A 62008-nucleotide genomic window follows, 5' to 3' on the forward strand; every position below is an offset into this window, starting at 1 on the left:
TCCCCAGGTCTAGGGAGGACTCAAGAGAGGAAATGGGGACCGGGGGGCAGGTAGCAAATCATGAGACAAGGAAGCAAATGTCTATTACCTTCCTGACGTTGAGGGTGGGTGGCCAGCCCTTGGATGTCCATCTTTCCTGGCCCTGCCCACTGCTGCCCTTACTCAGCTGCCTTCCTCTGGCTAATTGAGACCTGCAGCTGCAGCTCCAAGACAAAGGGGCATCCCACCTGGCTGCCTTCGGTGCAGGCCCAGTGTGCAAGGAGCCTGGGCCCCAAGGAAGAGGAGCTAAGGGCCCTGTCCTAACTTGCTACATGGCCTTTGGCAGGTGGCCTCCACTCTCTGAGGCCTCTTCTGGGGAAAAACAACAGGGTGGAAATTGCAGTACATGACGCTGTTGTTCTCCACTTGTCCTCTTCAATTCATTGTTTCTCCTTCTTAGCATTGCTCTGTGCCTCAGAAGGCTGATCCCTGTGGAATGAATCAACGGGTTCCCGTGTCTACTGGCTCCAGTATGATTTGGCCACTGGGAAACACAGGCAGGAGGCTGGAAAGTGGGAGAAGAGAGGGTGGAGTATTTCTTCTCTGCTACCTCTCTGCTTTGATTCAGGGTTGGGCCAGTGCCCTTCTGCCTGGCTAGAGCTTCTGCCCAGTGGTCCTTCCCACTGTTCCAGGCCTCAATGGGCTCCAGTAACCTCCTTTAGGCCCATGGGTGGTTTCTAGCATGATACGGTTTGGATCTGTGTCCCTGCCCAAATCTCATGTGGAATTGTAATCCCCAATGTTGGAGGTGGGGCCTGGTGGGAGGTAATTGGATCATGAGGGCAGTTTTAATGCTTAAGCACCATTCCCCTAGCGCTGTTCTCATGATAGGGTTCTCATGAGATCTGGTTGTTTAAAAGTGTGTAGCACCTCCACCCTCTCTCTCTTCCTCCTGCTCTGGCCATGTGAACGCCTGCTCTGGCTTTGCTTTCTGCCATGATTATAAGTTCCCTGAGGTCTCCCCAGAAGCAGATGCTGCCATGCTTCCTATACAGTCTGTGGAACTGTGAGCCAATGAAACCTCTTTTCTTTTTTTGAGACAGAGTCTTGCTCTGTGGCCCAGGCTGGAGTGAAGTGGCCTGATCTCGGCTCACTGCAACCTCCACCTCCTGGGTTCAAGCAATTCTCCCACCTCAGCCTCCTGAGGAGCTGGGATTACAGGCGCTCCCCACCATGACTCGCTAATTTTTGTATTTTTAGTAGAGACAGGGTTTCACCATGTTGGCCAGGCTGGTCTCAAACTCCTGACCTCAAGTGATCTGCCTGCCTCGGCCTCTCGAAGTGCTGGGATTACAGGCACAAGCCACCATGCCCAGGGCATCTTTCCTTTATAAATAACGCAGTCTCAGGTATTTCTTTATAGCAGTGCGACAACACACTAATACACAGCAGTTTGCAGTCTCCGGGTTTCTCAATATTCTTCTTGGTTTCTTTAATCCGGCCTTCTGTAAATAGTACCTCCTCAGTAAGGTCTCTTCAGTTGAACTATTTGAGAGAGTTCTGTTTCCTGTTGGGACACTGATGTATTCTCTGAAGGCCCTTTCCAACTCTGAAGTCTGACACGTTCGTGAGGGGACGATGCAACGACCTGGCTGACTCTCAGGCACCGGAGCCTGGGTTATCCCGTGACAGTTTACAGGCCGAGTGATCCCAGCTCCTCGGCGGAGCCTGGGTTATCCCGTGACAGTTTACGGGCTGAGTGATCCCAGCACCTCGGTAGTTCTTTCTTCCCCTCCTTTGGTCCTCAACCTTCACAGCCTTTGCTCAGATTCCCATCATTTATTTCTTGTTTTAATCCGACTTTATTGAGGTAAATTACAAATAGCAAACTACATCCATGAAAGTATACAGTTAGATGAATACCTATCTGTTAAGGCTTGAATGTTTGTGTCCCTCCAAATTCACGCTGAAACTTAATCCCCAGTGTAGTGGTATTAACAGGTGGGGCCTTTTGGGAACTGATTAAGTCATGAGGGTTCTTCCCTTGGGAATGGGATTAATGGTCTTGTAAAAGAGGCTTCAGAGGCTGGGTGTGGTGGCTCACGCCTGAAATCTCCGCACTTTGGGAGGCTGAGGTGGGAGGATCACATGAGGTCAAGAGTTCAAGACCAGCCTGGCCAACATGGTGAAACCCCATCTCTACTCAAAATACAAAAATTAGCTGGGCATGGTGGCTCACGCCTGTAATCCTAGCTACTCAGGAGGCTGAGGCAGGAGAATCACTTGAACCTAGGACGCGGAGGTTGCAGTGAGCCTAGATCGTGCCATTGCACTCCAGCCTGGGCAACACGAGCAAAACTCCGTCTCAAAAAAAGAGGCTTCAGAGAGCTGCCTGGCCCTTATCCTTCTGCCATGTGAAGACATAGCGTGCATCCCCTCTGGAGGGTATAGGAACAAGGTGTCATCTTGGAAGGAGAGAGCAAGCCCTCACCAGACACCAAATCTAACCAGCACCTTGACCTCCAGAAATATGAGAAATACATTTCTGTAATTTACAAATTATCTGGTCTAAAGTATTTTGTTTATAGCAGCAGGAATGGACTAAGGCAGCATCCTTTTTATCCAGGACTGTTCTAACAACTGTTTTTTTTTTTTTTTTTTTTTTTTTTGAGACGGAATCTCAAATCTGGCTGGACAGCCAGCCTCCCCTCCCACCGTCCGTGGCAGTCAGTGCCCGGCCGCCGCCTCCAGGCAGCCCGGAGCAACCCGGCGCCCGGCCCCGCTGGATGCAGCACTCCGTCGGCCGCGCAATGCTGTGCTTCCTGAGGGGAATGGCTTTCGTCCCCTGCCTCTTGGTGACCTGGTCGTCAGCAGCCTTCATTATCTCCTACATGGTCGCCGTGCTGTCCGGGCACGTCAACCCCTTCCTCCCCTACATCCGTGATACAGGAACACCACCTCCAGAGAGTGGTATTTTTGGATTGATGATAAACTTCTCTGCATTTCTTGGTGCAGCCACGGTGTACACAAGATATAAAATCGTAGAGAAGCAAAATCAAACCTGCTATTTCAGCACTCCTGTTTTTAACTTGGTGTCTTTAGTGCTTGGATTGGTGGCATGTTTCGGAATGTGCCTTGCCGCCGATTTTGAGGAGTTAGCTGTGCCAGTGGTTCATGACGCGGGCGCTCTTTTGGCCTTTGTCTGTGGTGTCGTGTACACGCTTCTACAGTCCATCCTATCTTACAAGTAATATCCCGAGTGGAACAGTCTCTCGACATGCCACATACGGATGTTCATCGCTGCCGTTTCTTGCGCAGCTGTCATCCCCATGATTGTCTGTGCTTCACGAATTTCCATAACCAAGCTGGAGTGGAATATAAGAGAAAAGGATTGTGTATATCACCTAGTGAGTGCGATCTGTGAATGGACAGTGGCCTTGGTTTTATTTTCTACTTCCAAAATTTCATCCAAGATTTCCAGAGCGTCACCCAAAGGGTATCCGCAGAAATCAATGAGGATATTTGAAGAAGAATTCCATCTCACTCAGTGAATGTCGCAGGCCATTTCTAAAAGTGCAACAGAGGACAGACAGGGTATTGAGGCCACCCTGATTATTGGGATGCATCTGCAGCACATCCAGGACTTGAATTTCGTTAAGAGTTCCTAATAGTCTCCTTCCTTCCTTCCTTTCTTCCCTCCCTCCCTCTCTCTCTCTTCCTTCCTTCCTTCCTTCCTTCTTTCTTTCTCTCTCTCTCTCTCTCTTTCTTTCTGCCCGGAGGCCCATTGTCTGGGATGTGAGGAGCGCCTCTGCCCGGCCACCACCCCGTCTAGGAAGTGAGGAGGCCGGCCCTCTGGCCCCAGCTTCCCCGTCTGGGAAGTGAGGAGCGCCTCTGCCCAGCCGCCCCATCTAGGAAGTGAGGAGCGTCTCTGCCAAGCTTCCCCATCTGGGATGTGAGGAGCACCTCTGCCTGGCCGCCCCGTCGGGAAGTGAGGAGCGCCTCTGCCTGGCCGCCCCATCTGGGAAGGGAGGAGCGCCTCTGCCCGGCCGCCCATTATCTGGGATGTGAGGAGCGCCTCTGCCCGGCCGCCCCGTCTGGGAAGTGAGGAGCACCTCTGCCTGGCTGCCCCGTCTGGGAAGTGAGGAGCGCCTCTGCCTGGCCGCCCCATCTGGGAAGGGAGGAGCGCCTCTGCCCGGCCGCCCATTGTCTGGGATGTGAGGAGCGCCTCTACCTGGCCGCCCCATCTAGGAAGTGAGGAGCGTCTCTGCCCGGCTTCCCCCGTCTGGGAAGTGAGGAGCACCTCTGCCTGGCCGCCCCATCTGGGAAGTGAGGAGCGCCTCTGCCTGGCCGCCCCATCTGGGAAGGGAGGAGCACCTCTGCCCGGCCGCCCATCGTCTGGGATGTGAGGAGCGCCTCCACCCGGCCGCCCCATCTAGGAAGTGAGGAGCACCTCTGCCTGGCCGCCCCTCTGGGAAATGAGGAGCGCCTCTGCCCGGCTGCCCCAACTAGGAAGTGAGGAGCGCCTCTGACTGGCTGCCCCATCTAGGAAGTGAGGAGTGTCTCTCCCCGGCCACCCCGTCTGGGAAGTGAGGAGCATCAGCATCTCAATCCCTGGCACAATAATCCCAACAGGTGGGTGTCACTGTTTTCATTTTGTAGATGAGAAAATGGAGGCACAATGAGACGAAGTTACTTGTCTGAGGTCTGGTGGCCAGGAAATGGCAGAACTGGGATTTGAACCCAGGACTGTAAACCAAGCTGGCTCTTTTTGAGAAACCACAGGCTCAGCTGTGGTTAGCTAAAGCCTTGGATTCCTCTAGTAGGCTGCCTCTCGCTGCACTCACTGCCTGACAGTTGATTTTCTGTATGCCTCTGGACCTGGGATCTTCCTCACGACAGGGCCTGGGCTGGGTTTGGCTGCTGACCCATGGAGGGAGCCTGGGAGGCAGTGACAGTAAGGTGGAGACCACTGGGCTGCATGGGGACCCGGGGAGTCACCCTGAGCTGGAAGGTCCCAGTGAGTTGTCAGCCACCCTGTGGCACTCACTGCATTCAGGAGCCAGTGGGGCACTTGGCTCTCAAGGTTAGCAGCTTCTTGAGGGCTCTAGCTCTGGCCCAGCCACCTGGCTCTCAGACAGCAGTGGGTTCTGGAGGGTCCATAGCGGAGACCAGCCATGAACTTTCCCAGCTGGACAGCCACAACCAGGTGCAGTTTGGTTGGGTCTGAGGAAGGGAGATGGGCTGGAAAGGAGTGGGAAGAATGGAGAGGCCATTTGCTTTGGAATTAAGTACATTGAAGCAATTGATATAATGGCCTTGGAATCAGCAACTCAGGCACTGTTTTATTGTTTGTTTTAATTTCACTTAATTTTTGAATAAGTAATACACTCCCATGGGTTAAGACAAAGGGTATATCGTGGAAAGTCTTCCTCCTGCCTCTGTCTCAGCCAGTGGCTGCTCTTCCAGAGGAAGCGTGGTTTCTCCATGTCTGTCTGGAGATAATCTACATGCACAAGCAGGTATGTATAGACGGTATTTTAAAATATGCGTTTGCAGGGCTGGGCATGGTGGTTCATGCCTGTAATCACAGCAGTTTGGGCGGCTGAGGTGGGAGGATTGCTTGAGCTCGAGTTTGAGACCAGCCTGGGCAACATGGCAAAGCCACATCTCACCAAAAACAAAAAAGAAAAACAAACAAACAAAAAAGCTCAGCTATTCGGGAGGCTGGAATGGGAGGAATGGGAGGAATAACTTGAATAACTTGATCCCGGGATGTTGAGGCTTCAGTGAGCCGTGATCTCACGACTGCATTCCAGCCCGGGCGACAGACAGACCCTGTCTCAAAATAAATAAATAAATAAATAAATAAAATATGTTTTTGCATACTACCTGCAAAACAATGTTTTGCATATTGCTCTTTTTCATTAAATAGTGTATCTTGGAGATGCATATTAGCATACAAAGAGCTTCCTCATTAACCAGGGCTGGGTAATATTTAATTCAATTGACACGACATCATTTTTATTTTATTTTTTACTGAAATGCAATTTACAGACAACAAAATGGACAACTCTTCAGTGGACAGCACAATGAACGTTTGCATAAGTATGCACCCATGGGACCGACACCCAAATAAAACTAGAGGATACCACCGCCAAGATGTTCCTATTATCCTGACTTCTATGACCCTACCTCAGTTTCCTTAGCTTGAAAATGGGGCTTCCATTGGGACTGACTCACAGGGCTGTTGTGAGGATAATGCAAGTACCCAGTACAGTGCCTGGCACATGGGATAGATACCTGCATGAATATCATGAAATCCCTGGTTGCTACTCTTCCTCCTGCCTCTGTTTGGGCGCTCTAGTTACCTCCAGTTCCCCTCTGTCTCTTACACACACACACACACACACACACACACACACACTCTCACTCACACACCGTCTAGCCACGGAGATAGACCAAGAGGGTCATTGTGTGAAGCCCAGGCTGAGTGAATGGCCCCATTGTTCCTGGGCTGAGTTCCCAGAGCCGCCCGTGTGGCATTGACCAGGGCTGGGCTGTCTAGTGGGAGGTGCCCATGGGCTCCTGACCAAGGGCTGACCACACCTGGCGGGGACACCCACTCCCCCTCCTTCCACAGAGGGAGGAGGGAAAGAGCACCAGTTGAGGCTGGGGCTGGGCAGGGTGCCTGAGGGCACCTCCCATTCTCCAAGCTGTCCACTGGCTCCTGAATGCCAGGGGCTGGGACCACCTGCAGATGGTGCACTTGGAGCAGAGAGGCTGGGGGCAGATCAGGAATGGGGACTAGGTGAGAGAAAGGAAGTGAAATCAGATTCACTTATCTCCCCTTCTCTCCCCTCCTAGGATGAATGAGTGTGGGCAGCCCGAGGGCCCCGTGGAAGCAGCCTGCAGGGGAACCACCTGGAAACAGGCCTCCCTCCCAGGGAACCCAGCCTCCAGAACCACTCCCCAGGAGGCAGGACCTGTGGTGGCCTCTGCAGGCCAGACTCTCCAGATGCAGGAGTTCTGTTTACTGGTATCACACGTTCTCTGTCCAGCCCACTGAGCTTCTGCAGGATTCCTCAGAGGTGAGGCCTCAGGGACAGCCCTGGCATCTCTCTCCAGACCTTACCACCTCTGATGTCTGCCTGTGGAGATGTGTGCCCACTCTGCCCTGCTCATCCCCACCTGCCAGCAGGGAACACACCAGAAGGGCCTCCAGCCTTCTTGGCAGTAGCCAGGGCTGCAGAAAGGGCTGCCTTGGGGTCCAGCAGGTGGTGAGCCCGCGTGGGCAAGAGGGAGTGAGGACTAGGGGTGACGATGTGTGAGAGGTGAGTGGGTGGGAGGCAGGATAGGGGGAGCCTTGCCTGGAGGCCAGTGGGGGTACTGAAGGGCTTGGGGGTGGGAAGGGTTTATCAGACAAGGAGCACGCTTCCTGAGGGTGGAAGGTTTCTTCCTGACTTTTCCTTCCTGCTACCTGGCTGCTCCAGGGCCAGGGCCCTAGTGGCTTCATACTGTTTTAGGACATGTCACAGAGTGGCTCCCTGGGCACAGACACTGTCCCTCCTTTCCTTCCCCGCCAGTTTGGGCACCTGCCCACAGAGTTTGGGAGCAGGGGCCATCTCCTGGGCCTCTGCCTGCACCTTGCCACATTCTGAGCTGGCTCACAGATCTGGCTTGGGACTGCCCGGCCCAGGGCTGAGGCTTTTGTGGGCAGGGGCAGAGGAGGGAGCTCAGCCCTGCACGGAGCCTGCCTTCCCTGGGCCAGCCTCCCTTGCCATAGAAACAGCCCCACAGAGGCCCGGGAATTACCCAGGATGGGAATTTTAATTGCAGCCCACGATCCTGTTCTGCAGTCCGCCCCCAACTCCCATCACCTCCCCAACCCCAGGCCCTGTGAGATATTCACTGTGTCATATTTTTAGATCAGATTCAGGGTCAGGGGCCTGTCTTTGGCCTTGTTTGCTTTTGGTCAGTCTGTCTCCTCATGGCCCTGTGGCTGGGTGTCTCAGGATGTAGCCTGGTGCCAGGTGTGTTGGGGTGGGCAGTGGGAGGTGGGGGCCTTCCTAAGCTGAACATGGGCCTATGGCCAGCACTGCGCTTCCACTGCAGGAAGGCTCTGAGTGGGGAACCGGGGGAAGCACTGGGTGACGAGAGCACTCACTGTGGCTCTCGGGCCACAGGGGAGAGTGTGACAATGGCCATCAGAGTAGGTTAAGGAAGGTCAGCGTCTGTGCTGGATCCCTTCCTCAAAGGCTAGCTGGAGCAGGCTCCTTCCTCAGAAGGAAGGGACATCTGGCTTCCTCTGATCTTTTCTTCCTCCCAAGACCTTTGGGCTTGGAAGAGACTCACCTTGGCAAGCTCTGGACTGGACCCATAAGGCCAGAGGAAGGAAGACGAAACTCCCAGAGTGTGGAGCCTCCTTTGATGAGCCGAGGATCAAATCTCCCCCAGCACAGACCACGCCCTGCCTTCCCACCTACCAGTCCCAGGAGGGCCGAGGATCAAATCTCCCCCAGCACAGACCACTCCCTGCCTTCCCACTTCCCAGTCCCAGGAGGGCCAAGAACCCTGGGGTGGCTGGGGCAGTTTGGGCAGCAGGTGTATTGTGCAGGGGGTGGGGTCACAAGATAGGGGTTCAAATCCTGGCATGGCTACTTCCAAGCCCTTAGTTTCTGTTTTCCCCCGCCGGGATTTGCTGGCATCCTCTAATTTATCTGGGGGATTTGGTTCTGTAACTGGGAAAGGAGGAGCACTTTCTGTGGCTCCAAGAATAAACAGGGAAGGGTGCCCTTCTCCCTGGCCTCTTGGCCTGGATTTGAGGCCGGGGTTAGAGGTTGCAGCCAAAGCCTGATAGGCTGTTTGCAGAGACGCCTTGGGACACTGTGGCAATGTTTTGGGAGCCCTGGTGCCCAAGGGCCTCTGTTGGGGAAGATGCCATTCTCCCTGCTTCTGGTGGCCTCAGCCTGGAGCTATGGGAGGATCCGGGCTTGTCCCTTGGCCTGAACATTAGCTCCCCAACAAGGGACATAACGAGGGAAGCCTGATGAGGCTAGGATGAGGCACTCCTTCAAGTAGCTGCTTTGCCTCTGGCAGTTTCTTAGAGCAGGAGCAGAGAACATGCTAGAGGTGAATGCAGGTGACAGGTTGGTCTGGGAGTAACTTAATGTCCCTTTGAGGGATTTATAGAAACCCTTGTAGGTGAAGTAGCTTTTCAAGGGGCTTTGGCTGGAGGACCTGGTGGGGCAGGAGAGGGGTTTCAGTGAGATGCGGTGTTCCGAATCCATGAGCTGGCAAAGCCTGGCAACCTCGGACCCATTGACCCATGGGGATGGTAAGAGGAGGAAATGGGATCATATGTACAGTGGCTGGCAGAAGCAAGGCCCCCACCTTTTTGTTTTATTTCAACAACAAAGAGGTTGATTCATCCAGAAGAGGAATTCATCCAGAACAGGGCAGAACTGGGGGATAGGAGGCAAGTAAGAGGGCTTTTCCTGAAAAAGGAGACCCAGTTGGAGGCTCAGTTCACTTCTGCATGGCCTTGGGTAAGTCACGCAACTTCTCTGGGCCTCAGTGTGCCCAGCTGTGAGATGAGGGAGTTGGTTCAGCTCACCTCTGGGGCCCCTCCGGCTCTATTATGAATGGGTTTCCACATCACCTGCGGGAAAGGTCTGCTGGGCCTGTCTGTTTTTGCCCAGGTTTTTCTGGTTGGAACTTTTTCTGCAAGTGCTGTGGGCTCTTGGGCCTGGAGTCTGGGCACAGCTAAGCCGTCTTCCGTGTGCTTGCTGCCTTGTCACTGTCCCCCATGAGACATGGGAAATTGAGGATTGCCGCGGCAGATCTTAAATCAGAGCCTGGGCCATCCATCTCCCAGAACAGACTGAAATAACAAGGTGGGTGGCACAGATCGCCGCCACATGGACAGTCGAAAGATATTAAAAAGCCAGAATCTTGAGCCCCCAAATCCCTTAACAAATTTCCAAATACCTCAGGGACCTGCATGCGGACGAGAGAAGAGGGAATATCTCATTTTAGAGTTCCCTAGGAAGGCCGGGGGCTGCATTTCAGGAAACACCTCTGTCTGAGGACTTCTGAAGGCCCTGCCACCTGCCATTGGCCTCCCTAGACTGCCTGACCTCCAGCTCCTCCCTGCAGGTGCCCCCACTAGAGTCAGCCTGGCCAGAGTGGCAGAGCAGAGTGCCCAGGAATGTGGAGCCAGACTGCCATGGCGCGCTGTTGCTCACCCGCTCTGTAAATTTGGGAAAGTTGCTTAACCTTTTCGGCTCTCAGTTTCCTCATCTGTAAAATGGGAATGACATTGGTTACTTCAAGGGGTTGTTTTGAGAGTTAAATAAAATAATTCACACAAAGCAAACAGCACAGTGCCTGGCCCATCTTAAGACCTCAAACATTAGCCACTAATATTAATCTCCCTCCTGTCCCATAAATGAGCCCACCCAGCTGCTGTTTCCTTTCACAGGCTATCCTGCTCTTCTGCCTTTTTACATTCCAACCATCTCTTAAGCCTCAGTTCAACTCCCTCCTCCTCCAGGAAGCCCTCCCTGAATGACCCTCCAAGGCTCCACCTCCCTCTGACTTCCAAGGCTAAATTTTTTTTGTATTTGATTATATTTGCAGTGACTTTTCTTTGCTGCTTCATTACGTAGGATTCAAACTCCTTGAGCACAAGCCCTTTGCTTCTGTTTCCCCCTCCCCCTTTTCCCCACGGCACCTGTCACAGTGCAATCCACACCATAGGTGCTCCTAAAACACCCATGTTTGTCAAGTGGGGGATTCCAGGAAACTGGAGACAGAATCCTAGTGTTTCTGAGACCAGGTTTTTTGTCTATTTTTAGAGTTTAAATGTTCTTCAAAAATTTCCCAAATTCCACTGTCTTTACATTACAACCACACCAATCTTTTCATGTCAGCCAGATGTACTTTTCCTTCCTCTCTACCTGAAATACGCCAGAATTTGAAAAATGAGGCGCTGGATCTGGTAGTGCAAGATAGAGAAAGATTTCTCTAAACCCTGACTATTCTTGTCAGCCTGAAAACTTGGGGAGGGATTAGATCTGGGTGAAAAGGAAGGTTCTGATGGCTCAGCCCAAGGCTATTAGAGCTTGGTTTTTTATAGAGGGACAGTCGCGATTTGGAAACATGAAGTCTTAGCTTTTGGAAGGTCAGCACCACTCTTGTTAGGCATCCCAGTACGCTGCCACTCCCTGGGCGGGGGTGGGGAGGGGGAAGGCAGGTGGAGAAACAGACTTGGTAGCCTTGGAGTCGGGACTGAGGACTGACTCTGCCATCCCAGGTGCTATGGCTACAGGAATGCGCACTGGAAGGTGCTATTAGCCCCTCCAGCTTGATGGGGGTGGAGATGGGGGAGAGGAGTTTATAGTTATGAGTTTGCAATTGTGACCAAGATAAATGACCATTTGGTCTAGTGGGACCCTTGGGGAAGGCCTTCATACCATCTGCTCTGAGTGGAGAGAGGGAGACTTTCTTGCTGGCCCGAGACCCCAGTCCTCCAGGGAAGTGCAGCTGTCATGTTCTCCTCTTGGCGAGTGAGTGAATGTTTGTTCCTGGCTACCCTGAACGCAACAGTGTGCAATTATTAAGTACTCACCCCCGTGCCAGACACTGCTGAGTGCTCTACACACGTTACCATCCAGTGTTCACAGCAGCCCTACAGGGTGAGGACCAGTACCTCTGTCTTCTGGATGAGGAAACTGAGCCGCAGAGAGGCTGAATCACTCACACAAAGTCACCCAGCAAACACACAGCAGGTTCTTCTGACCCAGGAAACTGCTGTGCTAACCATTCTGCTGTGTGGGATGGAGGCAGCAGCTGCTTGCCCATACATCGGGGACGAGGCTTTCCCAGAATGCCGGGAGTTTTCAAGCCATCCACTGCTCTCTGCCCCCCAGTCCAGGAGTGATGGAGAGCTATAGTCGGGAATCAGAGATTCCAGGTGGAGATGGAGGCTGACTGTTCCTCTGCTTCAGAAATAACCATTTGGTCAGAACTGAGGAGCATCAGAGGTTCAGCCAGACGAAGCACCTTCCCAGTCTCCGGATAAAGAAACAGGCCACTGAGGTGGGCAGCCTCAGTCATGTCAGATGTGGTGGCAGAGCTGGGATTCCTGGCCGTCCTCTCCAGCCCAGGGGCCACTGATCACATGATACTGCTCTGCTCATGCACCCTGCTTCTCCTCCACTCCAGTCTGAGAGGTTCACCAACCAGTCCCCGGTGCCCACGCAGGCCAGGCCTGTGGAGGATGCTCAGTCAATATTTGTGCAGAGGATAAAGGACCAAGGTGCTCGGCTGGCCAGCTCTGTCCCCATCCCTCACCCATAAAAGCAGTGGTGGCTCCAGATTGCCGCCTAGAAAGTCAGGGCCGTCTGGTAGGAAGAAGGTGGGCAGGGTGGAGGAGCGGCCTAGAAGACGGTCAGCCAGCAAACCCACTCTAAGATCCCATTAAGACACCCCCTGACCCTGCCCAAGAGGGACAACTGCAGCGGGGACAAATGATTCATCCCCACACTTGAGAAGCAGAGGGGCGGGGAAGGAGGAAGGGCTAGGGGTGTGTGTCAGGGTATTGCACACAGAGATGGTTGGCTTCAGTTCTGGGTTCTGAAGTCCCTCGGTGCCGCTGGCTGGGGAAGAGGTAAAGGACAGCTGGAGCAGGGGCCAGGCTGGGAATCCAACCGGACTTCCGCGGCGGGGGGCGCTCGGGGGCGAAAGGCTTCGGCGGCCCGGCCAGCAGCGCCCTCGGGGGTAAGGGGAAGGGAGGCTACGCGGAGAGGTGCCAGAGACAGCCGGTGCCCTTGCCCGCCGGCCGCCCGAAGCCCGGGTGGTGGGCGTGGCTGCCCCCGGCGGGCTCCGGAGCCTGGCTGCGGAGTGGGTGTCCGGGGCGCTCGCGGCTGGAGCGGCGCGGGGGGCGGGAAGGCGCGCGCCGAAGGGGTGGGGGGAGGAGAAGGGGCGGGGGAGGGAGGAGAAGGGGCGGGAGGCTCGGGGGTGGAGCCGGGACCGCAGCGCCTGCCGCTCGCTCTGCGCTGTAGCCGCCGCTGCCGCCGCTGCTCTTGGCTCGGGGACGCGGGCGGGCGCTCCGAGAGGCTCTGGTGCCTGCGGCTGCTGCTCTCCTCCGGCGCCCGGGGCTGCGGCGCTCCGGGTCCCGGCCCCTGTCCCGGCGTCTCTCGGGTCCCTGAGCCCCGGCCCGGGGTCCCGCGTCCGGCCGGAGAGAACGCACTCAGCTGCTCGAGCCGCCCCGGGCTCGCGCCCCCAGGCCATGAAGAGGGGCCCGTGAGGCGCGCGCGGAGTCGGGAGGAAGAGGAGGGAGGAGGGAGGCCGAGGAGGAGGGCGCGGGAGGCGGAGAATGCTGCCGCGGCTGCTGCCGACGCCGCCACCCGCGGGCCCTCGGCGACCCTGACTCCAGACCCGAGGATGGAGCCGGCGCTGGGCGCTGCAGCTGCTCCCGGCGCGCCCCCGACCAGGTATTGGCCGGGCCCCGCGGGCTCCGGGGCGGGCGGGAGCGGACACTCCGCCGCAGCAGCCGGGAGGGGCGCGGGCGCGGTGGGAGACGCCCCTCCGCTCGGAGACAGCAGCTACCGGCGGTGCGCGGAGGGGTGGCGGCGGCGAGGGACGGCGGCGTGTTGGGCGCAGGAAGGGGCTGCCGGGGCTGGGGGCCGGTGAGCGCCGCGATCACCTCAGCCCTCCCTGCCCCCATTCGAGGAGGGCAGCAAACTTGAGACGCGCGGTGGCCCCCGAGGCGCTTGGCTCCCCTCCGCTGCGGAGCGCACTCGGGGACTTCTCCGGGCTCACCGTCCCACGACCCGCCTGGCTCGGGTCTGCGGAGGCGCCTTGAGACTCTGAGGTCCCCGCGCCCGCACCAACTTTCCAAACCCAGCTGCACCCGGAGGCGGGGGCGCCGCTCCCTGCTTCCTGCTCCCAGCCCTGGCCCGGCCTCCGCACTCAGACCGCTGCGATGAGCTGGGCCCCTCTGGGGCCGGAGCCGCCGGAGGGTGCAGAGCCCACCACGGGAAGCCGGAACAACCCTCCGGCTCTTCTCTGGGTAGGACCCGGGGATCAGCCCCTCCCAGGCGCCAGGGACCCAGTGCTGGCTTTCGCGGTTAACAGCCCAGAGTAGCCCTAGCTGGGATGCTGGGCATTAAAAGGCCAGGCTGCCTGAGGAATGTAAGACCCGGGGGTCGTCCTGTTGTGGCACCTTGGCCTGATTTCAGGTGTGCCCCCTCCCCCACCCCGGGCCTGCCCTTTCACAGGACTGCCTTCCTCAGCTCTGGGGCCGGCTTCCTCTTGGTGGACTTAAAACTGCTCCTCGGCAGGGGACTCCCTAGGAACGGCCACTCCTAGGGTCCAGGTGCCCGAAGACGGGCTTGGGCCATTGACAGGGAGCTGGAGGCTGGGGCAGGGGAGGTGGCTGTCCAGTCAAGGACAGAAATTCAGTCCAGCATCTTCTGGAGGGGTGGGAGGAGCTGGGGGCAGGCCTGGGCGCAGGAGTCAGGCACTCTGGCTGGGAGGAAGCTGCTTTGAGCAGCACAGGGACGTCAGAGGCAAGCAGGTGGGAACCAGCGGGCCAGGTGTCTACCTCCAGAGGTTCCTCAGCCCCTTGCGGTGGGGCCTGCCGTCTCAGGCAGAGACCTTACCTGGGCAGGCAGTTCCCAGGCTCCTGTCCTCAGCAGTGGGGACACTTCCAGGCATCATGATGACCCTGTTTCTTTTTCAAAGTGCTTTTACCGTCATGACTCACACATCGCATTCACCAGGGAGGTATCAGGCTTCCAACCTATTCCGTTCCCCTCCCTACCGGGTCTTTAGGGAGCTGCTGGGGAAAGGAATGGGTGGATTTGCCCTTGGGCCTTGAACCCCTGCAGGAGGCCAGGAGCCTGGCACGGCACCTTTGATTTTCCTGTTGCCAGTCCCTCATCCTGGCGGTGAGCAGCCCTAGCCCAGGATGCCTCACAATGATGGGGTGGGGAGGGGAGGGGCACCAGGGAGAGCAAGTCTCTGCTAATCATCCCCCAAACTCTGCTGGGTCTTCAAAATCATGGCCAGGTGCCACCCCCAGCCCCCTTCACTCAATGCCCGGCTTCCCCATCTCAAAGCAGAAACGCATTTTCCCTAAAATCCAAATCTCCCTCTTTGCTGAGTAGTTGCAATGCTTTTGGCCAGAAGTTTCCTCCCCAACATCCAAAGTCAAGCTTCCCTCTGTTCCGGCCCCCGAGCCATCTCTGCGAGGCACAGGCCCCTGCTGGGACACAGACGACCAGTGAGGGGAGAAGAGGCTGGGGCCTAACAGGGAGGGGTCGCAGAGAGAAGGGAGGGGAGAGGAATGGCCGAGCGGGGCAGGAGTAGGTACGCGGGGCGAAGGTGCAGGAAAAGGACGCGTGGCAGAGTGGGAAGAGGTGACGAGAGGGCGGCATGGGCGGCTGCGGGAGGAAAGGGTGGGCAGGGGGAGGGAGGCGTACAGGGAGCTGCCGGAGGCCGGGCGCGGCTGGACGGAAGGCTGCGGAAGGGTCAGAGGGGCTCGGGGCTTGGGGCGGAAGGACGCAGGAGGGGGCTGGGCCAGCGCCCACGTCTCGCTGCCTTCCCGGGCTCTGTTGCCGGCTCAGTCAAGGAGCCTCCGGACATCCGAGGCCGACTCCCCGCGAGGCGGGCCCGGGACTCACTTCCTGACACGCCCCCACGTGGCCTTAAAGGGCCCGCAGGCCCCGCCTTGCCCTTAAAGCGACAGCCCCAGAGAGGCGGCGTTCGCCAGTCCCCAGCCCCGCCCCTGCGCTCCGCTGCCCGCTGCAGGCGGGGGACCTCTGCAGCCACAGGTTTTTCTGGGTGCTTGAGCCTCGCCCTGCTTCCTGGAAGGGTTCCATCACCCTCGCCTGCCCCCCCTCAGCTCCGTCCGCCCCGGAGCCTCCGTCCCCCGACTTGGCTAGGCTTGTCGCAGGTCCACCTCCCGGAACCCCGACCCAGGACCCGGGCGGCGCTCCATCAGCCTGGACCCCTCCACCTCCAGAGACTCGCGTTGCAGCCCCGCGTCCGTCTGCCAACCCGAGCTCACTCTTCCATAACAATGTTGTGGTCCCCTCCTTTCCCCCCATTTTCACCGCCCCCTAGGCCCTCTCCCAAGCCCGAGACCCCAGGCAGCGCTCCCCGAGGCCGGAGGCCACGCTGCCTCTCTCGGACCTCAGTCTGTCCTCCCTGTGCTCCTATCGAGGTCCTCTGGGCGGCCCGGATCCGAGATTCCAAAGGCTCAAGGCAGCATCTCTTACTCCCAGAAAATAGTTTCCCCGCCCGGTCCAGCCGCATCAGCTCCCGCGCCCCGGCCTGTGTCCCCGGGCCGCGAAGGCGACCTGGCGCTCACCTCCTCCGGTGCACTGGGCGCCCGCCCCGCCACTCCGTGCTGCACCTGCAGCGCCGCAGCCTAGGCCGCGCCCGCGGGGTCGACTTCCTGCTTTCGGCCCGGGCCCGGGCACCGTGCCAGCCTCGCCGGCCTGTTCGCGGCATGGGGCCCGGGGGTGCTGGCGGATAGGCGGCGATCCCGACGGTCGTGGGAGGAGGCCTTCTCCTCTTTCCAAGGCTACTCCTGTCCCTGGTACCCCCCGCCCGCCCGGGACCCGGCTTCAGTTACCGCAGCTGGCACGTCCCGGGACCTGTCTGTATTCCTGGCCCGCCGCGCTCCCGGCTTGCACTTCCAGAAATGCGTGCGGGGACCGCCCGGATTCTTCCAGCCGGCAGTGAGGGGAGGGTTCCCCGCCCCTTCCAGGGCCGGGGCCTGGGAAGTCTAGCCTGTGGTCTGCCACTCACCAGGCAGCCGGGGAGACCCGGAGGATCGACTTCTCTGGTTCGCGCTCTAGCACCTGCGTTGGGCAGGCCACTTTCCCCGACGGCCTGAGTTATCTTCATGGTAAAACTAAGGTGCTAAGCTTGACCTGTGGGTCCCAACCTTCTTGCCCAGAACTCTAGGTGGTATGGTCGAACATAGATGTTTGTAATATTTCAAGCACCATTTAATTAGTGCCATTTAATTAACGGGTAAGAAGATGTCATGGCTGGGATTTGTTTTAAAATACTAAGAATACTTACCAAAATATTTTTTATTTTTATTTATTTATTCTTTTTGGGACGGAGTCTCGCTCTGTCGCCCAGGCTGGAGTGCAGTGGTGCTATTTCAGCTCACTGCAACCTCCGTCTCCCGGGTTCAAGCGATTCTCCTGCCTCAGTCTCCCGAATAGCTGGAATTACAGGCGTCCACCACCACGCCCGGTTATTTTTTGTATTTTTAGTAGAGACGGGGTTTCGCCGTGTTGGCCAGGCTGTTCGCTAACTCCTGACCTCAGGTGATCCGCCGGCCTCGGCCTCCCAAAGTGCTAGGATTACAAGCGTGAGCCACTGCGCCTGACCTCAAAAAGATTTTTTTTTAAAAGGTTGATAGATTAAATAAGATAAGCCATTAATAGTTGTTGTAGCTAGGCATAGATACACAAGGATCCGTTGTAAGAGTTTCCTTACTTTTGTGTACATTTGCAAATTTCCAGAATAAAAAGGTAAAATCTATATAGTACGTTTAAACTCTCAGATCCTAACTGCACAAACCTTCACTGGAGCTGAGCGCAGCCCTGGGTGGGCTGTAGGGAAATGGGAGGGCTGCAGGCTGCAGTGAAGTAAACAGCTGCCCCAGACGGAGCCCGGCCCACCCCCTACCCTCTTCCACTAGCCCCGGGTACTAGCACTCCCCTCTTCCTCCTCAAGGAATGAGACTCTGCTTCCTCATTATGGGCTGTTCTCCACCTGGAGGATACCATCTGGTTACCTTGTCACATTTGTAACTAAAATATCCCTTTGGGGAAGGAAAGGCTTAAGAGGGACTGAGCTGGTCTCCTGAACCCCACCTGGAGAGTCTACCTCTGGGATTTTCCTTTGAAGGTGTGGGTTTTGGTTTATTAAGGGCAATGCATATCTGTTTCAGTCTCTCTTCTCTTATGCCTGAGAGTTCACCATGACAAATAATTTAGTGACAGACAAGGCAAACTTGTCTCTGAGAGGCCCTGGTGACCTGGAAGGGCCTTCTCCTTAGCACATTAGCAGGAACTTGTCTGATGACTGCTGTCACCTTGAACTGGAGGGAAGAGATATATCTTGTATATAGGCCAGACGCACTTCACTGAGAGAGATCCAGGGGCAGTCAGTGCTGCGTGTATGGGGGACAGTGTGGGCTCTCTATGGAGGCCAAAGTACACCCCTGTCTCCAATCTCTCACCTTACATCATACCCAAAATTCTGTCATTAGTGTCACTCCCTTGGATTAAGGTTGTAACAGGCCAGTACAGCAAGTTTCCTGGATTCTAATCCTTTTTATCCCTTATGAGGGAAAGGAGGGGTGGGGATGTTTCTTAGGGGGTCTGAGGCCCCCGGGAATTGTGTACCTTGCATAAACAGTCTGCTTTTGAATTTTCTTTAAGGAATGTTAATTGTTTAAACCATTCACAAAGGGTGAAATTTTAGGTCTTGCCAAGAGTGATTATCCAGGGTGTGAATTTGGTGTGAGGTGGAGCATAAGATCATCAATGTGGCAGCTGAAGGGCTGTAATAGTCCCTTTATGGGTGTAGTCTCGTTTTCTTGCCTTGGCTGGGAGCCACTAATAATGTCAGCAGGAAATTATTTCTGCCAGTCACAGTGAACACAACTAACTTTCTAGGTTCAGAGGTCAGTGGATCTATACCTATGTGGCTTGAGAACTTCTGGGAGCACACAGATGTTGACTGTCTCACTCTTTGAGTTCAACAAGGACTCATGAGCCTACCCTATGTGATAGACACTCCTAGTTGTCTCCCAAAATTCACTCCTCCATTCATCCAAAATAATTGGATTGTAGCTAGTCTCATGGTTGCCCAGCCAAAGACTACATTTCCCAGCCTTCCTTCTAAGTAGGTGAACCACGTGACTTAGTGGATGGTGAAGGGAAGTGTCTTGGTGAGTTCAGCCTGCTATAACAAAAATACCATAGATTGAGTGGCTTAAACAGTGAGCATTATTTCTCACAGTTTGGAGGCTGGGAGGTCCAAGATCAAGGCCCAGGTGGATCTAGTGTCTGGCAAGGGGCTGCTTCCTGCTTGTAGAAGGCTGCTTTCTCCTTCTGTCTTCACCTGGCACATAGATGGGGGTGGAGTGGGGGAGGATCTCATGTCTTATAAGAGCACTAATCCCACCATGAGGGTTCCACTCTCATGACCTAATTACCTTCCAAAGACCCATCCCCAAATACCATTATATTGGGGCTTAGGGGTCCATTTGAGTGTATAAATTTTGGAGGGATACCTCCAGTCTATAGCAACAGGTGAGGTATGCTACTTTCTAGGTCTTTAAAACTTTAGGAGTGTGTTCCTGCATGCTTTTTCTTCCTCTTCCCATAACCTGGAAACCAAATGCATCTATAACCCAGTCTTGACCATGAGGACAAGGACGTCTTAGAGGCCGTGGAGGAAAGTGATGGAAAAGCCAAGGTCCCTGATTCTGTGGATCAGAGACACCTGCCATGGTGGACTGCAGGAAATCAACTTATGTCCCTGCATACCTACACAGTTCTAACGGGGTCTCTGCTACAGCAACAAGGCCTTTACCCACATGCCTACTGGAATGGCATTTCCTCCTCACACACATATTTTCTAGGCAAAATTGAGAAGGCATGAAATTGGTTAGTCTAATTTCTCTGTTCCTGTCTCTCTCTTTTGCTTTCTCTCTCACAGTTTCCCATCCATCCATCCATCCATCCAACCATCCATCCAACCGTCCATCCGTCCATCCAACCGTCCATCCATCCAACCGTCCATCCATCCATCCATCCATCCATCCATCCATCCAACCGTCCATCCATCCATCCATCCATCCATCCATCCAACCATCCATCCATCCATCCATCCATCCATCCATCCATCCAACCGTCCATCCATCCGTCTGTCCATCCTGTCCTTATCCAGGACCTAGCACAATGCCTGCCACAGTAGGTGCCTCGTGCCTCGTTGTGGAATGAATGGAAGTCAGACCATGGGTGGGAATGCCTGGAAATCAGGGCCAATTTAAGAACTGTATTGACCCTAATCCCTGAAGTTTATAAGGCTTCTCATTCATCCCACATATAATTCAAAGTAAAAATTAACACTAAACTACAAAATACATGTAAGCAGAGCAAAAATCTTTTTTTTTCTCATTATTACTGGAATGCTCGTTTGAAAATAATAAGCTATTTCCAGAAAAAAAAAGTCTTCCTTTTCTAGTACTTGTGGCAGATGCTACCAATCATCTATTTCAGGAGTTGGCAACTTTTTCTGTAAAAGGCCAGAGAGTAAATGTTTTAGATTCTGTGGGCCATATAGTCTCTGTCGAAACTACTCAACCCTGCTATTGTCGTATTGTAAACAAATGGGTGCAGCTGCATTTCAATAAAACTTTATTTATAAAATGGAGGAATGGAGAGAAGTTGGTTAATGGGTACAAAAATACAATTTTAGATAGAAGGACTAAGTTCTAGTATTCGATAGTACAGTAGAAGAATTATAGTTAACAATAATTTATTGTATATTTCAAAAAAGCTAGAAGAGAAGAACTCTGACACTCCTAACACAAAAGATAAATGTTTGAGGTAGTGGGTATCCCAGTTATCCTGATTTAATCATTACACATTATATACATGTATCAAAATATCACGTGTACTCAAAAAATACAATGATGCTATATCAATATTATTTTTTAAATGTTAAACAAGTAGTGGGCCAGATTTGGTTCACTGGTTGTAGTTTGCAGACCTCTGGTTTACTCTATATTAAATTATTCTTCTTGGCCTGGCATGGTGGCTCATGCCTGTCATCCCAGCACTTTGGGAGGCTGAGGTGGGCGGATCACTTGAGGCCAGGAGTTTGAGACCAGCCTGGCCAACATGGTGAAATCCAGTCTCTATTAAAAATACAAAAATTAGCTCAGTGTGCGCCGGGCGCGGTGGCTCACACTTGTAATCCCAGCACTTTGGGAGACTGAGGAGGGCGGATCACGAGGTCAGGAGATCGAGACCACGGTGAAACCCCGTCTCTACTAAAAATACAAAAAATTAGCTGGGCATGGTGGCGGGCGCCTGTAGTCCCAGCTACTCGGAGAGGCTGAGGCAGGAGAATGGCGTGAACCTGGGAGGCGGAGCTTGCAGTGAGCTGAGATTGCACCACTGCACTCCAGCCTGGGTGACAGAGCGAGACTCCGTCTCAAAAAAAAAAAAAAAAAAAAAAAAAGATATGCAGCATCTCAGCTGGGCGCAGTGGCTCACGCCTGTAATCCCAGCACTTTGGGAGGCCAAGGCGGGTGGATCATGAGATCAGGAGTTTGAGACCAGCCTGACCAACATGGTGAAACCCGGTCTCTAAAAATTAGCTGGGCATGGTGGTGTGTGCCTGTAATCCCAGCTACTCAGGAGGCTGAGGCAGGAGAATTGCTTGAACCCGGGAGGCAGAGGTTGCGATGAACCGAGATCACACCACTGTACTCCAGCCTGGGTGACAGAGCAAGAATCCGTCTCAAAAAAAAAAAAAAAAAAAGAAATGCAGCATCTCAGGCCCCACCCTGGACCTACTGAATCAGAAGCTGCATTATTTTTTATTAAATGAATTTTTTTTTTTTAAAGAGATGAGATTTCACTCTGTCTTCCAGGCTGGAGTGCAGTGGTGCGATTGTGGCTTGCTGCAGCCTCAAACTCCTGGACTTGAGAGAGATCCTCCAGCCTCAGCCTCCCTAGTAGCTGGGACTACAGTTGGAGACACCATGCCTGGCTCTCAGAATCTGCATTGTAATAGCATCTCAGGTGATTTATTTGCACGTTGCCGTTTGCTGAGTGCTGGTTTATATAATTATTTATTTATTGCCTATGTGGGATCCATTGCCCTTTCTTGTGGCAGCAACACCTTGACTTCCATTTGGGAAATAACTCTCCTTCCCATATGGGGGACTCCTAGCTGTACCCTTACTCCTACCTCCCTCAGGCATTGACTCCAGGCCAGGCCAGTGAGTCAGTTCCAAGATCTTTGAGGCCCTATTGAGGAAGACGTGTTGGATGGAGTTTTGTTGAGGCTTCTTCCTTCCCTCCGTCCCCTGCCGTGGTTCCCTGTGGGTGAGTATTCTTCCCCACACCATCCATGGTGAGCTCAGCCACTGACTTGCTTTGGTCAGTGGAATGTCGGTAGAAGTGATGATGTGTGGGTTCCAAGCTAGGCCTTAAAGAAGTATCTTGTGTTTCCGCTTGCCCCTCTAGAGCTCCTGCCCACCATGAGAAAGGAAGGTATGCCCAGGCGACCATGGCGCCTTCATCTGGAGTCCAGGATGGAGACTGTGGGGCAAATGGAACCCAACCAGAGACTGGAGTCCAGCCTAACTCTCATATTAACAACCCCCAACCAGCCTGCAGACCCATGAGTATGGAAGGAATGGTTGTTATAAGCAACTGAGATTTTCAGAGTGCTTGTTGCACGGCATTGTTGCAGCAGACACCTGACTGGTATAAAAGACATACTTCTTTCCAGGGGGATTGCTATGCCGAATTTGGATTTTAGATGTTATCTTGTCACTAGTAAAGCAGGGCCTGCCTAAGGCCAAAACCAACCCAGAGGGGAATGGAGCTGAGATAGGATGAGAACCCTGATCATGATGACAGCCTTTGTTTTCATGGATCCAGCCTCACAGGAGTTAGTCAACTCTTTCAGTCTCAAGGAGTAGAGAGCTGAAACTTCGCTGGCTTAAACCCAAGAGGGAATTAGCGGCCCACATAGCTCAGAAGTCTGGAGGTGATGTGGGTTTCAGGTGAGGCTTGAATCAGTAGCTCCTGGACCAGTGTACTTGTCTCTCCACTCTGCCTCCCATTTTGCTGGTTTCATCTGGAGGCTGGCTCCCCTTTGTGATATCGTAAAATACATATTGAGTTGTTGTCCACATTTCCTGGCATGTAACTCCTGAAATCTATGGAATCTCCAAAGTGGTAAGTGTCTTTTTGTATGCTAATGAGTTGACTGTTGGCTGGCAGCCCCTAGATAGCTTGAGGATGGGGGCTACTCCAGAAAGATCAAGGCAGGATTAGAGGACTGGGACTTTCAGCCCCACTCCCATTCTCTCTTAGAGGGGAGAGGGGCTGGAAGTTACGTTGATCACCAATGGCTGATGGCTTAATCAATCATGCCTGTGTAATGAAGCCTCCATAAAAACCCTGAAGGGCAGGGTCTGGAGAGCTTCTGGACAGCTGGACACACGCGGCTCCTGGAGGATGGCGCTCTGCTCCCCCATACCTTGCCTTATGCATTGCCCCATCTGTGTCCTCTGTGGTCTCCTTTATAATAAGTGAGTCAACGTGTTTCCCTGAGTTCTGTGAGCTGCTCTAGCAAATTAATCCAACCAATGAGGGGATCGTGGGAACCTCAATTAAATCAGTTGGTCAGAAGCACAGCTGAAGTACCCTGGGACTTGTGATTGGCATCGGGAGAAGGGGAGCAGTCTTGGGGACTGAGTTCTTAGCCTGTGGAATCTGATGCTATCTCCAGGTGGGGAGGGACAGAAGTGAACTGAATGAGAGGACACCGAACTGGTGTCTGCTGCGTAATTGATTGCTTGCTTGCTATGTGGGAACGCCTCCCCAAACACACATCTGGTGTAAGAAGCCCACTGTGAGTGTATAGTGGGAGAAAGAGTCTGCTTATCCAGGTATTCTCAGACCCTCGTTGGAGCATGATGGCGTCCTCGTTCGGGTCTAATAGGAGAGAGAGTGTTTGTTTTGGAAGCCAGGAAGCTTCTTTCTCAGGAGCTGGCAGCAAATGTCTCAGGTCTCATGGCCTCAGGTCAGGTGCAAACCGTCCCTGCACCAATCTCAGAGGCTGGAGACAGAATGTGCTGATGGGCCAAGGCTGGCTGGCTGGGGAGCAGGTTAGCTTCACTGAACAGCACAGAGCCTCAAGAGAAAGAGGGCTTGGCCTGAGGAGAGGTGTCGGGGATGCTGGCTGGGAAGACGCAGGACTTCCCTGTTGCTGCCGAAACACAGCACCACAAACGTGGGGGCTTAAAACAACATACATTTATTCTCTCACTTTTTTTTTTTTTAGATGAAGTCTTGCTCTGTTGCCCAGACTGGAGTGCAGTAGATTGGTCTCAGCTCACTGCAACCTCCGCCTCCCGGGTTCAAGCGATTCTCCTGCCTCAGCCTCCTGAGTAGCTGGGATTACAGCTCCCACCACCACGCCCAGCTAATTTTTGTATTTTCAGTAGAGACAGGGTTTCACCGTGTTGGCCAGGCTGGTCTCGAACTCCTGACCTCAAGTGATCTTCCTGCTTCAGCCTCCCAAAATGCTGGGGTTACAGGCATGAGCCACTGTGCCCAGCCTATTCTCTCACATTTTTTGAGGCTAGAATTTGGACAAGGTGGGGCAAGGTTGGTTCGTTCTTGAGCCTCTGGGGGAGAATCGGCTCCATGCCTCGCCCAGCTTACAGTGGTTGCCAGAAGCACTTGGTATTCCTTGGCTTGTAGCCACATCACTCCAATCTGTCCTTCTGTTGTCACATGTGTATGACACATGCCAACACGAACAACTAATTTCTTTTTTTTTGTATTTTTTGTAGAGATGGGGTTTTGCCATGTTGCCCAGGCTGGTCTTGAACTCCTAGGCTCAAGTGATTGCCTGCCTTGGACTCCCAGAGTACTGGGATTACAGGCGTGAGCCACCGTGCCCGACCAAGCCACCGTGGCCAGCCCACATGGCCTTCTTACAAAAACACCTGTCGTTGGATTTAGCGGCCACCCTAATCCAATATGACTCCGTCTTAATTTAACTAATGACATCTGCAAAGAACCGGTTTCCAAACCAGGTCACATGCTGAAATTCCAGATGAACATTTTGGGGGAACGTGATTCAACCCGGTACTGAAGATAACTAGCTCACCAGATTAAATTAAGATGATAAAATCCATTCTGTTCAAAATGTTTCTTATTCTGGAATAATTTCAGACTTACTAAAAAATTGCAGAAATGGTACGGAGTTCCTTTAATATCCTTCACTTAGCTTTCCCTAATGTTACCGTCTTGCGTAGCCATAATACAATGATCATAACCAAGAAATTGACATTGACCCACTACTACTAACTAACCTACAGACTTCCGTTCAGATTTCGCCGGTTTTTCTATGAATAGCTTTTTTTTGGCTCCAGGATGCAGCCCAGGATTCACACTGCATTTAGTTGACAGGCCTCCTTAGTCTCCCACAGGCTGGGACAGCTCCTCAGCCCTTCTCTGTCTCTCATGACCTTGACACTTTGGAAGAGTATTTGCCACTTATTTCGTAGGATAGTCCTCTGTTTGGGTTGTCTGTTGCTTTTTCATGATTAGACTGAGATTACGCATTTTAGTTACAAGCAGCCGCAGAAGTAATGTGTCTTTCTCAGGGGCTGCATGGTGTCCATATGTCTGGTGATGTTACTGGTGATGTTAACCTGGATTACTTGGTTAAGGTGGCGACTTCTGGGTTTCTCCACTGTCAACGGACTCAACTGACTATTCTCTTTGCAATTAATTAACAAGCATCTGGAGATAGTTTGGGTGGAGATACTTTGAGGCTGTCCAGTTTATTAGCTGGAATTCTTCTGCCCTGAAAAAGTTACCCTTTCTTCCCCATCCATGCTGTTTGCATAACTTTTCTTCCACTTAATACTAACTCTCGATCCTAGATTTGCCGAGTTGTCCACTGTCTGACTATATCCTGATTATTACTTAATCGTTTCTCAGTGGCTAGGTAATATTTATCAATTTCCCCTCAATTACAAACAGTGTTGCAATGAATGTACTTGTATTTATTGCTCCTTGCTTTTGAGAGTCATTTTGAAGGCTACAGTCCCCCAAATAGAAAGTCTGAGGCAAGAGGTATGAGCATTTTTAGTTTTTCATCGTTATTGCCAAATTGCGCCTCTATGAGACTGCACTCGGTAACACTACCACCCTCGGTGTATGGACCTCATTTGTCCATCCTCCATTCATTCATATGGCTTGCCTTTGGTCAGGCTGTGCAAGGGCAGACTCAGGGGAAGCAAAGCCCCCCGCAACTCTCCAGCCGCTTTACAAGCTCAGCCCCTCCTTCTCACTTATTTTATTCCCTGCCTCATCATCTTCTTCTTTTTTTTTTTTTTTTTTTTTTTGAGATGGAGTCTTACTCTGTTGCCCAGGCCGGAGTGCAGTGGCGCGATCTCAGCTCACTACAACCTCCACCTCCTCGGTTCAAGCTATTCTCCTGCCTCAGCCTCCTGAGTAGCTGGGACTACAGGTATGCTTCACCATGCCAGGCTAATTTTTGCATTTTTTAGTAGGGATGGGTTTTTGCCATGTTAGCCAGGCTGGTCTCAAACTCCTGACCTCAAGTGATCCACCTGCCTCGGCCTCCCAAAGTGCTGGGATTGCAGGCATCAGCCACTGTGCCTGGCCCCTGCCTCATCTTCTTTAGCACAAGTAAATTCCACATGTACAATACGTTAGAACAGTGTATTTTTTCAAGACATAATTCACATAGAATTCACTCTTTTACAGTGTCCTATTCAGTGGATTTTAGAATATTTACATTGTTGTGTAACTATCACCATTATTTACTGTCAGAACATTTTGATTGCCCCCAAAAGAACCCCCATGCCCATTAGTAATCACTGCCCGTTATCCACTGCCTCTAGCCCAGGCAACCAGTGATCTGTTTGCTGCCTCTATGGATTTGCCTACTCTGGACATTTCACATAAATGGGATCATGTGATATGTGGCCTTTGGTGACTGGATTCTTTGGTTTAGCATAATGTTTTCAAGGTTCATCCATGTTGTAGTGTGTATCAGCACTTCCTTCCTTTTAATGGCTGAATAATATCACATTGTATGTGTCTCTTAGTTTGTTCCTGCATTACTATAAATAAATAAACATGTGAGGCTGGGCAATTTATAAAGAAAAGAGGTTTGTTTGGCTCACGGTTCTGCAGGCTGTACAAGCATGGCACCATCATCTGCTCAGCATCTGGGGAGGCCTCAGGGAGCTTTCAATCATGACCAAAGGCAAGGGGGGAGCAGCTGTATCTCATGGCCAGAGCTGGATGGAGAGAGAAGCGGGAGGTGCCATGCTCTTTAAACAACCAGGTCTCACGTGAACCACCAAAGAGAAAACTCACTTATTACCATGGGAATGGCACTGGGCCATTTATGAGGGACTCGCCCCCATGATTCAAACACCTCCCACAAGATTTCACCTCCAACATTATATATATATATTTTTAGATGAAGTCTCGCTCTTGTCACCCAGGCTGGAGTGCAGTTGTGTGATCTTGGATCACTGCAACCTCTGCCTCCCAGTTACAAGTGATTCTCCTGCCTTAGCCTCCTCAGTAGCTGGGACTACAGGCACCTGCCACCATGCCTGGCTAATTTTTGTATTTTTAGTAGAGGTCGGGTTTCACCATGTTGGCTAGGCTGATCTTGAACTCCTGACCTCAGGTGATCCACCAGCCTTGGCCTCCCAAAGTGCTGGGATTACAGGCATGAGCCACCATGCCCAGCCCACCTCTAACATTGGCGGTCACATTTCAACATGAGATTCGGAGGGGACAGACCTCCAAACCATATCATATGCTAGATCACATTTTGTTTATCCATACATCAGTTGGTGGACATTTGAGTTGTTTACGTCTTTTGGCTATTACGAGTAAGACTGCTGTGAACCTTGGTGTATGAGCTTCTGTATGAAGGTATTTTTTAATGTATCATGAGTAGGTACCTAGGAGTGGGGTCCCTGGGTCATATGGTAACTTTATGTTTCACTTTTGGAAGAACTGACAAAATGGCTGTACCATTTTACGTTCCCACCAGCGATGTATAAGGATTTTGACAAAATCCTTATACAAATCCTCTCGAACACTTGTTATTGTTTGTCTTTTTCGTTACAGACAGTCCCCGACTTATAGTGATTTGACTTAATGACTTTGCGATGGTGCAAAAGCAATAGCTATGCAGTAGAAACATACTTCCAGAACCCGTGCAATCATTTCATTTTTCACTTTCAAAATACTAGTCAATAAATTACATGGGCTATTCAATGTTTTATTAGAAAATAGGCTTTGCATGAGATGATTTCGCCCAACTGTAGGTTAATGTAAGTGTTCCAAGCACATTTTAGGTAGACTAGGCCAAGCTATGATGTTTGGTGGGTTAGGTGTATTAAATGCATTTTTGACTTATTAAATTATTTTAAAAGGTATTAAGTGCATTTTCCACTTATGATGGGTTTATTGGGATGTAACTCTATTGTAAGTTAAGGAGCAGCTTTTCTTTTCTTTTCTTAAGAGCCAGGGTCCAGCTCTATTGCCCAGGCTGGAGTGCACTGGTGTAGTCATAGCTTGCTGTAATCTCAAACTCCTGAGCTCAAGTGATCCTCCCGCCTCAGCCTCCTGAGTAGCTGGGACTACAGGCGTGCACCACTATGCCTGGCTAATTTTTAATTTTTTTTTTTTTTTTTATAGAAATGAGATCTCGATACATTGCCCAGGGTGGTCTCAAACTCCTGGCCTCAAGTGATCCTCCTGCCTCGGCCTTCCAAAGTGTTGGTATTACAGGCATGAGCCACCTTGCTCAGCGGAGCTGAGGAGCATCTGTATAGCCAGACTAGTGGGTGTGAAGTGATATCTCATAGTGGTTTTGATTTGCATTTCCCTAGTAACTAATGATGTTGAACATCTCTTCCTGTGCTTGCTGGCCATTTGAATATCTTCTCTGGAGAAATATCTATTTGAGTCTTTTGCCCATTTTTAAATTTGAGGTTTTTTTAAATTTATTTTTGAGATGGAGTCTCGCTCTGTCGCCCAGCCTGGAGTGCAGTGGCACGATCTTGGCTCACTGCAACCTCTGCCTCCTGGGTTCAAGCAATTCTCCTGCCTCAGCCTCCTGAGTAGCTGGGATTTCAGGCACACACCACCACACCCAGCTAATTTTTGTATTTTTAGTAGAGATGGGGTTTCACTATATTGGTCAGGCTGGTCTCGGACTCCTGACCTCAGGTGATCCACCCTCCTCGGCCTCCCAAAATGTTGGGATTACAGGCATGAGCCACCGCACCCGGCCTAAAATTGAGTTTTAAAATTGTAGAATTGAAAGAGTTCTTTATATATTCTAAATACTAGGCCTTGGTAAGATATATGACTTGCAAATATTTTCTCCCATTTTGTGGATTGCTCTTTCACTTTTGTGATGTTTGCCTTGAAAATACTCGCCAGTGGCACTTGTGGCTGCAGGTTTACCCCGAGATAACTTTGCCATGAATGATCTTGCTATTATTTATTTATTTATTTACTTTTTAGACGGAGTCTTGCTCTGTCGCCTAGGCTGGAGTGCAGTGTCGCGATCTTGGCTCACTGCAAGCTCCGCCTCCCGGGTTCACGCCATTCTCCCGTGTCAGCCTCCCGAGTAGCTGGGACTACAGGTGCCCGCCACCACGCCCAGCTAACTTTTTTGTATTTTTAGTAGAGACGGGGTTTCACCATGTTAGCCAGGATGGTCTTGATCTCCTGACCTTGTGATCCGCCCGCCTCAGCCTCCCAAAGTGCTGGGATTACAGGCGCGAGCCACCATGCCCGGCCACAATCTTGCTTTTATTATTATTTTTGCATCGCTCTAGTATAATTGACATTGGAAACAAAAGACATCATTCTATTTATAGCAGGCTGGTTTTAGCAGTGGTATTTCCATTTATAAATTATAGTCATTCTCAATCGCTGAAAATGTCAAATCCTAGAAAACGTAGCTTTCTTACATGTGATATTAACATCATTCTCGGACAGTTGTTGACTGAAGATTCATTTGATGAATCCGATTTTCCTGATATAGACTATTCTGATGATTCAGATGATTCTGATGTTAGTTCTGTTTAGAAATAACTCCAAGAATGGTTTTTACACTTCATTTTCACACTGAAAATCAGTCAGGTTTGCTTCAGCCTCAAAGAGCATGTTTATGTAAATTTAAGTGAGCATTGGCAGTGAGCTGAGCTTTTGTTCTAAACAGGAAAATGGTTAATAATGTTCTTTGATGCACAGAAGTTTTTAATTTTGGTGAAGTCCAATTGATTATTTTTTCTTTTGTTGCTTTTGCTTGGGTGTAATTTCTAAGAAATCATTGCCTGATCCGAGGTCAGGAAGATTTACACCTATGTTTAGAGCGGTGTACTTTTTTTTTTTTTTTTTTTGAGACAGGGTCTCACTCTATCACCCAGGCTGGAGTGCAGTGGCGCAATCTTGGCTCACTGCAACCTCTGCCTCCTGAGTTCAAGTGATTCTCATGCCTCAACCTCCTGAGTAGCTGGGACCACAGTCGAGCGTCACCATGCCTGGCTAATTTTTTTTCTTTTTCTTTTTCTTTTTTGAGATGGAGTTTCACTCTTGTTGCCCAGGCTGGAGTGCAATGGCATGATCTCGGCTCACCGCAACCTCTACCTCCTGAGTTCAAACGATTGTCCTGCCTCAGCCTCCTGAGTAGCTGGGATTACAGGCATGTGCCACCATGCCTGGCTAATTTTGTATTTTTAGTAGAGATGTTGGTCAGGCTGGTCTCGAACTCCTGACCTCAGGTGATCTTCCCACCTCAGCCTCCCAAAGTGCTGGGATTACAGGCGTGAGCCACCATGCCCGGCCTAATTTTTGTATTTTTAATAGAGATAGGGTTTCACCATGTTGGCCAGGCTGGTCTTGAACTCCTGACCTCAAGCGATCCACTCACCTCAGTCTCCCAAAGTGCTGGGATTACAGGCATGAGCCACCGTGCCTGGCCAGCAGTGTATTTTTAAATACAAGTTTTTGACCACTACTCACAGGAAGAAAACATGTGTTGTTACCTAGCATTCCCATACATGTATAAGTTTCATGAAATAATATATGCTCTTCCTGTTTTCTATTCCGTTCTATCTCACTGGAAACAATGCCAGTCAAATCCCACTAAATTGAGCTTGTGACCCATTCACTGGCTGGGAATTGTAGTTTGAAAAATCACTGCTTAAGAGTTTACGAAGTACTCTTGTGTACCTGCCCTCACTTTCTCCTCAAGGCAGGCTTGTGAGGCAGATGATGCTGTGTCTGTTATTTTTTATTTATTTATTAATTATTATTATTTTTTTTGAGACGGAGTCTCACTGTGTCGCCCAGGCTGGAGGGCAGTGGTGCAACCTCGGCTCACTACAAGCTCTGCCTCCTGGGCTCATGCCATTCTCCTGCCTCAGCCTCCCGAGTAGCTGGGACTACAGGCGCCCGCCAACACGCCCGGCTAATTTTTTGTATTTTTAGTAGAGACGGGGTTTCACTGTGTTAGCTAGGATGGTCTCCATCTCCTGACTTCGTGATCCACCCACCTCGGCCTCCCAAAGTGCTGGGATTACAGGTGTGAGCCACTGCGCCCGGCAGATGCTGTGTCTGTTTAACAGGTGGGAAAACAGGCTCAGAGTGACTTCCGGTGGTGACATGGCAGAGCTGGCCTTCTGACCTATGCCAATGCATTTTTCATCTTTGTCATCAGCTTCCCTGCAATGATTTCCACACATTAGCATGTTTAAGAATGTCCTGGGATGGCTTGTTAAAAATGCACATTTCCAACCTTCACTTGCAAGGATTCTGACTCTAGGTCTGAAGTGCGGTGCAGGAAATCACATTTAAAATTTTTTTTTTTTAGATTTTAGACAGCATTTTGCTCTGTTGCCCAGGCTGGAGTGCAGTGGCTCGATCTCGGCTTGCTGCAACCTCCACCTCCTGGGCTCAAGCCATCCTTCCACCTCAGCCTCCTAAGTAGCTGGGACTACAGGCACATGCCACCATGCCAGCTAATTTTTGTAGAGACACCATGCCAGCTAATTTTCACCATGTTGCCCAGGCTGGTCTTGAACTCCTGAGCTCAAGTGATCTACTCGCCCCAGCCTCCTAAAGTGCTGAGATTACAGGTGTGAGCCATTGTGTCTGGCCTAGGAAACTGCATTTTTTAACAAGCACTTCCTTGAAAGCAGTGAGAGGAGCTGTGAGTTTGTGGCAGGAGCACTGAACCAGGAGTCAGGAGACCTGGATCTCCACCTGCTGGCTCTGGGAGAGGCTTCCATGGATGTTCCCTGAGACTGAGCACATAGGACGCCAGCCTGGGGAGATGGCAGGAGACAAAGATGCAGCCAGTCCTGCAGCTCTGCGGCTTTCACGCCAGTGAGCACATTTGGGAGGTGATGGGATTGCATTTTTTGAGGTTGCTGGTTGTGCCAGTGGGCTGAAGCCAAAAAGCAGTGATATTCTGCTTGCCTGAATAGAGTTTATCCTTTTATTAAAGCATTGAGCCAACATATACAAATCGGGAGATTTCAAGTCATAATATGATTTCTGGCATCTCTTGAAGAGTCAGAAGATCTGGTGACTCTGGGACCGTGTTGCTGCATGACCAGGAGAGGCTAGAGTTGGTCTGGGCCTGCCCCTGTTCAGTTCACCACAGTCCTTACCATTCCCTATTGTCTTCCCTGCTACCCACTCATTTACAGGCTGCTTTACCCTGTGGGCATGTGAGAGTGGGTCCCTGGACTCCGTGGTGTCCAGAGGCCTCCGTGCTCTGGCTCTGAGACTGTAGGTTTCCCCCAGCTGCACTTGACCCTCGTTTGCACACTCCTGAGTCCTCCCTCCGTCCTCTTCCCTCGCTTTCTCTGTTCCCTTCCCCTGGACTGTGGGCTTTTCTCTGAGACATAACTGTGGTGGTGTGAAAGACCACAGGCTCTGGGTTCCATTGCCCACCCACCATTCCCCACGGAGTGGCCTTGGGCAAGTTAGGCAAACTCTCTGTTAAGTAACCTCAGCTTTCACCTCTGTAAAACAGGGGGAGCATTTCTCATCCACTCCTGATATTTCCATCCTTGTAGAGGGGGCATCTGTTAACAAGGTTGGCCTGGGCCCAGCCCAATCTTCCCCAGGGAGGAGGGGGTGACTGGCCTAACTGGTGCGCCTGGGACCAAGTCGCTGCCTGTGCGGCACAGCCCCTTCCTTCTCTTCTCTTTGGGGCTCTGCCCACCTGCGGAGACGAGCCTCCTCTCCACGCTTTCTCTGCTTCAAGTTTTACAGGGGCCAGCTCTGTCTCTGTGAGGGGAGGCTGGATTCTGGGGGCAAAGTCCAGCAGTCTGGGAGTGAGTGGGTTTGTCTAATTCTGGGGTTCAGTGTTAGGAAACCGCAGACCTAAGATGTATTCTCCGAAATCACCTTCACCAATAGTCAAGTCTGAAATTCATCTCACTTGGTTCTGAACAGGGGCTGGGAAGACGGGTACTGGGTCCACTCAGACACCCTCAAATAGTAGTTTCTTTGGCGGCTGTTGTGAGGGGCCATGCCTGGCAGATAGTTGCTCAATAAACAGCAATTGTTATTGTTAAAACTTTTGCTCTTCCTACTTAGTTACACATTCAGGAAAAGGAAAGGGGGACCAGCACAGGGAGGGGTGGAGTAGGGTGGGGACAAGAGGAGGTGGGTGTGTGTGGGGGCTGGGCTCAAAGGAATGTGAAGAAATAGATAAGGAGGTGGGTAAAGTAGCCTGGATAATACTTCTCTTAAAAGCTGCCTTCCAGGGCCTTAGAAGTATATGCAAATCACATGCAAATCTCACACATATTTATCAGCAGCCCTCCTTGGGAAGTCGGCCTGGATGTGGCCCTGGGGGAAAATTTGGGTGGAAGTCACTGAATTCCTGAGAGTTTGCAGTGAGAACCAGGGAGAACAGTTGCCTGGGAATGGGTGTGGGGGAGGGTGGGAGGAAACAGTGGTGAGGGCAGACGTGGTGGGGGTAGGTGGGGTGGGGCTGGGATCTGGGGTGCGCATGGGGGCGGAGGCCAGTCAGGATGGACACAGGAGCCTCTGGAGCAGGGAGACTGTGTGAAGGTGCAGGCGGCCGCCAGCAGCAAGGGGCACCCAGCAGCTCTGCATCCCTGGACCCTCTCCCTCTCCCAGCCAGGCCCGCTCGTTAGCCAGTCCGGAAGCTTGGAAAGACAGCGTGGGATCCTGAAGAAGCCCTGGCCCTGCGGTCAGACAGACCTTGGTCATCCTCCAGCTGGGTGACCGTGAGCCAGTCACCAAGCCTCAGTTTCCTCTTCTGTAATACAGGTTAGTAACAGTCTCCCCCTCACAGAGCTCCTGTGAAGATGAGGGGAGCGAGGTATGGCCAGGGCCGGGGAGAGAAAGTGTTGGGTGAGTGTGAGTCTGGGGGCTTCCGACTCGTTCCAGCCGCTCCTGCTCTTCACAGCCCAGCTGGGAAATCTGTGCTTTACACGCTCTGTTTCACTTAATCCCAATGAGCTCTGGCTGTGTAGCCACTATTATTACTCCCAGTTTACAGATCAGGATACTGGAGTCCCGTGAGGTAGAAGAGCCAGGACAGAGCCAGCTTCACACTCAGATCTGGGCTGTTTCTCCTGATGCTCTACAGCCTCGTCCCAAATGTTAGAGCTGGTGGGTCTCAGAGATGGGTAACTCTTCATTTAATACATGAAATAAAGCCCAGAGAGGTTGAGGGACTTGCCTAAGGTCACACAGCTAGTTAGAGGCAGAGCTGGAGCTTGACCAAGGGTCCTGACTGGCGGTCTTGCTCTCTTTCCTGCGTGGCATACGAGACCTCCCCTCCCAGGCAGCCCAGCCTGACCACTGCGGGGGCTCTGCTTCCCCTTCTCTGTCTTGTGGCACTGACTGCCCGGGGTGGCGGCTGGGTGCCTCTGCGACTCCTTGGAGGTCCTCTCCTCTCAGCTGAGAGTCTGGGGGAGTGCTGCCTGCTAAGGGCTTTGGGGGACTTCCTGTCTTCTGCCCACCTCCTCCCCCAACGCTCCCTCCGCCTCTGCTCATCAGCTGTCCCTTCCCCTTTCCCACTCCAAGGCTGTCAGTGTTTGGGGGAGATTATGCCGTGTTGACATTGGAATATGAATTAGGTGAGAGCGGCAGCCAAATATTGGAATTAGGGAAGGCAGGAGCCCAGGCGGGGATCCAAGAGTGGCTGGAACATCTGTGTCTTGGCTGTTCCAGATGCCTGACCCTGCGCCCACCTGAAAACGACGGGTCCCAGAGCCACAGACAAGCTCTGATGCCGCCAAGGCTTGGTCTTTGACTTGCCAGCTGAGACCACAGCTAAGAGTCCCACAGAACTTGGCCCCATCAGCTCGCTCTATTTCGAAGCCCAGGGAAAGGCAGATGCTTCTGTTGTGAGTTGATAGACGGAGGCAAGACGCTGCCCCAGGATGTGTCCTTCATTTGATTGTCTGAAATCCCATCTTCAGTGCTCCGTTTCTACTGCTCAGGTCAGCGTTTGCAAAACTGTGTTCCACAAAACAAGTTCTGCAGCCTGTTAAGAAGTTGTGTGTAAAAGGGGGTTCCACGGCCATGCACTTGGGGGAGATGTTAAACAGAGCTAAGCAGGACTTCCCAGGCAGGGCCTTGAGTAATTTAATAGGCACAGCGATTCATCAGAAGGGGGAGGGATAGAGTCTGGAGTATTTCCTAAGCTTGTTTGACATGTAACCCTGTTCTCACGGAGTATCTTTTTGGACCAGTGCGAACGGATCTAACTATTCTAGCAGCTGCTGGTACCTCTGTCCAGGGGCTGGCGTGAGTTAGACACTTAACACATATGGATTGAGTCTGAATCTCTCAGAACCTGCTTCCTGCATCTGTAAAATGGAATAGCGGCACCTGCCCTGAGTGTTTTTGTTTTAGTTTTTGAAAGTCAAATGAGAGGCCTGTGTGTGGGAGTAGTTGCAAGCTGAATAGTTGCACATATTTCGGGAATGATTACGATCAGCTCTGTCTCTTCTTTTAACTAATCTGATAAATGTAGACACGCTGACAGTTTTGTGATAATACTCCCCCCTGGGGCTTTTCCATTTTCCTCTCCAGGAAGAGGGCCCTGTTTAGCCTAGCATTCCTCAGTGTGAGTTCATGCCTTCATGGGCCTTATCGCATGGGATTGCTAGTGACAAGCTCAAGGCCAGCTTGCTGAGTGGCAGGACAGAAAGGCAGTAGATTCCAGGGCTCTTGACTCCTGAGTCCAGCGCTGTGCTTGTCCCAGTGCTGCCATGGTGCCAGGTGTGGGACAGGACACCAGGGAGGCACGCACATGACAGAGGCACTTCCTGGACCAGCTCATGGTGGCACCGTGCCCACCACCAGACACCCCTCCCCGGGTCTGAGCACTGCCCCAGGCTCCCTGCAGGCCAGCCATGCTCCAGTCTGGGACCAAGAGTGCTCTCTTTAAGGAGGCTGGGATCTCAGAGTGGGACTCTCGGCATCCAGATACCAAAGGGGGTCGTCCTCTTCCTCCCTCTTTTCTTCCTGCAGGGGCTTCTTGGGCCACAGCCTCACCTTTGCCCATCCCCCTCAGTTGGGAATTGTCTGAATTAAGAGTTAAAAAAGGTCAGATCTTGGAAGGATTGAGCCTCCTCCCCCAGGAGGCCCAGAGAAAACTCCAAGTCATAAACCTATTAGCCTGGAAACCCTCACTTCCCCTATCTGTGCCTCGGTTTCCCCATCTGTAAGCTGAGGAACCTCATCTAGCTCTAGAAAGTAAGTCTATGGATTGAGAAACATCATAAACTCCTGCCATTTACATATGAAATACTTCTTGTAATTCCCTCTCCCCGCCTCCGCCCGTCCACCCTCCCGTGGGGTCCTCCTCGTGTCACCCCTGTGTGATTACAGTAGCTTCCTAAGGTGTCTCCCGGACTCTAGTACTTCTCCTTCACGTCTGCCTGGAGAAATCTTTGTAGGTTCTGCTCTCCTCATGTCCTTTCCCTACTTTCATACTTGGGATGGCTTCCTGCTGCTCCTGGGTAAGGTCTGTGTCACGTCTCTGCACCTCTGCCACAGAGACCACTTGGGATTTTCTAGAGTACCGGAAGTTTTACTCTTCCTAGCCTTTGCTTTTGCCATTTCTTCAGCTAAAATGCCTTTCCTCCTTCTCCTGATGATGACATTTTCTGCAACCTGCAAGACCTAACTTCTTCCCACCCATCTTGCTTCTCCTCTTCTCCCTTGATGCTCCTATTGCAAGTGCCTTTGTGCTTGTTTTTTGTTTTTTGGTTTTTTGAGACACAGTCGTGCTCTGTCATCTAGGCTGGAGTACAGTGGCACAATCAAGGCTCACTGCAACCTCCATCTCCTGAGTGTGAGAGATTCTCCTGCCTCAGACTCCCGAGTAGCTGGGATTACAGGCACCGGCCACCATGCCCAGCTAATTTTTGTATTTTTAGTAGAGATGGGTTTTCGCCATGTTGGCCAGGCTGGTCTCGAACTCCTGACCTCAAGTGATTCACCTGCCTCAGCCTTCCAAAGTGCCAGGATTACAGGTATGAGCCACCGCGCCTGGCGCCTGGCCTGTGCTGTTTTGTTTGTTTGTTTGTTTGTTTGTTTGCATTGTGTCATAACCCATTAACGTACTTGATTTTCATCACTATAAATCCCATTGTATGACCAATCATCCCAAACATTTAGCATTTTCCTTAAGTTATAAAAGTAAACCAGGCGCGGTAGCTCACTCCTGTAATCTCAACACTTCGGGAGGCCAAGGCGGAGGATCACTTGAAGCTAGGCGTTCAAGACTAGCCCTGGCAACATAGTGAGAATCCGTCTCTACAAAAAATACAAAAACACTTTGGGAGGCCGAGGTGGGTGGATCACCTGAGGTTGGGAGTTCAAGACCAGCCTGGCCAACATGGCGAAACCCTGTCTCTACTAAAAATTACAAAAATTAGCCAGGCGTGGTGGCGGGTACCTGTAATCCCAGCTACTCAGGAGGCTGAGGCACAAGAATTGCTTGAACCCAAAAGGCGGGGGTTGCAGTGAGCCGAGATAGTGCCACTGCACCCCAGCTTGGATGACAGAGTGATACTCCATTTCAAAAAAAGAAAAAAAAACCCAAAAAACAAAAAAACTAAACAAATACAAAAAATTAACTGGGCACGGTGGCACACACCTATAGTCCCAGCTACTCAGGAGGCTGAACTCAGGAGGCTGAACTCAGGAGGCTGAGGGGAGGATTACTTGAGCCTGGAAGGTCAAGGCTGCAGTGAGCCGTGATGTGCCACTGCACTCCAGTTTGGGTGACAAAGCAAGAGCCCGTCTCTCTTGGGGAAAAAAAAAAAAAGCGCACTCTTGTAACATCTCCAAATGGTTGAGAAGTAAAGTGAAACGCCCCCCTTCTCTAACCCTATTGGTCAGTCCTGCGACTCCTGGACAATGGCTACTAATGGTTCCTTATGTGTTCTTCTGCCCGTATGCCTTTGCATATTCAACGTGTATGCATGTACCAAAATTGATGTAAGTGGCCTCCATTACGGGACATTTAGGTTGTTTTCCATTCTCTACTGCTATATATAATGCTGCAAAGATCACCTTCAGATTCAAATATTTCTGGGTCACAGAGAACATCCACTTAAAATTTTTAATGAACACTGCCAAACTGTTGTCAGAGAAGACTTCCAGCAAGTCTCGTACTGATGTGGAAATATCTGCCCTCCACCCTTGAAGGTGGGTCTGCATCTTAATTTGTCCCTGTGGCCCTGGCATGTAGTAGGCTCAGTAAATGCTCGCTGAGTGACCCTATAGGTTGTCAAGCCCTGGCTGTGTATTTTCCCAGAAACAAAGCAGCCCTTCTGCCCCTAAAAAAAGTCTACAAGTCAACTGTGAGACCAGACCTTGACCTGTTCCGTTTGGCGCTCTGGATTGCGGAGCATACCGAGGAGTCCTGGGTACTTTCTTTGTTAAGTGGGGTGTGTGTGGTTTTTGTTTTCAAAGCTGGCCTGGAGGCTCTGGGTTGCCATGGCAACTCTTCAGCAGGGCCGCCTTTTCCCTTCCCTCCATCTTGGGAGCCCTGGTTGCCATAACAACTGATTGGTCCTCTCCTCTTCCTCCACCTCTGCCACAGGGCTCCAGCTTCCCTCTGGGGGCACCACTGTTCTTAGGTCTGGGGCAACCGTGATTTCACTTGACCCATGTACCTTGGGACCCTCTTGAGAGGAGATGTGAGGGAGGCCGTTCCCGGGAAGGGTGGCGGCAGCAAACAGCATGGCCGCTGGGAATGGGAGAGGGCTCGGGTGGAGGAAGAGTGAGGGTCCCTGTTCCGTCCTAGCTTGGGAGAATCAGTGTTGCCTGGGGACCAGAGGGGGAAGCAAGTTCCTCTGAGGTTCAGGGGTGGTTTTGGGGATCAGTGAGGTACAGGGACTGTGAGGTCTCAAGCATTCTTCCTCAACATTTCCCATTGTAGATGGCAGAGCAGATGCAACGGCACCGCTGAGCTGCCCTCAGGGGGTCCTCAGCCTTGGAGGAGGCGGGAGACCTGGGCTATGGAGCCACTCACAGGCCCTACTGAGAACAACTTGGTGTCCATCACAGTCCTCTTCAGAATGCCCAGAATATAGGGATAAGGAGGTGAAACCGGCGTGTTTATTAACACAGTGGAATATTCTGTGGCCAAATCAAAGGAAGACGTTGAGGATTCTGGTGACACCTGGAAACGTCCTGCTACGGGAAAAAAGCAGGACCCACAATGCTATGTGGATATTGACTGCGACTATATAATGCCAGCGTGGACCTCTCAGAGATGGAATTTGGAGGAATGTAATACAGATGCAAATAGAGTTTTCCCCACACTGCCTTCTCCCCCAGTGTTTCCTCATCTCTGTCAACAGCCTTGCCACCTACTCTGTTGCCCAAACCAGAAACTTGATTCAAACTAGAACTTCTCCCTCTGCCCTCATGCCCCGTTCCTGTTAGTCACAAGTCCTGCTGGTTCCAGCTCTGAGACAGCTTTCAGAGTACTCCTCCTCCTGTTCCCACATTCACATCCCCCAGGGGACTCTCTCCTCCCAGCGTGTCTGTTCCCCCCACGTGCCCCCCCACGCTGTGCTCCCCTGGCACCTCTGCCATGCTGCTGCCCCAGGGCAGATGTGGCCAAGGGGCTCCTCTCCTCCCCTTCCTCATTTGCTCCAGGATCAAGGACACACTTCTTGGCCCATTGAAGGCCCTTCCGGATCCACTTCCTTAGCCCAGGCTCTAGCTTCTCCCTGTTTGCAGCCTCCAAGGAGGCTCTCTTTATTCCTCTTTGCCTGTGAAGACAGCTCCCTCTGGCAGGAATACCCTTCGCTGCCTGATCTGCCTGGTCAACTCCTATCCCCCATTTCAGATTTTGCCCAAGACTTTCTAAGACGGTAGATGAAAGAGGTTTCCACTCCATTCCCCTCCTGAAAACTGTACAGAAGCCACAGGAGAACAGGAATAGAAGCCTGAACTCCGTCTTTGGTGGAACACGGAGACCTCTCTACTCTTGAATCTCAATACATGGAGGGGGAAGCTGCTGGAGGAGGATAAAGGGCTCAGCAGAGAGGAGAAACATCAAATCTCTGTACTTACGAGTGTGGAAGGCACTACAGAAATGAGCTGATTTTCTCTACAGAGACCCAGAAAGGGTCCGGGATCAGAGGCACCAGGTATCACAGGAAGTGGGGCAGGACCTGAGAATGGGGGTAGGGGGTAGTTTCAAAGTCTGTATTAGAAGCAGTAGACCTCCAAGTCCCACTCCATCCTATGCAGCCAGGTGACTGTCCTCCTTACTCCCACAAGAGACCAGAGGTCCTGGTCTCAGAGATGCCAAGTGTGAAGAGAAGGGGTGAGGTATCCTAGTAAAGGCTCTCAGCCTCCTTCCCCACCCACCTCCAGGGTACCAGAATCAGGCTTATGCTTGCACCCTGCACTAACCCCATGCAAAGATTGAAGTGTGTTTTCCCTGGAGGAATTAAACAAGCCCAAAGAAACGACTGACAGATGCTTATGCTCAGGGGTCTGTAGCTGATAAGCTGGTGCGAGCAACTGAGTGTCCAATTAACATGCCACACTCAGGCACTTCATACCTCCAACTGGCCCTGCAGTGGGGAATCATTAAATACCAACACACACCCAAAGATCACGGACACTTGAGGACACTTTCTCTCAGTATTCCGAGGAAGATATGAACCAAGAGGAAATGGAGATTATGCAGGGAGCAGAATAGAAGGTTGAAGAAACCGTAACTGATATCCTTAGAGAGATACAAGAACATATTGCACCCATTAAAAAGTAACAGAGTGAAATAAAAAAGAAGTAGAGAAAAAGAAAGAACGCTTAAAAGTAAAAATTCTGATGGTAAAAATTTTAAAAAGTATCAAGAGTTGGAAGATAAAGTTGAGGAACTTCCTCTGTACATACAACAAAGAGAGACAAAGACGTGAAGCAGAGTAGAGGCAGGAGAGAAAGCATAAGCAATTAGGGATCAGGCTGGGCATGGTGACTCATGCTTATAATCCCAGTGCTTCAGGAGGCTGAGGTGGGAGGATTGCTTGAGGCCAGGAGTTTGAGACCAGCCTGGGTAACATAGTAGAACCACATTTCTACAGAAAATAAACAAATCAGTTGCATATGGTGCACCTGTAGTCCCAGCCACTAGGGGAGGCTGAGATAGGAGGATCACTTGGGCCCAGGAGGTTTTCTTTTTTTTCTTTTTTTGAGATGGAGTCTCGCTCTCACCCAGGCTGGAGTGCAATGGCATGATCTTGGCTCACTGCAACCTCCACCTCCCAGGTTCAAGCAATTCTGCTTCAGCCTCCCGAGCAGGAAGCTTGACAAATACAGATTTTGGTACCAGGAGTGGTTCTAGAGGAACAGAATATGAAGGATGGAGTTTGTTCATTGGTTTTGAGGTTTCTAGAGATGGCTGCTTAATATGATTAGACCCAAAAATGCTAAGGACTGTATTTCTAATAGTATGGAGAGTACTGATAGTCCTTGGCAGAAACTGTTTAGAGAGTTACGCGAAATAAATGCATTTGACACTCCTGATTCACTGCTCATGAGAGGCAAGGAGTTTAGTGACTCTACACGTAATACTTTTGACCATATGTGAAGAACCAAGGAACATAATGAAGCTGGTTGGTTGTTCAGTGGACAAAGTGATGAAAGAAAATTATGAACTCAGGGATTCTGTCTCCTGGCTTCAGAAGCAGACACTGAGCCTCAAATCTGCTAAGATTGCACTGAGTGAGAGTCTTATCTCCTGTAGAAAAAGAGCTGAAATTGTAAAAAAAACAGACACAAGCTCTTACCATGCAAGTGGCTGAGCTGCAAGGGAAGATGCATGCACAGCCTCACCAGGTGTTTACCGTTAAAGTGAGGGCATTGATTGGAAAATAGGACCCTGCCACTTTTAATGGGGACATGTGGGAGGAACCTGGTTAAGCTGGGGACACTGAGTTGGTAAACTCTGATGAATATTTTTTTTGCCAGAAGGAACAGCTTCACCATTCCCGGTAGTGGCAACATCCCCTCCCCGACCTATGCTGCCATCAGCCTTTCCACCTTTGTCTGAGGAGATGAACCCTGCACTGCCTGAGGCAAGAGTGATGGCCTCCCCTGAGGCAGTTGCCAGGCAAGATAATGTTGATTCTCCTCAGAAGCTACCTCCAACACCTCTGTTTGCTTCTAGACCTATAACTAGACTAAAGTCCTGGCAGGCCCCTAGAGGTGAGGTTGACCCATGTGACCCATGAGGAGGTGCACTACACTCAAAAAGAACTGTTTGTGTTCTCTAGTTTATATAATCTGCAATCTGGAGAACAGGCCTAGGAGTGGATATTCAGGGTATGGGATAATGGTGGAAGGAACATAGAGTTGGATCAGGCTGAATTTATTGACTTGAGCCCACTAAATAGGGAACTCTGAATTTAGTGTTGCAGCTTGGGAAGCTCAAAAAGGTTCTAATAGTCTATTTTCTTGGTTAGCTGAACTATGGATTAAAAGATGGCCCACTGTGAGTGAGCTGGAAATGCCTATCTCCCTTGGCTTAATGTAGAGGAAGGGATCCAAAGGCTTGGGGAGATGGGGGTGGTGGAGTGGTTTAGTCACTTCAGACCTACTTGTCCCAGCTGGAAGGGTCCAGAAGATATAACCTTGACCAATGCCTTGTGAAATAGATTTGTAAGGGCAGCATCTGCATCTTTGGAGAGCCCTGTAATTGCTCTTCTCTGTATGTCAGATCTAACAGTGGGAACTGCAGTCACTCAACTACAAAATTTAAATACAATGAGAATAATTGGATCCTGAGGTGGCAGGAGCCAAGTGGCAGCACTCAACTTCCAAAGGCAAGGTGGGCGTAGCTACTGTAATGGACAGCAGAGGCAAAGCAGCAATCAGAATAGTCTGACTCTTTTAGAGCTCTGGCATAGGCTAATTAATCATGGTCTTCCTAGAAGTGAAATTGATAGGAAGCCTACTGCATTTCTACTTAAATTATACAAGCAGAAAACTTCTAGGTCGAATGGACAAAAGGCTAATTTGAATTATAAAAACAGAGAATCATGGCCCCTCGATCAATTTCCCAACTTGATTTACAGACCCAGCCAGTTTACAGACCCAGAACCCCTTGAATGAAGGGGAGGCCAGGTCCCCTTGAGGAAGGACCCCACTACATTACCCACAATTTATGCAGTGAATCTTTCTCCCATCCTTCCCCAAGGAGACCTCCAGCCTTTTACCAGGGTAACTGTGCACTGGGGAAAGGGAAATTATCAGACATTTTGGGGACTACTGGACACTGGCTCTGAGCTGACATTGATTTGAGGGGACTGAAAACGTCATTATGGTCCTCCAGTTAAAGTAGGGGCTTCTGGAGGTCAGGTAATTCATGGAGTTTTAGCTCACATCTGACTTACAGTGGGTCCAGTGGGTTCCCCAGACTCATCATGTGGTCATTTTCCCAGTGCCAGAATGCATGATTGGCACAGACATACTTAGCAGCTGGCAGTACCCCCACATTGGCTCCCTGACTGGTAGGGTAAGGGCTACTATGGTGGTAAAGGCCAAATAGAAGCCATTAGAGCTGCCTCTACCTAGAAAAATAGTAAATAAAAAACAGTGTCACATCCCTGGAGAGATTGTGGAGATTAGTGCCACTATCAAGGATTTGAAAGATGCGGGGGTGGTGATTCCCACCACATCCCCATTCAACTTTCCCATTTGGTCTGTGCAGAAGACAGAGAGATCTTGGAGAATGACAGTGGATTATCATAAACTTAACCAAGTGGTGACTCCAGTTGCAGCTGCTATACCAGATGTGGTTTCATTGCTTGAGCAAATTAACACATCTCCTGGTACCTGGCATGCAGCCATTGACTTGGCAAGTTCCTTTTTCTCCATTCCTGTCCATAAGGCCCACCAGAAGCAATTTGCCTTCAACTGGCAAGGCCAGCAATATACCTTCACTGTCCTACCTCAGGGGTATATCAACTCTTTGGCTTTGTGTCATAATCTTATTTGGAGAGAACTTGACCACTTTTTGCTTCTGCAAGATATCACACTGGTCCATTATATTAATGACATTATGCTAATTGGGTCCAGTGAGCAAGAAGTAGCAAACACACTGGACTTATTGGTGAGACATTTGCAAGCCAGAGGATGGGAAATAAATCTGACTAAAATTCAGGGACTTTCTACCTCAGTAAAATTTCTAGGGTTCCAGTGGTGTAGGGCCTGTCGAGGTATTCCTTCTAAGGTAAAGGATAAGTTGCTGCATTTGGCCCCTCCTACAACCAAGAAAGAGGCACAATGCCTAGTAGGCCTATTTCGATTTTGGCGGCAACACATTCCTCATTTGGGTGTGTTACTCTGGCCATTTATCAAGCGACCCAAAAGGCTACCAGTTTTGAGTGGAGTCCAGAACAGGAGAAGGCTCTGCAACAGGTCCAGGCTGTGGTGCAAGATGCTCTGACACTTGGGCCATATGACCCAGCAGATCCAATGGTGCTTGAGGTGTCAGTGGCAGATTGGGATGTTGTTTGGAGCCTTTGGCAGGCTCACATAGGTGAACCACAGTGGATGCCTCTAGAATTTTAGAGCAAGGCCCTGCCATCTTCTACAGATAACTACTCTCCTTTTGAGAGATAGCTCTTGACCTGTTACTGGGCTTTGATGGAAACTGAACGTTTGACTATGGGTCATCAAGTCATCATGTGATCTGAACTGCCTATCATGAACTGGGTGCTTTCTGACCCAACTAGCCATAAAGTGGATCGTGCACAGCAGCATTCCATCATCAAATGGAAGTGGTATATATGTGATCTGGCTCAAGCAGGTCCTGAAGACACAAGTAAGTTACATGAGGAAGTTGCTTAAATGCCCATGGTCTCCACTCCTGCCACCCTGCCTTCTCTCCCCAAGCCTGAACTGATGGCCTCGTGGGGAGTTCCCTATGGTGAGTTGACCAGAGGAAGAGAAGACTAGGGCCTGGCTCACAGATGGTTCTGCCCGATATGCAGGCACCACCCGAAAGTGGACAGCTGCAGCACTACCGCCCCTTTCTAGGACATCCCTGAAGGACAGCAGTGAAGGGAGACCTTCCCAGTGGGCAGAACTTTGAGCAGCACACCTGGTTCCACACTTTGCATGGAAGGAGAAATAGCCAGATGTGCGATTATATACTGATTCATGGGCTGTAGCCAATGGTTTGGCTGGATGGTCAGGGACTTGGAAGAAGCATGATTGGAAAACTGATGACAAATTTCAGGAAGAGGTATGCAGATGGACCTCTCCGAGTGGACAAAAACTGTGAAGATATTTGTATCCCATGTGCATGCTCACCAACGAGTGACCTCAGTGGAAGAGGATTTTAATAATCAAGTGGATGGGATGACCCATTCTGTGGACACCACTCAGCCTCTTTTCCCAGTCACCCCTGTCATAGCCCAATGGGCCCATGAACAAAGTGGCCATGGTGGCAGGCATGGAGGTTACGCATGAGCTCAGCAACATGGACATCCACTCGCCAAGGCTGACCTGCCTGGCTACTCTGCTGAGTGCCCAATTTGCCAGCAGCAGAGACCAACACTGAGCCCTCGATACAGCACCATTCCTTGGGGTGATCAGCCAGATACCTGGTGACAGGTTGATTATATTGGACCTCTTCCATCATGGAAAGGGCAGGGGTTTGTCCTCACTGGAATAGACACTTACTCTGGATATGGGTTTGCCTATCCTGCACGCAGTGCTTCTGCCAAGACTACCATCCACGGACTCACGGAATGCCTTATCCACCAGCGTGGTATTCCACACAGCATTGCCACAGACCAAGGCACTCGCTTTACGGCTAAAGAAGTACAGCAGTGGGCTCATGCTCATGGAATTCACTGGTTTTACCATGTTCCCTATCATCTTGAAGCAGCTGGATTGATAGAATGGTGGAGTAGACTTTTGAAGTCACGATTACAGCACCAACTAGGTGACAGTACTTTGCAGGGCTGGGGCAAAGTTCTCCAGAAGGCCGTGTATGCTCTGAATCAGCATCCAGTATATGGTACTGTTTCTCCCATAGCCAGTATTAACGGGTCCAGGAATTAAGTGGTGGAAGTGGAAATGGCACCACTTACCATCACCCCTAGTGATCCCACTAGCAAAATTTTTGCTTCCTGTTCTCATGACATTACATTCTGCTGGCCTAGAGGTCTTAGTTCTGGAGTGAGGAATGCTGTCACCAGGAGACACAACAATGATTTCATTAAACTGGAAGTTAAGATTGCCACCTGGACACTTTGGGCTCCTCCTACCTTTAAGTCAACAGGCTAAGAAGGAAGTTACAGTGTTGGCTGGGGTGATTGACCCAGACAATCAAGATGAAATCAGTCTACTACTCCACAACGGAGGTAAGGAAGAGTATGCATGGCATACGGGAGATCCATTAGGGCCTCTCTTAGTAGTACCATGCCCTGTGATTAAGGTCAATGGGAAACTACAACAGCCCAATCCAGACAGGACTACAAATGACCCAGGCCCTTCAGGAATGAAGGTTTGGGTCACTCCACCAGGAAAAAACACAACCTGCTGAGGTGCTTGCTGAAGGCAAAGGAAATACAGAATGGGTAGTAGAAGAAGGTAGTCATCAATACCATTTACGACCACATGACCAGCTGCAGAAACGAGGACTGTAATTGTCATGAGTATTTCTTCCTTCTTTTGTTAAAAACATGTTTGTGCATGTATACACTTGTACCAAGAAAATATCTTCATTTTATTTCCTTTTCCTTCATCGTGTGACATAAGATTTATTGACTTATTCATATCAGCATTTAAATATTGTTAACTTTATGTAATAGTATTTGGGTTGGGGATTGGCACGTTTCTGGTTGTATGAAGGATAGCTGTATTATGTCAGGCGTAATTATGACCTCGTTATTGTCTTTATTTGAAGATTATGTATGATCTCAGGAGATATGTATGGGTTCAAGTTGATAAGGGGTGAACTTGTGACGGTTAATACTGTGTCAACTTGATTGGATTGAAGGAAGTGATATTGATCCTGGGTGTGCCTGTGGGCGTGTTGCCAAAGGAGATTAACATTTGCGTCAGTGGGCTGTTGAAGGCAGACCCACACTTAAACAGGTGGGCACCATCTAATCAGCCTCCATAGAATATAAAGCAGGCAGAAAAATGTGAAGACAACAGTGGCCTAGCCTGCCAGGCCTGCATCTTTCTCCCATGCTGGATGCTTCCTGCCCTTTAACATTGGACTCCAAGTTCTTCAGTTTTGGGACGTGGACTGCCTCTACTTGGTCCTCAGCTTGCAGATGGCCTATTGTGGGACCTTGTGATTGTGTAAGTTAATACTTAATAAACTCCCCTTTATATATATATTATATATATATATACACACCTATATATATATATCCTATTAGTTCTGTCCCTCTAAGAGAAGCCTGACTAGTATATAACCTATGCATATTGCCCCATACACTTCAAATAATCTCTAGATTACTTATAACACCTGATACAATGCCCACATAGCACTTCATTCACGTGGGTTGACAGTAGTACTCAGTACTTGGTAAACTCAAGCTTCGCTTTTTGGGACTTTGTGGAATCTTTTTTTCTTTTTCTTTTTCTTTTTTTGACAGGGTCTCACTCTGTCATCCAGGCTGGAGTTCAACAGTGTGATATTGGCTCACTGCAACCTCCACCTACCAGGTTCAAGCAATTCTCCCACTTCAGCCTTCGAGTAGCTGGGACTACAGGCACGTGCCACTATGCCCAGCTAATTTTTGTATTTTTTGGTAGAGACAGAGTTTCACCATGTTTGCTAGGCTGGTCTCAAACTCCTGACCTCAAGTGATCTGCCCACCTTGGCCTCCCAAAGTGCTGGGATTATAGTCGTGGGCCACGTGCCCAGCCAATTTTGTGGAATTTATGTCTCCAAATATTTTTATTGTGTGGTTGGTTGAATCCATGAATGCAGAACCCACAGATACGGATGGACGGCTGACTGTCAGCAACAATAACAGTAGTAGTAGCAGCAACAGTGATAATAGCAGTGGTGGTGGTTAGAACAGCAGCAGGAGCAGCAGCAACAGTATTTCTTAGAGGGCATCATTTCCTCTTGTGATCCTGATGGACTGAGAGTCATTCCATGGGTGGGAATAGTGACGTCAAAGCTGCTGTTGATGGTAATAAAGATGCTGATAATGATTGTGATGACGATGATAAAGATGGCAGTGATGATGCCGATGATGTCATTCATGATGACTTTGGTTGGTGCAGTGATGATGGGGATGATGATGATGGTGATGATGACAAACACGATAGAGATGGTCAAGGTGACTGTGAAGGTGGTGATAGTGGATTGTAATGGTAGTAGTGAGAATGATGATGGTGGTGGTGGTGACACTGATGACATTGATGGTGACATTGATGATGGTGAGAATGGTGGTGGTGGTGGTGATAGTGATGATGCTGCCAAAGTTAACTTCTGTCTTATGTTAATATTTAGTTTGGTGGACCCAGCTGAGAATGCAGTTGAAATCCTGTCTCCTGTCTTTGTTGCTCCGTCTCCTCAATATTTGGCTGCTACGTTGAGGTCTAATATGGCTGCTTCAACTCTAACCATCACATCTCCATTCTAGCCAGTGGGAATTCAGAGACGACAGGGAGCGGGGAGCAAAAGGCAGCCTCTTGTTCTTTTTTTTTTTTTTTTTTCATTCTAACTATATTTTCATGGGTTTTGTGTGGTTTTTTTTTTAATTTTTTATTTCCATAGGTTTGGGGGGAACAAGTGGTATTTGGTTACATGAGTAAGTTATTTAGTGATGACTTGTGAGAGTTTGATGAACCCATCACCTGAACCTCTTGTCCTTTTAAGGGCATAACCTGGCAATTCTTGAAATAGAGCTCAGATAAAACATTCTCTTAAATACTGCAGTCACTGATAAAGTTTATCATATGGCCCAGTGACCTGATAGCTAAGGACCCAGCAAGCAAATTCCTGTTAGACCCAGGATAAAGGTGAGCTCTCCTGGTGAACTAGAAGGTTTTCTTACTTCTAGCTCTTTCTTCATTTCTTCTTCCTTCACTGCCAGCAAAGTGCTTGGGCTCCAGAGACAGCCTGCAGGCTTCCTGACTGGGCTGGTGATAAAAGAGCCACACTGGGATCTGGGACGGGCACCATAGACCTGGGGCCCTAATAAGGGATAGGAAAGGCTTCTAGCAGAATGGAAGGGAGAGATCTTGGCAGATAGCAAATGTTGCATCTGCTTCTTAAAACACGTTCCTAGTGGGCCAATATTAACATGTGATGTCACTGTATAAAATACTAGTGCTATGGTTTGGATGTGCATCCCCTGTAAGATTCACATTGAAACTTAATCCCCACTGTGGTGGTAGTAAGAAGTAGTAATCACTTCTTTCTGAAAAGTGACTAAATCATGAGGGCTCCATCCTCATGAATGGATTAGTACCTTATAAAAGGACTGGAGGGAACCAGCTTAGCCCTTCTTGCCCTTCCATCCCTTCTGCCATGTGAGGGCACCTAAATGGCGTCATCTATGAGGAGCAGGCCTTTGCCAGACACTGAATCCACCAGGGCTTGGTTTTGGACTTCCCAGCCTCTAGAATCATGAGAAATCTATTTATATTATTTAGAAATTATGCAGTCCCAGGTATTTTGCTATAACAGTACAAGTGGACTAAGTCACCTCGTTAAGACAATGGAACAAGGAATCACAAAGACATTTTCTAACCTTGGCTCCAGCACAAACTGTTGTACAGCCTTAGGTAATCCTCTGATTCTGACTTTTCTCTTCTTTCCTCACATGGTGGAGAGAGAGAAAAAGCTCCAGTGTCTTTTCTTATGAACACACTAATCCTATCAGATCAGGTCCCCATCTTTACCATCTCACTTAACATTAGTTCCTTCCTTAGAGGCCCCATCTCCAAAAACAGCCACACTAAAGATTAGAGCTTTAATATGTGAATATCAGAGGGGACATAAGCATTTAGGACATAATACTAACCTATCCAAACATCCCAATGGATTTATCCAATATCATGCAAACATACACAATGTTACAATCCCCTGAGGACTTCTGCGTAGTAGAGAGCATCTGAAACACCAATCGCCTAATTACCCAACCCTCAATGGAGTCATTAGTGGGTTTGCGTGTCTGCCGGCTTAGGAACTCTTTGGTGGATGATGGTTTTTGGTCTACCACTGAATCTGTTTCTCTGGGTTTTTAGAAAACACCTATTGTGCTCAGGCAATGTGGTGGTGTATTCCAGAACCAACAACAGTTTTATAACCATTCTTTACTTTCTTATTTGTGAAAAAAATATGCACAGTATGCGGAGTCACACAAGGGCCGAATGGAGGCTCACCAGTGCATTTCTTTCATTGCCTAATATTTCTATGAGTGCTTAAATTTCCCAGGTCTCCAGGCTCATCTGCTTCCTCCACAGGCTCTTCCTCTTTCTTGGGCAACAGTTACACCTAATAATGAGAATGAGCCTATGGTAGGCCAGGCACGGTGGCTCACGCCTGTAATCCCAGCGTTTTGGAAGGCCAAGGCAGGTGGATCACTTGAGGTCAGGAGTTTGAGAACAGCCTGGCCAACATGGTGAAACCCCGTCTCTACTAAAAATAGAAAAATTAGCCAGGTGTGGTGATGGGTACCTGTAATCCCAGCTACTCAGGAGGCTGAGGCAGGAGAATAGCTTGAACCCCGGAGGTGTAGGTTGCAGTGAGCCAAGATTGTGCCATTGCACTCCAGCCTGGGCAACAGAGTGAGACTGTCTCAAAAAAAAAAAAAAAAAAAAGAGAAAAGAGAATGAGCCTATAGTGGTGGTTACACATTACACTGTGAACATTGGATGTGGACCTCCTGGAAGAACTACTGAGATACAACTTACAGTCACATGTCTTCTTGCAGTATCCGCCCACAGCCCAAATGGTCTAGCCTCCATTTTTGTGTGAAATCATTAGAGCAGGCTTTCTGTTCATGAGTCAGTGCTATGGTCTGAATGTTTGTGTCCCCTGAAATTCATATGTTGAAACCTACTCCCCAGTGCAATGGTATTAAGAGATAGGGCTTTTGGGAGATAATTTGGTCATGAAGGTTTCACCTTCGTGCATGGGAGCAGCACCCTTTTAAAACAGGCCCAAGGGAGCTTGTTAGCCCTTTCAGTCATGTGAGGATGTAGCTAGAAGGTGCCATCTTGGAAGCAAAGAGTGGGCCCTCACCAGATGCCAATCTGCTGGTACCTCAGTCTTGGACTTCCCACTCTCCAGAACCATGAGAAATAAATTTCTACTGTTAATAAATTACCCAGTCTAAAGTATTTTGTTATAGCTACTTGAACACACTAAAAGTAAATTTTGGGTAAATATTTTTTCAAATCATGATGGCAAATATGTACATATTTTTATTTACATATAAATTATATATAATATGTTATAAATACTATATATAATAGGTATCCAAATATATATTCAAGAGGGCAAAAGCATTGACTGCTATATCCTCAGCGCTAGAATATCATCCAGGACACAGGAGGCACTCAATAAATAATTTGTGAAATGCAGAAATGAAATACAGTTGAACGAAAGCTACTATGAAGCATGATGTGTGGCATTCAGTGGCTTTGTAACTGATGTACATGGTAGCTCTGCTCCCCAGAATCCAGCTATCAGTGCTAGAGGAACTGGTGTGGGTTTTCCTTCTCTCCAGTGAGTCCCTTCCCATCCCTGTAAGACTAGACAGCCCTGCCCATTGTCATGTGACTGGCGACAACTCCCTCTGGGAGGATGCTTCTCTGCCCATGATATGGAGCTCAGCTTCACGACTTGCCTTAACAAATGGCCTGTAGGCAGAATGACAGATACCATATCTAAGCAGGAGCTTTGAGAGCCACCATGCGGCTTGACCACTGCTTCTTCTTTCCTCTCCCATGGAGAAGATCCTAAATAGGGACAGATTTTCCATCTTGGATCTGGGAATAACAAAGACACATGAAGCTGAGTCTCGCATGACCCACAGCAATCTTTAGCGGTCATGTAACATAAGTGGGGAATAGGGCCTTTGTTGATATAAATCAATGAGATTTGGGGAGTTCTTTGTTACTGCAGTATAACCTCACAAAAGCTGTGACTCTCCAGCCAACCCCAGCCCCACGCTCAACAATTCAGGGGGCTTTGCAAGAGCCTTTAAATAAAATTTTTCTGCACAAACAACTAGATTTCACTTGCCATGCTTATAACTAATACCTACTGTGGTTAATGTTATTTCATCATGAATATTAAATGTGGTGACTTTAGGCCAGCTATCTCATTGTAAATCCTACGCCACAAGTGTCCTTATCTGAGCTGGGTGGGTGTCTGCAGTTGAAACTTGGTGTAGAGACCTAATTCCATGTCTGCCCTCTCCTGGCCCTGCAGCCAGGGGGATTAAACTGAGACCACGAAGAATGGGGCAGGCCCTATTCTCCTGCCCCCAAGTCTTTCATCTCCAAGCCCCCAACCTTTTTTTTTTTTTTTTTTTGAGACAGAGTCTCACTCTGTCGCCCAGGCTGGAGTGCAGTGGTATGATCTCGGCTCACTGCAACCTCTGTCTCCAAGATTCAAGCGATTCTCCTGCCTCAGCCTCCCAAGTAGCCGAGATTACAGGCACCTACCACCACACCAAGCTAATTTTCGTATTTTCACTAAGGACGGGGTTTCACCATGTTGGCCAGGCTGGTCTTGAACTCCTGACTTCAGGTGATCTTCCCTCCTCGGCCTCCCGAAGTGCTGGGATTATGATTATAGGCGTGAGGCACCATGCCGGCGGATTTTTTTTTTTTTTTTTTGAGAGGGAGTTTTGCTGTCTCTTGGGCTGGAGCGCAGTGGGGCGATCTTGGCTCACTGCAACCTCCACCTCCTGAGTTCAAGCAATTCTCCTGCCTCAGCCTCCCGAGTAGCTGGGATTACAGGCTCATGCCACCACACCCGGCTAATTTTTGTATTTTTAGTAGAGACAGGGTTTCACCATGTTGGCCAGGCTGGTCTTGAACTCCTGACCTCAGGTGATCTGCCCGCCTCGGCTTCCCAAAGTGCTGGGATTATAGGCGTGAGCCATCGCGCCCGGCCTTCAAGCCACTCTTAATTGGCTGCACTGAGCACTGTGGTGGACACCAGAGGGCGATAAATGCTCATTTTGGAGAAAAGAGTGATGAGGTTTTTGGTTTTATTTATTTTTTTCTCCTCTTTCTCTTCATTTCTGTTGGTAAAAGGAATGACTTGGACACAACTAACTAGTGCATCTTATAGCCCTAAAGTAGCAAATATCGTATGTGCATTACCTGCAGCATAAGCAGCGAGGAAACAAACCCAGAGAGGTGAAGGTCACATGTGCACAAAGTCACATGCTGGAAAGTTATCAGAGCAAGGACTTGAGCTAAACCATGTCTCACAGAGGAGGGCAGTGCAAACATGGCAGTTTTCACAGGGATCATCCTGGAAAGAAAGGAATAAAACAGAGTGGTGTCCCTGTCTTCCCGCTAAGGTCTGTGTGGCCCTGCCAGCTACTCAGAATGCTCTCAATATGAACATGAGTTCAGCCAGTATTGCTCCCCGGATTGCAAACCCAGTTCCCCATGGGAACCAGGCAGGTCACAGAAATGAGGGAAGCAGGCTAGATGAGCCACAGGCACAGTGGGGACTGTAGCCAGCTGGAGGACGTATGTCACAAATGAAGAGGTCAGCCACAACTCAGGTCCATCCACTGTGGCCCCGTCGGAAGGCACAGCAGGAGGCTCAATGTCCCTATCCCTCTAAAAATCAACATAAAATTCCCCAATTTTTAAATGCTGGCCACAAATTCAAAACTTTTTCAACTCAACTAAGCCTTAGCCTTCCCAACTATATCAGGGAGAGAACATCTACACCATCAGCTTCTTGGGCCACGGGTGTGTTCTTTCAGCTCTCAGGCCTAGATTCAGGGAAAAATCTCCCCACTGATAAAGTGCAGCTCTACCGAAGAACAGCTGTGAGAGTTCCCCTTTCTGCAGCACCTCCTCAGCCATCTCAGGGGCTTGAGTGCAGGCATACATTGCTTTTTATTACGCTTTACAGATAATGTGTTTTTTTACAAATTGAAGGTTGTGGCAACTGAACTGAGCAAGTTTATCGGTGCCATTTTTCCAACAGTATGCACCCACTTTGTGTCAGAATTTTGGATCAAATTTTTTTTTTTTTTTGAGACTGAATCTCTCGCCCTGTTTCCCAGAGTGCAGTGGTGTGATCTCGGTTCACTGCAACCTCTGCCTCCTGGGTTCAACCAATTGTCTGTGCCTCAGCCTCCTGAGTAGCTGGGATTACAGGCGCCTGCCACCACATCCAGCTAATTTTTGTATTTTTAGTAGAGACAGAGTTTCATCATGTTAGCCAGGCTAGTCTCATACTCCACACCTCAGGTGATCCATCCACCTCCGCCTCCCAAAGTGCTGGGATTACAGGCATGAGCCTCCACACCTGTCCAGGATCAACATTTTTTAAGTAAGGTATGCACATTTTTTAGACATGCTATTGCATACTTAATAGACTATGGTGGAGGGTAAACATAACTTTTACATGCATTAAGAAACCAAAAAAATTTGTGTGTCTCACTTTATTGCAATATTCGCTTTAGTGTGGTGGTTTGGAAAGGAACCTGCAACAGCTCCAAGGTGTGCTTCTATCTGCAGACTGAAAAAGCACTGCCCAGAGAAGTCCCCTTTCTTCTGCTTTGCTATTCCAACAATCCCTCCCTAAAGGGATGGCTCATGGTCTCCAACGTGATCCGCTGGGGTTCAAGGAGAAAATAATAGGACTGCTTTCTGTTTATTTTATAGATATATATAATATTTTAAATAATTATCATTTTAAATTTTTGTTTTTTGGCCAGGCGCGGTGGCTCACACCTGTGATCCCAGCATTATGGGAGGCCGAGGTGGGTGGATCACCTGAGGTCAGGAATTCAAGACCAGCCTGGCCAGCATGGTGAAACCCCATCTCTACTAAAAATACAAAAAAATTAACTGGGCGTGGTGGCACACACCTGTAATCCCAGCTACTCGGGAGGCTGAGGCAGGAGAATTGCTCCAACCCAGGAGGCAGAGGTTGCAATGAGCCAAGATTGTACCACTGCACTCCAGCCTGGGCGACAGAGCGAGACTCTGTCTCAAAAGATAATAATAATAAATAAATAAAATAAAATATTTGTCTTTGTGCATGGTTCATATTATGCAAAATAGCTAATAAAATAGTACATACATATCTATTATAAATAAATGACATATATTGGGATGTAGGCCCAACATATATTTGGGGTACCCAACCCCTACCATGGGGTTAAGCTGATGCCTAAAAAGAAAAATAAACAGGTAGAACAGGGAATTGTGTATGGGGAGGGGGGAGACATGATTTAATAGTTTTAAAGACTTACCCAAGTGCCACAGTTGTAAGATAAATATAAATAAGCTTTAGAATATGTAAAGTGCTACACAAATGCTAGTTATCAAATTAGTTAAATATATTTAAATTAGTCATTTTACAGCTTACTTTTAAAAGGATGGCTGCCGTTATTAGTGTCATAGTTGCTATGGCAACATGGCAATGTACAGGGGCCAAACGCCCCCTGAAGAGTAACCCCTGGACCTTCAGATGTAGTAGGTGGCAGGGCAGGATTCGAGCAGGGGCCTCACTGATCTTTCTGAAATGACTGAGACAGGAACAAATCAATGGCTCAGTCTCTTCTGTGGGAACTCAGCCCCTGTCTTCAGCTACAACCCAGCTATAATGGGCTTAGAGTTCCAATCCCCTTTAAGTGGTTTGGAGGAAAAAATAAAGGTCGGTGGTCCTGCTGAGCCCATTCAAATGCAGGAATTACTGTGTTTAGGAATAGAGAAATGGAAACAGAAAGTGTGAGAAAGTGCCATTAACCACTTCCTGGCCTGAGACTCAGCAAGAGGACAGAGGACGGGGCGGAGTTATGCCAAGTAAGTGCTGGAGCCCAGCTTTCTGGGGCCAGCCTTCTTTCCGTAAGCAGGAAGCAGGGTCCCTTTAAAGCCCTGGGGAACCTCCTTGATCCAGTGTGAGCTTTTGCGATTCAGTGTTGGGCGCTCACTGGGTCCCAACTTGGGCCTTTCCCCTAGGGCTCAATTTCAGGAACTGAAAATTGGGTTAGCTATATATAACCTGCAACTTCACTTTACTCCATCACTTGTTAGTTGTACGACTTTAGCATCTGAGTGCTCCATTTCCGCATCTTGGGAATGGGCCTCATAATAGTATGTGCCTCATTGGGTTATTGCTATCAGGATTAAATGAGTGCAATTTTTAAGTTTATAACTTTAAGGAAACAGTGCAGGTTGAGGGAGGGAAGTGCTAACTCTATTCTGAGTACTCTTGAAGAAAGATCTTAAGACATCCAATTACTAGGCCAGGGACGGTGGCTGATGCCTGTAATCCCAGCACTTTGGGAGGCCAAGGTGGGCGGATCACGAGGTCAGGAGATCGAGATCATCCTGGCTAACATGGTGAAACCCCGTCTCTACTAAAAATACAAAAAAATTAGCTGGGCATGGTGGCACGCACCTGTAGTCCCAGCTACTCGGGAGGCTGAGGCAGGAGAATCACTTGAACCTGGGAGGCAGAGGTTGCAGTGAACCGAGATTGCACCACTGCACTCCAGCCTGAGCAACAGAGTGACAGTCCAACTAAAAAAAAAAAAAAAAAAAAAAAGACATCCAAATACTCAAGACTAATTGTCCACTGCTGAACTTCTTATTCATTTGTGCACAAATGCTTGTGTGATATTTATTGTATACCGTTTTTCAAAACAATCGAGTTTGAACTCTCAGCTCCCATCAGGGAAACCCTCCTCCAGTCGTTCTGAGGACTCGCTTGGGGCAGATTGTATTTTTCACAGATGGCCGCAACAATATCTCTTTTCTTGAAAACTCTTCTAGAATTTTGTTACCCCCTGGTTAAGAAAGAGACTAGGTACCCTGCTCTTGAACCAGGTAAGCCTTGGTGACTGCTTCTACTAATAGGATGCAAAGGAAGTGATCCTATATGACTTCTAAGGCTAGGTCACAAAATGCCATGCACTTCTAAGTGAGTCTTTGTTCTTCAAAACCAGCAGCCAAATTATGAGGAAGCTCAAGCAACCTGTGGAGCAGCCTCATGGAGAGGACAAAAGGCATTTGGTCCACAGCTCTGGCTGACCTCCCAGCTGGCAGCAAGTGCCAACTTGCTAGGTGTGTGAGTATACCATCTTGAAAATCGATCCCCAACCTCCAGTTGAACCACCTGACATTGCATAGAGCAGAGATAAGCCATTGCTGCTGAGCCCACCCCAAACTGCAGATTTATGGGCAAAATAAATGAGTGGGATGGTTTGTTACATAACAGTAGAAAACAGATGCCCCCACTCATTCTCTTTACCTTCCTCCACCAGAGATGTGTAAAAGTCTTGGGGCCTTAACCTAGGCCCAGACACCAACAGGGAACTGGCCTCCATGTTCTTGCCTACAAGTTTTTTGAAGTCTCCTGCTCAGCTGTTCGTCTTCCACCTTTGGGGTTGGGGAATCTTCTGAGAGCCTGGCAATCCTATAGCCATACCTCTCTGAGGTCTTGCCACACCACCGTCTTCCCCACCTCCAAGTTGGCCATGGATATCTTCTCTCAAGGCTTTCTAGGGTGGTTCTTCTCACCCCTTTTCCCACCTCCAGAACTCCTGGCTCCACCTCTAGAATGGACTAGAGGTAGAGTCTCACTAGAAGTGTCTGCGTTCCCTGCCTGGCAAAATGCCCAAGGTGAGTCATGACAAAGCTTGCCTTCTGCTGGAAGAGAGGGGATAGGGACAATGCTGAGGGAGCCAACCCAGTGTGAGATTTCAGTGAATGACTCTGCTATGGTTTGAATGTATTGGAAACTGAATCCCCAGATTCATATGTTGATGGTATTTGGGGGTAGGGCCTTTGGAAGGATTAAATAAGGTCATCAGGATGGGGCCCTCATGATGAGGACTGGTGGCTTTATAATAGGATGAAGAGAGACCTGTGGTGGCATGCCCTTGCCCTCTCACCATGTGATGAGGCAGTAAGAAGGCTTTCACCAGATGTAGCCTCTCAACCTTGGACTTCCCAGGCTGCAGAACTATACAAAATAAAATTCTTTTATCAATTACCCAGCTTATGGTATTGTGTTACAGCAACAGAAAATGGACTAAGTTAGACTCAGATGCACATCTACTCAACAACTGTCCCTTAAGCTTCCAGGCATGTGCTAGAAGCTGGGGAGACAAGGCCAAATGGCAGTGTCACCATAGACCTGGACAAGAGGGCACCTGTGGCCACCCAGAGCCCACACCTGACCTTGATCATGCTTTGGGTGTTTGAAAACCTAGACTGCCTAACCAGCCCAAGCCAGTTTTTTTGTTTTGTTTTGTTTTGTTTTGTTTTGTTTGAGACAGGGTCTTGCTCTGTTGCTCAGCTGGAGTGCAGTGGTGCAATCTCAGCTTACTGCAACCTCCACCTCCCTGACTCAAGCGATCCTTCCACCTCAGCCTCCTGAGTAGCTGGGACCACAGGCACAAGCCACCACATCCAGCTAATTTTTGTAGTTTTTGTAGAGACAGGGTTTCATCCTGTTGCCCAGGCTGGTCTTGAGCCCCTGAGCTGCTCAATCCTCCTACCTCAGCCTCCCAAAGGGCTGGGATTTCAGGTGTGAGCCACTGTGCCCAGCCCCCCAGCCAGTTTTAAGGTTTACAAAGCTGCCTGCCCAGGTCCATCCTCCTGAGGGTACATCCTGTCCCTGGAATGTGCATCCATAGAGAGGTGACCAAGAGGTGGCTGTAGGCAAGGTGTGTGGGCAGAGTTTGGGTGTGTGGGCCGGAGTATCCACATGCCTGAGTCCTAGGCCACTTGTGACACCGGACAGAGATGGAGTGGGAAGAGAAGTGGAGTGGGTGGGCTGAGGGCTAGGGCCGGGCTATCCTCCTGCACTGCCACGTTCTTGCATAAAATTCTATAGAGTCCAAGAATTCTAAATTTGAACATGGTCTTCCTGGTCATTAGAAAGAACATTTGTCAAGGCAGGAGAATACACATTTTATTTCACAGTCCGTTAAATGTTTAGATACAAAGTATCTGGTCCTTGATTTGCACTCTTAACTTGGGCTCTCCATGTTTGGGCAGGTCAGCATAACAGGATCAGTGCCCAGGCCCTGCACTCCTACAGGGAGACACTCTTCTGTGGGACTCAGACAATGACAGGGAGTATGGCAGAGATTCTAGAAGCTGCCAGAAGACTGCTCTCAATGTCACCACAGCTGCCTCTATCTCTAATCAGGAGTGGCAGGGCAGCAAGAGATAGCAGATGGGACTAATATGAGAGAATGTCTTCATGGGGGGAGGGGACAGTGAGGGATCCAGCTGTATTGCCAATGGCCAGTCCCCATCTGTCGTGCTGGAGCCCTATTAACTTCAGTAGGGATGGTACTAGGTTCAAGAGGCTGAAGGAGAGACCAGAGCCAGCAACTGGGACATGGGGTTTTATTGGGAAACTTACACACAGGGATGGCCGGTGGCAGTGGGCTGGACAGGAGAACTGTACAGTCCCATGGCAGGCTGGGCAGGAGAGCCACAACCACTTACAAAAAGCATGCAGTTTAGACATCATTCTCACTTAGCACCCTCCCCCTAACAACCCCCACCTGATAACCTTCATTTGGCCCCAAACAAAGAGCTTTGAACCCCTGTACACCCTGCATTCCACAGGATGGGCCAGGGTTCAAATGTTCCTTATAGATAAGGAATGAATCTCCAGGTTGGCCATTCCCGGATTCCTTAGCTCAAAACTCCAAACACACATTTGGGTGCATCTGCCATACAGGATCATTCTCAGGGTATGCTGAAGTCAAGTTATTGCTGTGAGGAGCATCTGCCATACACCATCACAAACACCCCCAGCTCGGAGAGAGGGGGTGTGGAGTAGGGTGGAATAGGAGGATATTTTATGCCCATTTTGCAAGGGCTGGGTAGGGTAGGGATCTGAAACCCAGCCCAAGACAGAATGGCACAGTGGTTCTCAAAGTGTGGTCCCCGGACCAGCATCCACATCATCTAGGAGCTTGTTAGGATCTTAACCACTTGCAGGATAGAGGGTGTCTCTCTGCGGGTAGGACACGCTGCTGGGTTTAAAGGATTCCCCAGCCTCACTTTTCTGACTTGGTGTGGGAATTCTATGAAGGAGACCTTTTGCTGAAAAGAGAACATTTTCTGAGCATGTATGGTATTCAAACAGTGGGCCAAATACTTTATGAATGCTGTCACATGTAATCTTCAACAGCCACTGTCACGATCGGTATGATTGTTATGGCTCTTTTTATTATTATTTCCTGTTTAAGGGCTCATCCCAGAGAGGTTAAGTATCTTGCCTTGTCCTGGGTTTAAAAAGCAACCAGGAAGCTACCTAGGTCTGTGTGATTCTCAGACCACCCTGACTTCTTCACAGTTTGCTCAACGGTGGTTCATGCTTGAATGTGATTCAGAATCACCTGGAGGCCTTATTAAAACCAATTGGCCCACAGTATTCCATTCAGTAGGTTGGGATGGGGCTTCAAAATACGCATTCGTAACAAGTTCCCAGATGATGGTGCTCCTGGTTCAAGGACCACGCTGTGAGAACTACACTGATGGGCTGGGATCCAGCTCCCGCCCTTACTCCACTCATACAAAGTGCTCATAATCATACCCTCCCACAATGGTGTGTTGCGAGATGACAATGTGATAACGGAAGTGAAAGAGCTTTGTCAGCTGCACAGGTGAATGCCCCTGGTCATTAACCAGGTAATCTGCCTCAGGCTAGTCCCCTGGAGCCTGGGAGGGCAGAGGGCTGGGACGCAGGGTGGGCACCGCAGCCACCTAGAGAGCTCTTGCAGCCCACCTCAATTTTGGGCCTTTTCTTCAGGGAGAAAGCCAGCTTTGAGGACTTAGGCCCACAGCCCCTCCTGCCACTCTTCTCATCAACCCACACCTCCTCCCTCACCTCAGACAACTGCTGGGCACTGCCCCAGCACTGACTGTCCTGGGCTACTTCCCCAGGGGCCAGTCCAGGCAAGCTGGGGCACAGCTCAAGCCTGTGACTCAGGACCTGAGGCTGGACCCCGCTCACGCCCGCCTCCATGAGATTCAGAGCCCGCGACTTCCCTTCTCTGAGCCTTAAACTGCACATTAGTAAAATAGGCGCAACGAGCGTACCCACGAGTTGTGGGAATTCAAGGGCTAGAACTGTATACAGCGCTTGGCATAGAGCCTGGCCCCTGGCAAGGATTCAATCAATGGTAGTCAGTATTTTCAAAAAGTTCCTGGGCCCAGCCCGCCTCCTGATAGAGGCCCCGACTTGGGACACAAACCGCTCCCACGCCGTTCCCCCGCTGCACCCGGATACACCCGCCCTGGAATGCCAGCGTGGGGGCCCCAGGGCTACCCGCCCCGAGCTGAGAGGGGCAGGGCAGGGCAGGATTAGGAAGGCGCTGAGCCCGGGCTGGGGCGGGGAGGGGGGGTGGCCTCACCCTACTAGGCCGGGGGATGGGGTGGGC

The 62008-nt window shown here is 50.0% G+C and overlaps 1 protein-coding gene and 1 pseudogene across 1 annotated transcript; both read left to right on the forward strand.

Annotated features, from left to right (window-relative positions):
• Positions 1-2701: 2701 nt before the first annotated feature.
• LOC100604445 lies at positions 2702-3505 on the forward strand (annotated as a pseudogene).
• An 8454-nt stretch (positions 3506-11959) lies between these two features.
• Positions 11960-37587, forward strand: LOC115838560 (protein argonaute 2-like). The gene is made up of 5 exons (XM_030828721.1): positions 11960-12000; positions 12831-13475; positions 34020-34172; positions 35082-35295; positions 37564-37587. Exons 1-3 carry the CDS (start codon positions 11960-11962, stop codon positions 34072-34074), a joined length of 741 nt encoding a protein of 246 aa, XP_030684581.1. The 3' UTR covers positions 34075-34172; positions 35082-35295; positions 37564-37587.
• Positions 37588-62008: the final 24421 nt, after the last annotated feature.

Source organism: Nomascus leucogenys, chromosome 15, assembly GCF_006542625.1.
Source record: "Nomascus leucogenys isolate Asia chromosome 15, Asia_NLE_v1, whole genome shotgun sequence".
In the NCBI taxonomy this organism is placed as follows: domain Eukaryota; kingdom Metazoa; phylum Chordata; class Mammalia; order Primates; family Hylobatidae; genus Nomascus; species Nomascus leucogenys.

Bases quoted from the DNA above. Each gene is read 5' to 3' on its own strand.
- LOC115838560 (XM_030828721.1), top strand. From the start codon at position 11,960: ATGGAGGCTGACTGTTCCTCTGCTTCAGAAATAACCATTTG. The intron at 12,001-12,830 runs GTCAGAACTGAG...GGCCGCCCGAAG, and splicing joins GCTTCAGAAATAACCATTTG to CCCGGGTGGTGGGCGTGGCT. The intron at 13,476-34,019 runs GTATTGGCCGGG...TCCCTCTCCCAG, and splicing joins CCCGGCGCGCCCCCGACCAG to CCAGGCCCGCTCGTTAGCCA.